The sequence below is a fragment of the Elgaria multicarinata genome, chromosome 5 (genome assembly GCF_023053635.1).
Source record: "Elgaria multicarinata webbii isolate HBS135686 ecotype San Diego chromosome 5, rElgMul1.1.pri, whole genome shotgun sequence".
Lineage (NCBI taxonomy): Eukaryota > Metazoa > Chordata > Lepidosauria > Squamata > Anguidae > Elgaria > Elgaria multicarinata.
In genome coordinates, this window is record NC_086175.1 from 136175189 (window position 1) to 136247277 (window position 72089).

Below are 72089 nucleotides of genomic sequence, written 5' to 3' on the forward strand. Positions count from 1 at the left end.
CATGGTTATGTAGCCACCATGGAAAGGAATGGCTCACGTGACATGCTAAGTCATGGTTCACATGACACGCTAAGCCATAACGTTAAGTTCAAAATGCTTAACCACCATGGCTTAGCATGTGGTCGTAATAGCATCATTAACTTATCAGTACTGTTTCTTCCAAAGGCATGGAGCGTTTATTTATTTATTGCATTTTTATACCACCCAATAGCCGAAGCTCTCTGGGCATTTCACAAAAAATCTTCATAGCATATCACAGCACAGAGACATAGAGCTTTTCTAGATGAGGCTGTTTAACCCGCAGTTTCTACTTCTGGTTTCGTTACAAAAAAATAAGATCAGAGCTTTATATGAAGTTATTATTCCTTCCTGCCTTTTTATATTTTCAGCTTCCAAGCCTCTAGGTGGCAGTGCAGTATAGCGGAATAACACAACTACACTGCTGAGCACTTGCGTTTTGTTTCACGGATGTCAAAAAATACTGGATTTTCCATGCTCTCCCACCCTCCCCTAAAGTGTTCTTTAAAAACAGAAGTGAAATTGGAGGGTCCTGGCATCCTCTAAAGCAACTGTAAACAACCATGAGTGAGGAATGATGAACACACAATAAAAGCCTCGTCTAGAACATAAAGCATCACTGGAAATGACTTTATTTATTTATTTATTTATTTATTTATTTATTTATTTATATAGTACCATCAATGTACATGGTGCTGTACAGCGTAAAACAGTAAATAGCAAGACCCTGCCGCATAGGCTTACATTCTAATAAAATCATAATAAAACAATAAGGAGGGGAAGAGAATGCACCAAACAGGCACAGGGTGTTGAATAATCCATAATAACCAAGAATGAAGACGTTTGCCTGATTATGAAGTACAGAGGCAAACAGGAGAGCTGTGATTGTGAAGTAATCGAACCCATGCCAAGATCATCAACTCGAGAGAGAAAAAGGCATTTTGATATTTCAACGATAAGCTGAAGGGGATTGCAGGTTAAGAAAGAAAAGGAGGCCTTCCCGTCAGGAGAACCATGAAACTGGAAGAATTAGTATAATCAACAACACTTTGCAACACAGCATTTGTTCTTCACCATGAAATTCTAAAACCTCCCCAGACACCTTATGTCACATCAAACCCAACAATAAAAGATGTCATAAAAAAGGAAGCAAAAGCTTCTGGGCGTCTGCCTGTGTTCTCCAGATACTTGGTACGTGGCCAAGATCCAAGGCAAGGACATGCTGGAAGATGAAGAGAGGCTGACTAGCCATAAAAGGGGATTTTTATTAGACAAATCTCATGAAGGATAAGGCCACCAATGGCCACTGGTCATAATGCCTCTCAATACCAGTTGCTAGGGAACATGAGTGGGACTATTGCATCTAAGGTCCTCCTCCGGGTGCCTACTCCGAGAGAGGCTCGGAGTGTGGCAACGAGGGACAGGGCCTTTTCGGTGGTGGCCCCCAGACTGTGGAACGATCTCCCTGACGAGGCTCGCCTGGCGCCAATGCTGCTATCTTTCCCGCGCCAGGTTAAGACTTTCCTCTTTGCCCAGGCATATGGCGGCACATCATAATCACCCACATGTTTATTTTTTTTTAACGGTTTTTAATGCTTTATGTGTGTATGTTCTGTGTTTTAGAATTTTAAATTTTGTATACTTGTTTTTATCTCCATTTTAGAATTTCTGTAAACCGCCCAGAGAGCCCTGGCTATGGGAGTGGTATATAAGTGCAATCAATCAATTGATCAATCAATAAATGTCCTGCCTGTGAGTTTCCCATTGGGACATCTGGTTGGCCACCCTTTGGAAAGAGGGTGCTGCCTTTGGTCTGATCCAACAAGACTCCACTCATGTCCTTAAATGCTAAACAGATGCCATCATTTCTCCAAAGTTGTCACATACACTGTAACAAGTGGGCATGTGAAACCTTCCAAACACTTTGGGCTTTTCTACAGGGGGCGTTTATCGTGCGCTCATCCTTCCCTACTCACGGTTGTTTATGGTGTTTTTAGAAAATGTCGTGACTCTCCAGTTTCGCTTCTGTGAGTTTTTGTGGGTTTTTTAGAGCAGGGGAAATGTGGCATTTAATTGCGAAAGCAAAAGGAACTACATTTTTCACTCCTGTATTTACACTATTCCACTAGACCACAGTGCCACCCAGAGGATATGTAGCAGGAAAAACAGGAAAGAGCACTACACAGAGCTCAATTCTACAATGAACCAGATTGTAGATACATTAACGGCCAATTAATAGCCTCTTGCTGAGGAGGATTTTGAGCTTGTAGAGGTCTTGGAAGAGGAACCCACTGAGAGATATCGGCACATTCGCCATGTTTAGACTACATTTTCTCATCTTACTCTTTCCCAGAATTCCCTGCTTGCCACTCGTTGTATGACTTCATTAGGAGGACAAGAGTAGCTGTCCTATAACACTGAACATATAACAGCACATCTGGCCTGCTTGCATTGGCTGCCTATGTGTTTCTGAGACCAATTCAAGGTGCTGGTTTACATGGTTTAAACATGGTGCTGGTTTAAAGCTCTACATGGCTTGGGACCAAAATCCCTGACGGAACGCCTCTGCAGACATGAACCTACCCGTACACTGCGCTCAACATCCAAGGTCCTCCTCCGAGTGCCTACTCCGAGGGAAGCTCAGAGGATGGCAACAAGGGAGGGGGCCTTTTCAGTGGTGGCCCCGCAATTGTGGAACAATCTCCCTGGCGAGGCCTGCCTTGCGCCAACATTGTTATCTTTTCAGCGCCAGGTAAAGACTTTTCTCTTCCCTCAGGCATTTAGCAATATGTAATTAGCCTGGGTTTGTTTTTGTATGTTTTTGTGGTTTTAAATTGTATGTTTTTGTGATTTAAAATTTTTGTATATTGTTTTTAAGTGTTTTTATCCTATGTAAACCGCCCAGAAAGCCTCGGCTATGGGGTGGTATACAAATGTAATAAATCATAGAATCATAGAATCATAGAATAGCAGAGTTGGAAGGGGCCTACAAGGCCATCGAGTCCAACCCCCTGCTCGATGCAGGAATCCACCCTAAAGCATCCCTGAAAGATGGTTGTCCAGCTGCCTCTTGAAGGCCTCTAGTGTGGGAGAGCCCACAACCTCCCTAGGTAACTGATTCCATCGTCGTACTGTTCTAACAGTCAGGAAGTTTTTCCTGATGTCCAGCTGGAATCTGGCTTCCTGTAACTTGAGCCCGTTATTCCGTGTCCTGCACTCTGGGAGGATCGAGAAGAGATCCTGGCCCTCCTCTGTGTGACAACCTTTTAAGTAGTTGAAGAGTGCTCTCATGTCTCCCCTCCATCTTCTCTTCTCCAGGCTAAACAGGCCCAGTTCTTTCAGCCTCTCTTCATAGGGCTTTGTTTCCAGACCCTTGACCATCCTGGTTGCCCTCCTCTGAACCCGCTCCAGCTTGTCTGTGTCCTTCTTGAATTTGCCCTTGGGTAATCTTATTCAATCTCATGGCCTCCAATATCACCTGTATGCCGATGATACACAATTTTATCTCTCATCTCTGGAACTTTCTCCTGATGTTCACGATCATATCTCGGCATGTCTTTCAGATATCTCAGCTTGGTTGCTTCACCGTCGTTTGAAACTTAATATGGCAAAGACTGAATTGCTTGTTTTCCCTCCTAAACCTTCTCCTCATCTCTCTTTCTCTCTTACTGTCAATGATGTTACGCTTACTCCGGTCAAGGAAGCTCATAGTCTTGGCTTTATATTTGATTCCTCGCTCTCCTTTATTCCTCATATTGAGACAGTAGCTAAATCCTGTCGTTTTTTCCTGTATAATATTGCCAGGATTCGATCATTTTTGTCTGTCTCTTCTGCCAAGACGCTTGTTCATGCACTGGTTATTTCTCGGTTGGACTACTGCAACCTTCTTCTCTCTGGCCTTCCTTCTTCTCACATCAGTTTGTTGGTTTCTGTTCACCACTCTGCTGCAAAGATCATCTTCTTGGCCCGCCGCTCTGACCATGTTACTCCATTTCTGAAATCTCTTCATTGGCTTCCAATTCACTTCAGAATCCAATATAAACTTCTCCTGTTGACCTACAAAGCTTTTCACGGTCTAGCTCCTTCCTATCTCTCCTCTCTCATCTCACACTATTGCCCCGCTCGTGCTCTTCGCTCCTCTAATGCCATGTTTCTCACCTGCCCAAGGGTCTCTACTTCCCTTGCTCGGCTTCATCCATTTTCTTCCACTGCCCCTTACGCCTGGAACATTTGCAAACTACAAGTTCAACCACAGCTTTTAAAGCTCAGCTAAAAACTTTTCTTTTTCCTACAGCTTTTAAAACTTGATTTCGTTCTGACTTTATACTGTTAGTTTTACCCTACCCAGTGCCTGTTTACCCTACCCTGTGCTTGTTGGCATTCTCTTCCCCTCCTTATTGTTTTATTATGATTTTATTAGAATGTAAGCCTATGCGGCAGGGTCTTGCTATTTTATTGTTTTACTCTGTACAGCACCATGTACATTGATGGCGCTATATAAATAAATAATAATAATAATAACAACTGGACGCATCATCATCATCATCTTGGTTAAGGATGTTGCTGTCCAAGGGCTTACAGGAAACTGAGCCTGGCTCAGACACGGCAGACTTTTTAAAACTATGTGCCGTACTATGACCTAGGGCACAGGATTGTGAGGATTGCGTTTGGGGTTGTTTGCTGTCAGTATGACAGAAGAGGCTTGAAATCCAAGGGGAAGCTACATGTTACATATAATGTGTGTGATTTATTTATTTATTCCTTTATTTATTTATCAATGAAAAGCAACCTTAGGAAGCTATGCCCACAGCTAGACGGGGCTTTATCCTGGGGCGAACCCCGGGATCATCCCTGTGCGTCCGCATGACGCACAGGGGATCCCGGGATCAGGGAGGGATGATTCCTCCCTTGCCCCGGGATCTCGCACTCCCCTTTGGCCCCGGTTTTTCCACGGTCCCGGGCTGAGCCCAAGACCACGGAACGTGTGGCCGGTTGCCACGGTTTGACCCAGCTCCGCGCGATTCCTCACGAGGAGCCGGGAGCCGCTCACGGGCGCAACACTCCTCAGGAGCGCTGCGCCCACCGGGGGCAGGGTCGGGGAGCATGGAAAGTAAATTAAGTTTTAAAAAGGACTTACCTTTTGCGCACGAGCGTTCGTGCGCTGCTTGCCCTTTAAAAAATTTAAAAATGGCGGGCACGACGCCTCTCCTTCTGAGGTCGCCACACGTCACGCGTAGACAGAGGAGGGATCTCGCATTAAACACAACGCGAGGTCTTTCCTCCTCCATCGCGGGTTAACAGGTAGGTCGAGCTAAGGCCTATGATTTTGAGCACAGAAACAGTAGGGGGAATTTCTAAACTATTGACCATACATTTATTCATCCATTTATTTATTTTCCTCCCCCATTTAATTCCTTCACCTCCCTTCCTTTCAACATTTCAATTCATCCATAAATGTTCCTCTCTGTTAAAAGTGACGGGTTTCTTCTTTAGCCTTTTACATAATTCACCACCATTCCTACTTCCGTGGAATTAAAAAACAGGGGCCTACTCTACACCAAGCAGGATATTGCACTGTGAAAGCAGTATATAAAAGGCAGGAGCCACGCTACTGCTTTATAGTGGTATTGAAGTGCACGGACAACTGTTGGAGCCCATTGGCTCATACTAGGGCTGTGCACGGACCCCCCCCCCCCGATCCGCTCCGCACCCGATCTGCAAATTCCGGATCGGGTCCACTCCGCCCCGTGTCGATCCGCTATGGTCCGCTCCGCTTCGCTGCGGAGCTCCGGATCCGAATCAGAGCTCTGCAGCGGCGGTGACGGCAGGTAAGTCCCCCCCCTCCCTCCTCCCCCCTTACCTGTGTCTGTTGCGTTCCGGCGGCAGCTTCAACTGAGCCCGAGGACTCAAACAGGAAGACCAGGCCACAGCCGCAGCCTGGTCTTCTGGTTTGAGTCCTCGGGCTCAGTTGAAGCCGCTGCCGGACTCAAGTAAGACCCTTCCCCCCCTGCTCCCTTACCTGGTTCCGCCGCCAGCACCACACGGACTGCGGTGGCAGTGCCGGCGCCAGGTAAGGCCCCCCTCCCTCCTCCCCCCTTACCTGCATCCATCGCATTCCAGCAGCGGCTTCACCTGAGGCTGAGGCTCAAAGCAGAAGGGCAGGCCATGGTTGCGGCCTGGTCTTCTGGTGAAGCTGCTGCCAGAACGCGATGGATTCAGGTAAGACCCTTCCCCCCCGTCCCCTTACCTGGCTCTGCCGCCGTCGCCACACGGACCGCGGCAGCTCCAGGTAATCCCCCACTTACCTTTTTTTTCGGAACTCTGGATCGAGGTGAAGGGTCCGCTTGGTCTCGATCCTCTTCGCCTCGATCCACAGCCCCCACCCGAACCACTTCATCTCCGCCTTTGTCGTAGGCGAATCAGGCCACCTTGCTTTTGCTTCGACGCTCCGAAGCGGAGCGGAGCACAGCCCTAGTTCATACCATATGCCGTTTTCATACCACTTTCATAGTGCTACATCCTGCTTGGTGTAGATTAGGCCAGAGAAAGCTGAAAAAGGAAGGAGGGAGGGAGGGAGGGAAGAAGATGAAGAGAGCAACAGAAAAAGGCTCTACTACTAGGGAAAGCAAGGCACCCATCTCAGGTAGCAGGTGTAGAGTAGGGAATGGCATCAAGGTGTTGGAAGACGGAGCTCTATGCCCCCCAATCCAACACCTGTTTCAGCCACAGTCAGTGGTGGCTGGTGGCTCCGATGGCAGTGGGGCAATGAATCCGCTCCAGGTTTCAGTCGGAACCAGTCAGAACTCTAAAGGAGCTCTCCACGGTCCGGTGTGCCACTGAACCCCGAAGAGGATTCACTACCCCACTGCCCTCGGAGGTACCAGCTTCCATGGGCCACAGTGCTCTATAAACATCTTCCATCAGTCTTCATTTGTGAAACTGCAGAGCTGCGCAGCTGTGCACAGCAAAAGAGGGTGTCAGTTCCTGCCCCCCCACCGTCATGCGGATTGCTCTTGGCAACCAGAAGTGTGTACCTAGCAAATACTTTCCAAAATATCTCCTCCTCGCCTGGCCTGGCTTGGCCTGACGTAATCTTGGTTCGCCCATCCTTGGCTCCTTTTGCTCTTATTGCTTTGGTAGAGACGACACGAAGGAAAAGCGCAGTGACTCATCCTGGGTTTTTTTGTTTTGTATTTTTTGGTGCCAGATTCCTTTCCTGTTTGCAGCTGGAATTTGAATTGCATATCCTGTATTGTTTGTCCAAACCACTGACTTGTATAGCAGAGAATGAGCTCGCCTCAATTTGGAGAAGGCCGACGTGTAGTCCTAAGAAGAAACTGTAGATCACTTGAGATATCGATACCTAGAGAGGAGGAATTGGGACCAGAAAGTCTATCCCACAAGACGTTGTGATGTAGTGATGGCTGCCAATTTGGATGGCTTTAAAAGGGGGTTGGATCAATTCCTGGAGGAGAAGGCTATCAGCGCCTACTAGCCCTGACGGTTATGTGCTACCTCCAGTATCCGAGGCAGTAAGCCTGGGTGCATCAGTTGCTGGGGAACATGGGTGGGAGGGTGCTGTTGCACCATGTCCTGCTTTGTTGATCCCTGGCCGATGGCGGGTTGGCCACTGTGTGAACAGAGTGCTGGACTAGATGGACCCTTGGTCTGATCCAGCAGGGCTTTTTTATGTTTTTATGTGCATACTGCTTTGCAAAGTATAAGAAAACAGGTCCCTGCTCCAAGGGGCTTACAAACTAAGATTTGACACGTGGGAGTGGGGGTGAAGTGAAGAGGAGGTAGGGGTAAAGGAAAAATGAATAGGATTTGTTTGCTTATACCAGCCTTCCCCAACTGGGAGCCCTCCAGATGTAGGACAACATCTATGCATAGAGCAGAGGAGGGCAACCAGGATGATCAGGGGTCTGGAAACAAAGCCCTATGAAGAGAGACTGAAAGAACTGGGCATGTTTAGCCTGGAGAAGAGAAGACTGAGGGGAGACATGATAGCACTTTTCAAAGACTTGAAAGTTCGTCACACAGAGGAGGGCCAGGATCTCTTCTCGATCCTCCCAGAGTGCAGGACACGGAATCATGGACTGAAGTTATAGGAAGCCAGATTCCAGCTGGACATCAGGAAAAACTTCCTGACAGTTAGACCAGTACGACAATGGAACCAGTTACCTAGGGAGGGGGTGGGCTCTCCCACAATGGAGGCATTGAAGAGACAGCTGGACAACCATCTGTCAGGGATGCTTTAGGGTGGATTATTAGAATGTAAGCCTATGCGGCAGGGTTTTGCTATTTTATTGTTTTACTCTGTACAGCACTATGTACACTGATGGTGCTAATAATAATAATAATAATAATAATAATAATAATAATAATCAGGGGGTTGGACTTGATGGCCTTGTAGGCCCCTTCCAACTCTACTATTCTATGATTCTATGAGTTATACGCACAACAACAACAACCCTGTGAGGCGGGTTGAGCTGAGAGTCTGTGAGTGGGTTTCCATGGCCGAGTGGGGACTAGAACCTGGATCTCCCGACTCCCAGTCTGACACTCTAGCCACTACACCACACTGGCGCCTCCTTCGTCATTATTGCCACCTCCTTCTTCATTGTTGCTCCTCCTCCTTCATTGTTGCCACCTGCTTGCTCATCTGCCTCTCGCTCTGGCCCAGGCAACGGCAGTGTTGAGGAGGAGCAGGAGACCCTGACTCCCTGGCTCTCAGCCTGTCAAGCAAGCAAATGGGAGCAAGGATGAGAGAAAGGAGGAGGAGGAGCCAGAGCAGCTGAGGGAGGGAGCCATGGGCAGGGTCTTGCCCAGGGCCGGTGGCAGGCTTTTTTGCACCCTAGGCAAGGTGACCTGCTTTCACCCCTTCCCACCCCACCGTATCCCCCACCACCCCAGGAAGGAGGAGACAGGTTACCTGTCCCTCTCCCGAAGTCCTCCTGGCTTGGCGGGACGCTGCAGTGGGGTGCGTGGGTGGGCGGGCAGGCAGCTCCACTTCTGTCCATTCCCCCACCCACCCAGCTTGGCTTTGGCTGGGAGGGCCCAGCTGAAACCAAGCCCGGAAGCTGGGGGAGGGCGGTCAGACGGCTCCACATTCTGATGTCTGGCGCGCGCCGAAAGTCAGAACGTGGAGCCACCCGCCCCAGTGTCCCGGGTTGGCTTCGGCTGCTGGGCGGACGCCCAGCTGAAGCCAAGCCAGGGATGCTGGGGGGGGGGCAGAAGGCTTCAGAACGGCGCTCCCGGAAGCTGCCCTCACTCGGCCAGAGCGGCTCTGGGAGTGGGAGGGCGACTTCCGGGGGCGCCATTCAGTGGCCCCTTACCACTGTGGTGCTCTAGGCGGCCGCCTAACTGGCCTCTATGGAAGCGCCGGCCCTGGTCTTGCCCAAGGTCCCTCAAAAACCTGGAGCCAGCATTGCCCTCTGGGGTCAAAGGGTCGTGCAAAACCTGGAACCTTGCATCGGAGGGCTTCTGTGGTTAGGTCCCCACGTTTCAAATGTCAGAACTGCGACTTCAAGGTCCAAATTCTTCCATTTTTATTGGAGAGAGAGAGAGAGAGAGAGAGAGAGAGAGAGAGAGAGAGAGATTGAGAGAGCTACTCAGATTACATTCAAGCAAAGGGCCCTTTATCCACAAAGCGCCTTTATAAAATATGACAGGGACTGATTAGCATATCAAAACGTCTGAGGAAGAAAAGCCCAGCTGTCGAAATGAAGCGATCTCTCCGCAAAAGACGCAGCCGTCCGCCGGGGTGCCTCTGCAATCAGCGCAACGAAACGTTCGCGCCGCCTCGCCACGGGGCCCGCTGAATGCCGCTGTGTGCAGTGACGGTGTCCATGTCCCTGCCCAACTCAGCCGCCGCAGAAAGAAATCTGTTCAATGGCCTGAAACCCAATTGCCCCCTTTTTAATAGGGCTGTGCTTCACTTCTCCTCGGACCTGAGAAGCAGAAGCGGATTGGGGCGCTTCGCCTCCCCTTAAGGCGGAGGCGAAGAGGATTGGGGGAGCAGCGGAGCATCGTGGAGCGGATTGAGGTGGATCCTTCACCTCAATCCTGAGCTCCACAAAAAAGGTAAGGGGGGGTTACTTGGCCCTGCTGCTGCTGCCGCCACCCGTGCGGCGACGGCAGCAGAGCCAGGTAAGGGGGCAGGGGGGCAGGGGGTCTTACCTGGTCCGTCGCAGCCCGTCGCTGGCTTCACTAGAGCCTGCAGCTCAACCCAGAAGTGTAGGCCGCAAGCGGGGCCTACAGTTCCTGGTTGAGCCGCGGGCTCTAGTGAAGCTGGAGACGGGCCGGGACAGACGCAGGTAAGGGGGAGGAGGGAGGGGGGGTTACCTGGCCCTGCCGCCGCTGCCACCCGTGCGGCGACAGCGGCAGAGCCAGGTAAGGGGGCAAGGGGGAGGGGGGGTCTTACCTGCATCCGTCTGCGGCCTGGTCTTCCTGTTTGAGTCCTCGGGCTCAGTTGAAGCAGCCACGGGACCGCGGACAGATGCAGGTAAGGGGGAGGAGGGAGGGGGGCCTTACCTGGCACCGCCCCCCGCCGCTCCAATTTGGAGCCGGAGCTCCGCAGCGGAGCGGAGCGGACCCTAGGCCGATCAAGGCGGGGCGGAGCGGGCCCCGTGTCCGGGGGAATTGTGCACTTTTCGGAGGCCCTGGAAAGCGTGCTTTGCCTTCCTTCCCCATCCCACACCAATCGTGGCCTTAAAAGCCCTCTAAGGCCCTCATTGGTGGAGGGGGGGGCAGGGAGAAACGCAATTTCCCCAAGGCAGGCCCAGGTGAATTTTCACCCCATCGCCAAAAGCATTCATTCAATATTGGCACGAGAAATATCACGATTCTGTGCAAACGTCTTCGCGGAGACCTTCTCTAGGATAATTATCCCACACGTTTTACTGGATTTGATATAAATGAAACTGAAAGAAAAGAAAGAAACAATGGCTTCGTAATTATAACAAGCAAGGAATTAAATGTGACAGCTGAAAGTCCCTTTTAAGCCCTGCCTCTAGTACAGTCAAGAAGTTACAGGCTTCATAAAACCGCTGTTGAGTAATATTCTACAGCTTGTTTTGTGCAGAAGGTCAGGTGGTATTATCGTAATGGTCTCTGCCAGCTATAAAATCTATAGCACCGGCCATAAAGTTTGACACTGCGATTCCAGCATCCAGGCCATAAATCTGAGAGCCCGTTAGCACATTTTCAGCCAACCTCTCTGTCGCTTAAAAATGATGTTTTCATCTTTTTTTTCTTTTTAAAAAAGTTCCTGCTTTTCTCCCACATCAAAATCTTTTATTCTAGGCAGAATTTCAATCATTTCAGTACTGAATACCAAATTGTCCTCTTTTTGCTTTCACTTGCGCCGCTAGGGTGTCGCGGAAAATTGTCTGGCATCGATTTCCCATAATGCAGTTTGTCCACACAATATGCGGCAAATGAAAAAAGGAGGAAAGTTTGGAGTTGAAAGCCAAACTTCCATTGCAGCAAAATTCCAACAGAAGGCAGGAAAAAAGTGAGCCACGTCAGCCCAGTTCTCTCAGGATGTGACAGGTCCTGCCAAAGAAACTGTGGTGTTCTGTAAATGTGGGGCTACTTGGTTGCATTATGTTTGAGAGGAGCACCTGGAAAATGTTTCATATCACGTAGGTGTCGCTTCAAAAGGAAATTTGACACCCAAAAAAGAGGACAGATTTGGATTCCAATTGGCATAAAAATGGCACATGTTAAATTGTGTGTAGACGTTGCACTCCAGCAACACAGGAAGGAGAGGTGGTTCTGCAACACCTGCCCAACGCCATATTTCTTGAATGAAGTGACTAGACAAACAGGATTATACTGTGAGAACATAAAAACTTCTTTACATAAGCTTTACCCCATAATATCATAGAATCATAGAATAGCAGAGTTGGAAGGGGCCTACAAGGCCATCGAGTCCAACCCCCTGCTCAATGCAGGAATCCACCCTAAAGCATCCCTGACAGATGGTTGTCCAGCTGCCTCTTGAAGGCCTCTAGTGTGGGAGAGCCCACAACCTCCCTAGGTAACTGATTCCATTGTCGTACTGCTCTAACGGTCAGGAAGTTTTTCCTGATGTCCAGCTGGAATCCAGCTTCCTGTAACTTGAGCCTGTTATTCTGTGTCCCGCACTCTGGGATGATCCAGGGCCCCCACTGTGTGACAACCTTTCATGTATTTGAAGAGTGCTATCATGTCTCCCCTCAATCTTCTCTTCTCCAGGCTAAACATGCCCAGTTCTTTCAGTCTCTTCTCATAGGGCTTTGCTTCCAGACCCCTGATCATCCTCGTTGCCCTCTTCAATGTCTAAGGAGATGTTCATTTTTAAGGCTCCCCAATTTCAATCCCATTTTTAAGTCAAATCATAGTAGCTCCATCCAGACTCCTCTTAACAGCTAAGCCTCTGTTTGCACTCCCCACAACAGTCCAACCAAAGGCCTTTCATTTTGATGTTTAATAGATAATGTGGTGCTGCCCATTGTCTATAATTTGGTTTGAGGTTTTGGACACATTTTGAAGTGTAACCAAAGGCTGGGAAAGTTGGACTAGTACATAAGAAGAGCCCTGATGCTGGATCAGACTGAAGGTCTGTCTAGTCCTTCAGTCCTTCAAGGACTGAAGGACTTCTAGTCCTTCAAGAGGCAGCTGGACAACCATCTGTCAGGGATGCTTTAGGTGGATTCCTGCATTGAGCAGGGGGTTGGACTAGATGGCCTTGTAGGCCCTTTCCAGCTCTGCTATTCTATGATTCTATGATTCTAGTCCAACACTCTGTTCACACAGTGGCCAACCAGCTATTGAACCGGAACCCACAAGCAGGACACAATTGCAGGAGCACCCTCCCACCCATATTCCCCAGCAACTGGTACACATAGGCTTGCTGTCTCTGCCATGTGCCCAACAAGTCCTATTTCTAACCAACCAGGAAGCTAAGTCCTATTTCTAACCAACCAGGAAGCCAAGTCCTATTTCTAACCAACCAGGAAGCCAAGTCCTATTTCTAACCAACCAGGAAGCCAAGTCCTATTTCTAACCAACTAGGAAGCCAAGTCCTATTTCTAAACAACTAGGAAGCCAAGGCATTTGGATTCCCCTTACTTTGAAGCCAGGTAATTATAACTGCTTTGACTCTATTCCCTTTCCTTCTCTCGATTTAGTCAATTCCGCCACCGGTGGCCCAGTGTTTTCTCAGAAACATATAGCCTCCCCAACCTTTTGCCTTTTCGTTCCCATAGCTCAGCAGGTGTGGGGAGCCTCTTTCAACCTGGGAGCCGAACATGATTTGGGGGATGCTCTCGGGGGCAGCAGTCCTGTGGTGGGCGTGGCCAAAGGGGCAGCCCCCAAACACTTAAAGCTCTTAGTGCCAGTGCAGAAAGGCGTTGCAATATTTTAGAATGGGGAAAAATCATGCAAAATGTGGAAAGCCACAAAATGATTGGCAGTCAGGGAAAAGGGGGTGTGGCCAGGAAAAGAGGGCATGGCCCTCTAGAGAATCCCAGCAGGTTGGATTTGGCCTGTGTTTCCCCCAACCCTGCTGTACGTCTGCTTTCACTCCATACTTCACAACCACTGATTTCCCCAATCATCGTCTTTATCTAACACTGTTTTAGGACTATTAGGACTGGTATACACTGGTCCATGTAATAGGGAGCTGGTAACTAACCAAACCATTTTTTGCTTTTTCAATGTGTGTGCCTGTCTATGTGTTAAGGAGAACGCCTGTTTTTTAAAAAAAAAAAAGTCTGTAATTTTAAACTTAAACAGTTGTTTGAACTATTTCCCCAAACTTTAGAAGTAGGTGTTCCAAACTTTGTTGAAGCACAGTACATAAATCTGCTCTGTGCACACCACACCTCTGGTAAAGGTCATGCACATTATGTGGGTTTGAGAAGACGTAAGGTGACCGTAGGAAAAGGAGGACTGGGCTCCTGTATCTTTAACAGTTGTATAGAAAAGGGCATTTCAGCAGGTGTCATTGGTATGCATGCAGCACCTGGTGAAATTCCCTCTTTATTGTAATAGTTAAAGCTGCAGGAACCCTGCCCTCCCGACCAGTTACAAAAGAGGGCAGGGCTCCTGCAGCTTTAATTGTGGTGATGAAGAGGGGATTCCGCCAGGGGCTGACTGCATACCAATAACACCTGCTGAAATGGTCTCTATGCAACTGTTAAAGATACAGGAGCCCTGTCCTCCTTTTCATAGGGTCACCCTAGCGCGAACAAGCATGTGAGCTAACAACGCAGATGCTAATTCAACTCTGTGCTGTGTGAAGAAGTCTTTCCTATCATTTGTCCTGAAACTCTCACCAATCAGTGTCCTGGGATGTCCCCGGGTTCTAGTATTATGAGACAGGGAGAAAAATATCTCCCTATCCACTTTCTCCATTTCATACCTAATTTTGTACACCTCTGTCATGTCTCCCCTCACTCGCTTTTTCTCCAAGCTAAACAATCCCAGCTATTGTAACCTTCCTTCCTAAGGGACTTGCTCCAGTCTCTTGATTCTTTTAGTTGCCAAATATAGGGTGACCATATGAAAAGGAGGACAGGGCTCCTGTATCTTTAACAGTTGTGATGAAGAGGGAATTTCAGCAAGTGTCATTTGTATGCAAACAGCACCTGGTGAAATTCCCTCTTCATCACACCAATTAAAGCTGCAGGAGCCTTGCCCTCTTTTAAATCTGGACACTCTAGTATAGCTTCTTCACTTTAACAGTTGTGATGAAGAGGGAATTTCAGCAGTTGTCATTTGTATGCATGCAGCACCTGGTGAAATTCCCTCTTCATCACAACAGTTAAAGCTGCAGCCCTGTCCTCCTTTTCATATGGTCACCCTACCAAATAGCTAGCGTTGCCCACAACTCTGCATTGTATACACAACCTCAGAAATGCATTAGAATTTTTCTACAGATCAAAAAGCCCCCAACTACGCCCTTATCTGGCTGCAACCTCCTCCAGAATTCCATAAAACAAGAGCTCAGTGAATTCTTAGCTCATTTAGGCACTTTTTTTTTTTTTTTTTTAGGATAGCTTAATGTGACTGTTTGGCTCACATTAGTCCATCGCTGCACCAAGGAGAAGGAATGTAAATGTCTAGTTGGGTGTGCCTCGGATTGTGAAATGTTGGAGGGGTGTCATCAGGGTGGATTCGACTGTGATAGTCAGGGCTGCCTAATGTGATTTAATGTAATGTAATTTTCTTTGGCCTCAGCTAAGCCTGTGTAAAGTGCAGATGTCTTTGTACCAATATCAACAGCTGTGTAACATTCGTTGCTGCAAAATTTATAAAATGAAGTCCCAGGAGACCAAAAGGGTGGAACAAACAGACGTTCTTCAATTCTAGGCAACTCTTAGCACAACAACACAAAATGTCTATTGGGTTACATGCTCCGATAGTACGTCCTGGAACATCTACTCTACGGTGACCATATGGAAAGGAGGACAGGGCTCCTGTATCTTTAACAGACAAAGGAATTTCAGTAGGTGTCATTTGTATATATGGAGAACTTGGTGAAATTCCCTCTTCATCACCACAGTTAAAGCTGCAGGAGCCCTGCCCTCTTTTAAATCTGGTCACTCTGGTAGAGCTCCTGCAGCTTTAACTGTGGTGATGAAGAGGGAATTTCACCAGGTTCTCCATATATACAAATGACACCTGCTGAAATTCCCTTTTCAATACAACTGTTAAAGATACAGGAGCCCTGTCCTCCTTTTCATAGGGTCACCCTAATCTACTCTCCATCTGTCCCTTCATGGAAAACCTTGGTGCCTAGTATCATTACAGGTACTCTCATGATTGCATGATTGCCCAGTGTGGGACAAACAGTTCCATGTATCAAACAAAGATACATAGATCGATAAGGGTAGGGTGACCATATGGAATGGAGGACAGGGCTCCTGTATCTTTAACAGTTGTATTGAAAAAGGAATTTCAGCAGGTGTCATTTGTATGCATGCAGCACCTGGCTAAATTCCCTCTTCATCACAACAGTTAAAGCTGCAGGAGCCCTACCCTCTTTTTGTATCTGGTCACTCTCATATAGCTAGCAGAAGATGATCTGAAGTCCAGGGGGCTGAGCCAATGAAAGCTGGTCGAGTTCCGCCCCACAACCAGATTCTTTACCTGTGGGTCTACTCCGTCTGCTCTCCAGGTGTTAACTGTGAATAGGCAGCTTCAAGGCCTCTGCCTGCTCTTCCTCCGCAGGGTTCTTTGACTTGGACTGGACAGCCCATCAAATAGAGGACTGTCCTCTGTAAAGTAGGACACTTGGTCTGCCTAGAGACACAGGTCTCTACCATGGAAGGGGCTGGATACTTGCGTGGGGGTGGGGGGAAGCAGAGAGTTTCACAGCCTATACCAGAAGTGGGTAACTTGATGTCTTCCAGATGTTTTGACCTCTAACTCCTACCCACCCTTAACATTGGCTACACTGGGTAGGGCTGATGGGCCAAAACACCCAGAAGACCTCAGGTTCTTCACCCCTGCCCCAAAGAGTGCACCAGAGACGGCCTACTCACACATCCCTGCTAGCCATACTTCAGAAGGTGTCAGACTATGCAACAGGTGGTCAAGGATGGGCTGGATGAGACAAGGCAATAGTCAGCATAACCAGAAGACAGGACCAAGATGGAAAAAGTGCAGAAAGGGGCAACTAAAACGAACCAGGGGCTGGAGCATCTCCCCTATGAGGGAAGGTTACAACAGCTGAGTTGTTTAGCTTGGTGAAAAGGAGGGTAAGGGATACCTGACAGAGGTGTACAAAATGATGCCTGGTGTGGAGAATGTGGAGAGGGAGGCATTTTTCTCCCTCTCCCAAAACACTAGGACCCGGGGTCATCCCATGAAACTGGCCGGTGGGAGATTCAGGACAGATAAAAGGAAGGACTTCCTCACACAGCCCATAGTTACATTGTGGGATTCTCTACCACAAGAGGTAGTGGTGGCTACCAATCTGGAGGGCTTTAAAAGGGGATTGGATAAATTCCAGGAGGAGAAGGCTATCCATGGCTACTAGCCCTGATGGTTGTGTGCTACCTCCAGTATCAGGGGCAGGAGGCCTATATACACCAGTTGCTGGGGAACATGGGTGGAACTGTGTCCTACTTTGTTGGTCCCTGGTCTACAGCTGGTTGTCCCCTGTGTGAACAGAGTGCTGGACTAGATGGACCCTCAGTCTGATCCAGCAGGGCCCTTCTTACGCTCTAACACACCAAGCTCAGGGACATCACATTCCTCAAGCAAGGTTCTGCTGGAACAGGAAGCCCTTTTATACTCCTTCCTGCCCACGAACATCCAATGGTCAGTCTGGGTGGGCGGAGTCAGTCCAAGGTACTTCACTGAGAAGCTGCCACCTGCAGGTCTGTGATTCACCACAAGAGGCTGCTAACCCAGGGCCTCCTCCCTACCCTTTGCTTGGTGGACTTTGGAACACCTTTTTTAAAAAAATAATAATTTGTGGCTCATTTCATGACTTTGATGCACCACTTGCAAGGCTGGCAACTTGTTTGAGAGGGATCTAGTGGCCCCACCTGCACCACGCTGGTGGGGGTCACAGAGGCTTACCAGGGGGCATAGTACTGAGAAGCAGGGAATCAGGAACAGTGTGTGACTTGGCATACATTGGACCCAGAGACATTGGGGGTAATGAAGGCATTGGCCATTTAAGAGGGATTCTTCCGTGCCCCACTGCGCACAGCCATCATTTAGTCATGGAGGACTGGGGGAGAGGGGTCATCTGATCCCCATCCTAATTTAGTTCCTTACCCCTGGGCTAGAAGCTAAGAGTCTGAACTATGACTCAGGAAGCCCCTGGTTCGAATCTCGACTCTGCCATGAATTTGCTAGGTGACTTTAGGCAAGCTACTCTCTCTCAGCTTCTGTTTCCCCGGAAAAGGAAAGGAACCTCTCATGCAAGCACTGAGTCATTACTGACTCTTGGAGGGACGCCAGCTTTCGCTGACGTTTTCTTGGCAGGCCTTATAGCGGGGTGGTTTGCCGTTGCCTTCCCCGGCCATTATTACCTTTCCCCCAGCTAACTGGGTACTCATTTTACCGACCTTGGGAGGATGGAAGGCTGAGTCAACCCGAGCCGGCTGCCTGAGAACCAGCTTGCGCTGGGATCGAACTCAGGCCGTGGGGAGAGTTTCAGCTGCAGAAACTGCTGCTTTACCGCTCTGCGCCCACCCCGATTTCCAAAATGGGAGATAGTACTATCTTACTTTGCAGGGTTGTTGTAATGGATTGCCACTAGATATTGTGCTTTGGACACTTGAAAGTGAGGCACAAATGTGAAGTTCCATTGGATTTATCACAAATGTTATTGGCAGTGAAGGCAGGTCTATAACGAACACAGTATGACAACGGGGGCACTGAAAAAGCAAGCACCCAAGTATGAGAAAAGGACCATGGCCTCCTTTTGATAAGGCGCCGCACCTCGGCCTCAGCAGTCCGGACGTTTGGGGCAAAAAGGCTGCAAGATGGGGCGTGCTCAGCACATACTTGGGGTCCTATCTACCCTTTCCTGTACCCATGTCCCAGAGAGCTGAGCCTAGGGAATTAAAAATCCAGCCATGGAGCTCAATCAATGTTGGGTTCACCATCCTGAGCAGCAAAGAATAAGAAGAGTCCTTCTGGATCACACCAAGGGTCCATCTAGTCCAGCATTCTGTTCATACAATGGCCAACTAGCTGTGGCCAAGCAGAGCATGTGTGCAATAGCACCGGATACCGGAGGTGGCACATAGCCATCAAGACTAGTAGCCATGGATAGACTTCTCCTCCAGGAATTTATCCAACCCATTTTAAAGCCATCAAGATCGTTGGCCATACCTTTTCTGCCTTTCTGCGAACTGTCACTTAAGAACATAAGAAGAGCCCTGCTGGATCAGGCCAAGGGTCCACCCAGTCCAGCACTCTGTTCACACAGTGGCCAACCCGCTGTGGCCAACTTCCTAACTGTTAGAGCAGTACGTCAATGGAACTAGTTACGTAGGGAGGTTGTGGGCTCTCCCACCCTAGAGGCCTTCAAGAGGCAGCTGGACAACCATCTGTCAAGTATGCTGTAGGGTGGATTCCAGCTACATTGAGCAGGGGGTTGGACTTGATGGCCTTTTAGGCCCCTTCCAACTCTACTATTCTATGATTCTATGAACCAGGAAACCACAAGCTGGACACAGGTGCAACTGCACCCTCCCGCCCATGTTCCCCAGCAACTGGTGCACACAGGCTTACTGCCTCAGATATTGGAGTTCCTTGGAAAACAGCCTAGACTGTTGTCACACAGAGGAGGGCCAGGATCTCTTCTCGATCATCCCAGAGTGCAGGACATAGAATAACAGGCTCAAGTGGCAGGAAGCCAGATTCAGGCTGGACATCAGGAAAAACTTCCTGTTAGAGCAGTATGACAATGGAACCAGTTACCTAGGGAGGTTGTGGGCTCTCCCACACTAGAGGCCTTCAAGAAGCAGCTGGACAACCATCTGTCAGGGATGCTTTAGGGTGGATTCCTGCATTGAGCAGGGGGTTGGACTCGTTGGCCTTGTAGGCCCCTTCCAACTCTGCTATTCTATGATTCTATGAAATGACACCCGCTGAAATTCCCTTTTCAATACAACTGTTAAAAAGATACAAAAGCCCTGTCCTCCTTTTCATAGGGTTACCCTACGAAACCTGAGCAGGGGGTTGGACTGGATGGCCTTATAGGCCCCTTCCAACTCTACTATGCTATGATTCTATGACTCTCCACTCCTGCCCCCCCCCCAACCTCCCCCTCCAAAATCAGAGGGAGGGTGCTGTTGCTCCACGTCCTGCTTGTGCGGGTTCCTGGCCAACGGCTGGCCGGCCCGGTGTGAGCAGAATGCTGGAGGAGATGGACCTTTGGTCTGATCCAGCAGGGCTCTTTCTGACGTATTCCAGCAGATGTTTCCCCCTTTTCCGCCTCCATCTGCTGAACAATTCTTCCTCCCCACAACCCCGATCCGCTCCCCCAGCGCCACAAACCCAGCTCCTCCCTCGTCGGGTGGGTGAGTAGAAAAAAAGTAGAGGAGGAGGGAGGAGGAGGAGCTGCCTGCCTGCCTGCCTCTCCTTGGCTGGGCGGCGGCGCCACCCGGAAGCCTCCCTTAGCGGAGAAGTGGGGAAGCGGGCTGGACGCGCCGGGCGCAGCTGTGCACTTTTGAGACGCTCCCCGCGGCTTGGGGAGGGGAAAAGAGAGAAAGAAAGAGAGAGAGGGAGAGAGAGAGGAGAACAGAAAAGAAAGAAACGTGCGGGCTGCTATTCAGCTGGTGCCTTTGGGGAGGCAGCCGGTACATGCTCGCACACAGCGCGCTCGCCAGAGGAAGAGGAGGAGAGGGGGGGGGGGCTCGTGCATTAAAGCTGGGGGTGGGCGATTGCAGGGAGCAGAAGTGGAAGGCGGTGCGGTGATCCGGAGGTGCGCAGGGTGTCTCTCTGCCGCTACTGGGGCCATTGCAAGGGGGGTGGGGGCGCCGCCAGCCGCGGGGGAGGGGGGGCGCCGCCGTGGGATTTCAGGGCAAGCCCGAAGCTCACCGGATCGCCGCCGTTGCAGCGAGTCCCGCTGGCTGCCGCCTCGCCCAAGCGCTGATCGAGGGGGAGGGAAGGAGGGGGACCCTTCCCCCCTGGAAAAGGTGAGTGGCCCCGGCGGCTCTCTCTCTCTCTCTCTCTCTCTTTCTTTGCAAACTTTCCGATTCCTTTCTCTGCTGTTGCTCCCTCTTTAAAATAAAAAGAGGGGGGGGGGAAATATTTTTTTTTTAAAAAAAGATCCGTGGTGGCCAGGTGGGGACATTCGGTGATCTTGGATGACAGCCCCCACCCACCCACCCCACCCGGGGTGGGGGACCTCTTGAGAACAGGGAAGGCTGGTGGCTCCGAGGTCAGTGGGGCTGTGAATCCGCTCTGGGGTTCAGTCTGGACCGGTCAGAACTCTGCGGGAGCTCTCCGAGGTGCGGAGCCCCCTCGCTCCCCCAAATGGGTTTCAGCACCTCGGAGAGCTCCCGCCGGGGGTCCTGGACTGGAAGCCGGAGCGGATTCGCGGGCCCCCCTTGACGTCGGAGCCACCAGCCTCCGCTGCTTTTTTGCAAGAGAGAGAGAAGGAGCGAACTTCTCAAAGTCCGGGCTTGTCCCCGGTTAGGCTGCGCTTTCCCCAAGACTCCGCAGTGATTCCCGGAGTGCTCCTTCAGACGTTCGGACGACCTGCGTTTTCTTTTTCTTCCCTTTGACTCTTGATTTCATGCTCAGCATCCATATAGATCCCTGATCTATATGGTGTGAACTTCATCAGAGGCAGGCAGGCCCAGAGGGGGGGTGGGGGACAGGACAGGGGGCACTTTTCCTTGTAACGTCCCCCCCCAGCACTTTTCCCCCCAAATTTGATATATTCAAAATGATTGTAATATTTGGGTGTGACATCCCCTCCCCACTGTCGAAAATTCCAATGTTCTTACACGCCCCCAGATTCCTCCGGGTGGCCCTGATCAGATGGGGGAGGGACACGTGGTGGGTGACTTTCTTGGGTGTGTGTGTGTGTGATTTTCATCCTCCGTTTCTGCAACCGAGAGTTGGGGGGGGGGGTGATGTCTGATCCGAGCGTGTGTGCTTTGAAACTTAAAGTGTCGGTTTCCAGAGAAACTGCAATCGAGTTAGCAGATCAAAACGGAGCGAGACTGCGTGCAGCGGGTCTGTTCCAGAGAGAGACAGAAGGGGAGGGGTGTGGGTGTGGGTGGGTGTCCACCCCGAAATAAAAGACCTTTATTTTCTAGGGCTTTGCAGAAGTTCTGGATTTAAAAGGAAGGAAAGAAGATTACATTCAAATTCAGGGCCTTTTGGCCAGCTGAGCAGGGAATTAAAGAGCACAGGTTTTAGAGGGGCGTGTTTTTAGGCGGCATCCCATACACAGCAAACATGGGTCCCTCTCTTCAACTCCTTAAGCCTGATTCCCACGTTCCCTAACACTAACCCTATGCCACTTAAAAGTGTACAGTTAGAAAATGTGAATAACACGTGGGGACAAACGTGTGGATTTGCAGACCCACAAATTGGGCTGGTACTGGCCTGGTTGACACGAATAACTTGCATGTGTGAATCGGCCAATGCAGAACTGTTTTATTGCTTCAGAAGTTTGTCCGGAGGGGGTGGGTGGGGGTCAGTTTCCACAAATAGCTGTCAGGGGTGAAGGTCCTGTATACACAGGGGGTGGAATAAAATGGTAAAATTCCGAGATGGGAAATAGATTGCAGGTGGGAGTCTACATTTTTTAGTGTTCCCCTCCATGAAAGATTCACTGCAAGTAACAATCTAGCACCACAAGGAGCAGGCTAGGCTACAACCTTTTCTCCTGAGGTGCTGGATGATTATTATTATTATTATTATTATTATTATTATTTCCGGGGCTTAAAATGGTGCCCTCTACCTGCAGTGGTAGAGTCCACCTTGCCACTTCAGCGTTAGGAAACGACCTCTGGCCATCGTCTGTTCCAGGATGAACAACCTTTTCGGCTCATGTGTGATGCTGGCTTGTTCCTGCCCGACTGCTAAGGTCATTTTCGGAGGTTCTTCTCTGGGTGCTGCCCCCACCCTTCTTACCACAGAAGAAGCCTTCTCTGTGGTGGCCCCCCAATCTGCAGAATGCCCTTCTTTATAGACATGTAGATGCCAGGTCAAAACCTTCCTTTTTGAAGCAGGCATTTAACCTTTAATCTGCTGCTTTATTAATTTTTTCCCTGGCTCCTCAATGGTTTTAATTTTAAAAAAAAAATTATAATGCTTAATATTATATTATTTTGATACTTGTATTGTTACCTTCATAGCATTGTAGAACATTAGAGCTGGAAATGGCCTATAAGGCCATCAAGTCCAACCCCCCCCCCCCCCCCGCTCAGTGCAGGAATCCACCCTAAAGCCTTCTTGTATTTGTTTATTTATCAATGGTTATGTTGTTGTGTGGTTTTATGACTGTAAACCGCCCCAAGAGTATTAGGCAGTTGGGTGGCATAAAAATCTAATAAATAAATACATAAATATTACACACCCATGCACATGCACACACAACCCAGCCATCCTGAGACCCATTTCTCTTCCTTTGCTGGGGAAAAAGTGGTATGTTTCATAGACTCATAGAATAGTAGAATTGGAAGGGGCCTATAAGGCCATCGAGTCCAACCCCCTGTTTCAGCCTCTCTGGGGGAGGGATCACACCACCCTTGTGGGAGTGCATGCAGACCCCAGGCCGCACGTTTTGCACCCCTGGTCTACAGCCCCTCTCCAGGGTTTCAGACAGGAATCTTATATTCCCAGCCCTCCCTGGGGACACCAGGGACCTTCAGGCACACAAAGAGGGCGAGCTGTACTGCTGAGCAACGGTCTTTCTCTTGCCTCCTTCTGCTGTTGGAGAAATCGAGTGGTTCTATCATGCATGTGTGAACTGGCCCACCTTCAATTAGGAAGGCAGGGTTGGTTGCAGGCTCTTTGTTGACTGTAATTGCCTTGATAAATCCAGGTTCGCCAGGATGTTGTGTGTGTGCAAACGCTCTAATTTTCCCAAGCAAATGGTTTGCATGGATTTCTCTCTCTTTCCCCCCTCTCTCTCTTTCTTTAACCACTGACTTCCTTCCCCCCCCCTCCTCTTTATGGATTGTGACTCTTCTTCTAAGTGTGTGTTAACCAATTGCCACGGATGCAAGTAATATGATCAGCAGCTGGCGTTCCAATGCCCGCCTCCAGTGCCCAGCCTTTGATTCTAGACATCACCCCTTTTCAGTTTTCATCTCTTCTCGCCCATACTCCTCCTCCTCCTCTTTCTAATCCTCTCCTCCCTAAAGATATCTGGGAAAAAGTGTGTAAGAGGAGAAGCCTGCCTCTGGGATCTTCCTCTCAAAGACTTCCAGATCAGCAGTTGATCGGATGAAAGGGAATCCAGAGAAGAGCTGGGAAACTCCCTGCCCCAAAGACAAAGCTTGCAAGAGAGGTGAAAAGGCGACTTTTCCGAGATGAGCCCAGACATGTCAATTGCCCTGTCTGGATTGAAGTTGCAGGGAGGAAAAGGGAGGTTTCAGATAGGCTGGGATGCAGCATTTGGGTGTTTGCACAAATTCAGAAAGCAGGGGATGTATGGATTTGGTTAAATGCATTCCGTCTGTGTTTCACAGCTCCCTCTTTTGTTCCATCATCCACTCACTGATGGAAATGGATAGATTTTTTTTTACCAGAATGTCATTCTGCTTGCGCTAATTCACTTTACCCGAGTGCACATTAACTAATGCGGAGAAGCACATTTGTGCAAGTGGAAAACTGGCCCACAAGCCCACAGAATCATAGAATCATAGAATAGCAGAGTTGGAAGGGGCCTCCAAGGCCATTGAGTCCAACCCCCTGCTCAAGGCAGGAATCCACCCTAAAGCATCCCTGGCAGATGGTTGTCCAGCTGCCTCTTGAAGGCCTCTAGCGTGGGAGAGACCACAACCTTACCAGGCAACTGATTCCATTGTCGTTCTGCTCTAACGGTCAGGAAGTTTTTCCTGATGTCCAGCTGGAATCTGGCTTCCATGATTCCGTGTCCTGCACCCTGGGAGGATCAAGAAGAGATCCTGGCCCTCCTCTGTGACAACCTTTTAAGTATTTGAAGAGTGCTATCATGTCTCCCCTCAATCTTCTCTTCTCCAGGCTAAACATGCCCAGTTCTTTCAGTCTCTCTTCATAGGGCTTTGTTTCCAGACCCCTGATCCTCCTGATCGCCATCCTCTGAACATGCTCCAGCTTGTCTGCGTCCTTCTTGAATTGTGGAGCCCAGAACTGGGCGCAATACTCTAGATGAGGCCTAACCAGGGTTGTTTTCAGCCCAGCACTCCAGCCTATCAAGATCACTTTGAAGTTTGTTTCTGTCTTCCAGGGTATTCGCTATCCCACCCAATTTTGTGTCATCTGCAAATTTGATCAGCGTTCCCTGCACCTCCTCGTCCAGATCATTAAGAAAAATGTTGAAGAGCACTGGGCCCAGGACTGAGCCCTGCGGCACCCCACTCGTTGCCTCTCCCCAGTTTGAGAAGGTTCCATTGATAAGTACTCTTTGAGTCCGATTCTGTAGCCAACTGTGAATCCACCTAATAGTTGTTCCATCTAGCCCACTTTTAGCTAGTTTGTTAATCAGAATATCATGGGGCACTTTGTCAAAAGCTTTGCTGAAGTCAAGATATATGACATCCACAGCATTCCCACGGTCCACAAGGGAAGTTACCTTATCAAAAAATGAGATCAAATTTGTCTGACAGGACTTGTTCTTGACAAATCCATGTTGGCTTCTAGTAATCACTGCATTGATTTCAAGGTGTTTACAGATTGACTTCTTTATAATCTGCTCCAGAATTTTCCCAGGGATGGATGTCAGACTCACTGGTCTGTAGTTCCAAGGTTCCTCCTTTTTGCCCTTTTTGAAGATAGGGACAACGTTAGCCCTCCTCCAGTCGTCCGGCACCTCACCCGTCTTCCATGATTTTGCAAAGATAATAGACAAAGGTTCTGAGAGTTCTTCCGCTAGCTCCTTCATTACTCTAGGATGCAGTTCATCAGGCCCTGGAGATTTGAACTCATTCAAGGAAATTAGGTGTTCTTTGACAATTTGTTTATCAATCTCAAACTGCAATCCTGCCCCCTCAACTTCTGCTTCACTTTTTCCAGGGGGGTCATAGACCCGCTTTTGGGAGAAGACTGAGCCAAAGTAGGAATTGAGCACTTCAGCCTTTTCTTTGTCATCTGTTATCAATTTGCCATCCTCATTAAGCAGTTGAACCACCATTTTTTTCCTCCGTCTTTTACTACTCATGTATCTGAAGAAAGCCTTTTTATTGCTTTTAGCATCCCTCGCTAATCTCAGCTCATTCTGAGCTTTAGCCTTCCTGACGCCATTTTGGCACTTCTGCGCCACCTGTCTGTACTCTTCTTTTGTAGCCTGGCCTTCCTTCCACTTCCTATATGTATCCTTTTTTGTTTTCAGGTCATCTCTAAGCTTTTTGTGGAGCCACATTGGTTTCCTCTGTTGTCTTCTATCTTTTCTCCTTGTTGGAATTGTTTGTAACTGTGCCTTTAAAATTTCCTTTTTTAAATACTCCCATCCATCCTGCACTCCTTTTCTCATTAGGCTCATTTGCCATGGGACCTTACTTATCATAGTTCTGAATTTATTAAAATCAGCTTTCCTAAAATCCAGAGTACGTGTATGGCTACGCTCGACTTTTGTCTCCTTCATAATCAAGAATTCAAGTATGACGTGGTCACTTTCCCCCAGAGTTCCCGTAACTGCCACTTTATCCACTAAGTCATCCCTATTGGTCAATATCAAGTCAAGGATTGCCGATCCTCTAGTTCCTTCCTCCACTTTCTGTAGGAGAAAGTTATCACCCACACATGTCAGGAATTTCTTGGAAGGGACACTTTTGGCAGTATTGGTCTCCCAATTTCAGCAGGTGTCATTTGTAGGCATGCAGCACCTGGTGAAATTCCCTCTTCATCACAACAGTTAAAGCTGCAGGAGCAATACTAGAGGGATCAGGTACAAAAGACGGTAGGTCTCCTGCAGCTCGAACTGTTGTGATGAAGAGGGAATTTCAGCAGGTGTCATTTGTATGCATTCAGCCCCTGGTGAAATTTCCTCTTCATCACAGCAATTAAAGCTGCAGGTGCCCTGCCCTCTTTTAAATCTGGTCACTCTCGTATAGCTCCTGCAGCTTTAACCATTCTGAAGAAGAGGGAATTTCACCAGGTTCTCCATATATACAAATGACACCTGCGGAAATTCCCTTTTCTATGCAACTGTTAAAGATACAGGAGCCCTGTCCTCTTTTCCATAGGGTCACCCTAAGTAACTGAATCAGATTGGATCACTGGCCTGAAACCTCTCTAAATTATAATGTCTGCACTTTGGAGTAAGCTTACATAGAATTGTGTAATTTACTTACACAATTCAATGTAAGTTGAATAGTTTAAGTAAATTACCCAATCCTACGTATAATTCTATGTGTAATTACACATTTACTTGACGGGGGTGACAAATTTCCTTACATCTTGTGGTAGTAAATTCGTCTCCCCTGTCAAGAGAGTGCAAGAGTGAAACCCTACGTGCGTGCCCTCAGAAGAGTGCAGTTGGAGAAGGAGAAGGAGATAAAAGGCCAAAGGCTTAGATTTAAGCAGGGAGAGATGTCATGTGTGCCTCCGCCCGAGAAGTAATAAAAAAAACCAAACCACTTTTTAACCAGCCAGAAAAATCATGAAATGCTCATTACTCATGGCTTAGTCAAAAGGAAAACCCAGACAGTGGGAAATGAGTCGACTCTTTGAACCACGGTACATCAGAGTTTGTTGGTTTGTTTTACCACAGTTGCTGAAATCTTATCCTGCTGTTGAAGAGTTTGCATATACTATGCACACCAGTTGCTGGGGAACATGGGTAGGAGGATTTTGTTGTGCTCCTATCCTGCTTGTGGGCTTGCTGTAGGCAGCTCGTTGGCCACTTTGTGAACCGAATGCTGGAAGGGATGGACCCTCGCTCTGATCCAGGATGGCTCTTCTTATGTTCTTATGTCGTTACAGAACTGTCTCAATAGCCTTTGGTCTTGTATTGCCTTAAGAATGTAGGACACTGCCTTATAGAATCATAGAATCATAGAATAGCAGAGTTGGAAGGGGCCTACAAGGCCATTGAGTCCAACCCCCTGCTCAATGCAGGAATCCACCCTAAAGCAACCCTGACAGATGGTTGTCCAGCTGCCTCTTGAAGGCCTCTAGTGTGGGAGAGCCCACAACCTCCCTAGGTAACTGATTCCATTGTCGTACTGCTCTAACAGTCAGGAAGTTTTTCCTGATGTCCAGCCGGAATCTGGCTTCGTTTAACTTGAGCCCGTTATTCCGTGTCCTGCACTCTGGGAGGATCGAGACGAGATCCTGGCCCTCTTCTGTGTGACAACCTTTTAAGTATTTGAAGAGTTCTATCCTGTCTCTCCTCAATCTTCTTTTCTCCAGGCTAAACATGCCCAGTTCTTTCAGTCTCTCTTCATATGGCTTTGTTTCCAGACCCCTGATCATCCTGGTTGCCCTTCTCTGAACACGCTGCAGCTTGTCTGCGTCCTTCTTGAATTGTGGAGCCCAGAAATGGACGCAATACTCTAGATGAGGCCTAACCAGGGCCGAATAGAGAGGAACCAGTACCTCACGTGATTTGGAAGCTATACTTCTAGTAATGCAACCCAAAATAGCATTTGCCTTTCTTGCAGCCATATCGCACTGTTGGCTCATATTCAGCTTGTGATCTACAACAATTCCAAGATCCTTCTTGTTTGTAGTATTGCTGAGCCAAGTATCCCCCATCTTGTAACTGTGCATTTGGTTTCTATTTCCTAAATGTAGAACTTTTAGGAAAGTTTATCCAGGTCATATTGCTTGACTGTCTAACCTGGAGTAGGGTGACCATATGAAAAGGAGGACAGGGCTCCTTATTTTTACCAGTTGTATTGAAAAGGAAATTTCAGCAGGTGTCATTTGTATGCATGAAGCACCTAGTTAAATTCCCTCTCCATCACAACAGTTAAAGCTGCAGGTGCCCTGCCCACTTTTAAGTCTGGTCACTCAAGTATAGCTCCTGCACTTTAACTGTTGTGATGAAGAGGAAATTTCACCAGGTTCTCCATATAAAAAAATGACCTCTGCTGAACTTCCGTTTTCTATGCAACTGTTAAAAATACAGGAGCCCTGTCCTCCTTTTCATAGGGTCACCCTACTATACAAACATATAAATGTATAGCACATACACACACACTCACACATACATAGCCAGTGTGGCGTAGTAGCTAAAGTGTCAGACTGAGACTCGGGATCCGAGTTCTAGTCCCCACCTGGCCATGAAAACCCACTGGGTGACTTTGGGTCAGTCACAGACTCTCAGCCTAACCTACCTCACAGGGTTGTTGTTGTGAGGATAAAGAGGAGAGGAGGAGGATTATGCACGCCACCTTGGGTTCCTTGGAGGAAAAAAGGTGGGATATAAATGCAATAATAAATAAATTAAATAAAGAAACCTAAAACAATTTAAACAATCAACAACAAGAAAAATCCAGGACCTGGTTAAAACCTCATCATATGTTGCTGTATGCCTGAGAGAAGTGGAAGGTCTTAACCTGGTGCTGAAAACATATCAATATTGGCGCCAGGCGGGCCTTGTCGAGAAGATCATTCCATAATTGCGGGGTGGGGGGGGGGACACCACTGAGTTGTTTGGTACTTTTATCACACTTTGCTGTAAAAGCAACCAAGGTGGCTTACAAAAAAAGAAAGAAAAATACCATCAAATTTAAAATCAAATGTAAAACTGTTTTTGTTTATTCGTTCAGTCGCTTCCGACTCTTCGTGACTTCATGGACCAGCCCATGCCAGAGCTTTCTGTCGGCCGTCGCCAGCCCTAGCTCCCCCAAGGTCAAGTCTGTCACCTCCAGAATATCATCCATCCATCTTGCCCTTGGTCGGCCCTTCTTCCTTTTGCCTTCCACTTTCCCTAGCATCAGCCTCTTCTCCAGGGTATCCTGTCTTCACATGATGTGGCCAAAGTACTTCAGTTTTGCCTTTAATACCATTCCCTCAAGTGAGCAGTCTGGCTTTATTTCCTGGAGTATGGACTGGTTTGATCTTCTTGCAGTCCAAGGCACTCTCAGCATTTTCCTCCAACACCACAGTTCAAAAGCATCTATCTTCCTTCGCTCAGCCTTCCTTATGGTCCAGCTCTCGCAGCCATAGGTTACTACGGGGAATACCGTTGCTTTAACGATGCGGACCTTTGTTGTCAGTGTGGTGTCTCTGCTCTTAACTATTTTATCAAGATTTGTCATTGCTCTCCTCCCAAGAAGTAAACGTCTTCTGATTTCCCGGCTGCAGTCGGCGTCTGCAGTAATCTTTGCGCCCAGAAATACAAAGTCTGTCACTGCCTCCACGTTTTCTCCCTCTGTTTGTAAAACTGTACGGAACACTAAAATGGCAGCACTAAAGCGCATTAAGGGAGCCCTGCTGGATCAGACCAAGGGCTCGCCTAGTCCAGCACTCTGCTCACACAGGGGCCCAAGAACCAGGAACAGACAAGCAGTAACGCCCGAAATAGCCATGTAAAAGGGACAGTTTAAGAGCTGAGACAAACTGTCTTCCATTCAATATTGGAAAACCCCTGAAGAGCTTCTGAGGAATGCCTCCCCGTAAGAACATCAGAGGAGTTCTGCTATATCTAGTCCAGCGTTCTGTTCACACAGTGGCCAACCAGCTGCCTCTGGGAAACACCCCCATGGGTGTTTCCCAGGGTGCAATAGCAAACTCCCACCCATGTTCCCCAGCAACTGGTATTGAGGGGCATACAGCCTCTGATACGGGAGGAAGCATATAGCCATCAAGACTAGTAGCCGTGGATAGCCTTCTCCTGCCTGAATTGATCCAACCCCCTTTTAAAGCCATCCAAATTGGTCGCCCTCACTACGTCTTGAGGTAGCGAGTTCCATAGTTTAACTCTGCGCTGTGTGAAGAAGTCCTTCCGTTTATCATTCCTGAATCTCCCACCATTCAGCTTTATGGGATGACCCTTACAGAAGACATTTTCCTCCCTATCCATTCTTTCTCCATGCATAGGTCGGAAACTGATGACCCTCCAGGTGTTCTAAACTCCAACTCCCATCATCTCTGACTATCGGCCCTGCTGGCTGGGGCTGATAGGAGCTGGAGTCCAACAAGGTCTGCAGCTTCCCCTCTCTTGCTTTAGAACGTGTCCAGCAATTCACAGGGCTTCAGCTCAGGGACCCTTGCAACACCCCTGTGAGGTAGGGCAGTGCTGTTACCCACCCCCTATTGTGAACGGGGGCGCGGTGGGGGGGGGGTCTTCAGAGACAGGGGTTTGCTTCAGTCCAGCAGAGGAATTCAAGTCTGACGTGAGGTTTGATCTGTGACTCAGGCCCTTGAAGAACCCTTAATGTTTATACATTGTGTAGGTGAGCCCTTTAGACACACAGATGGCCGTTGGGAACTGTTGCAACCGATGCAGGAAACCTACTCCAGGCTGCTGTTGCAACAGCTAAAATTTTAACCGTAGGAGCAAGCAGATGAAGTAAGAGGTTTCCTTTGCATCTGTTCTTGAATGCAGGGGGTTTTCGGCAAGATTTGAGACTTTTCCCTCTCTCCCTTAGCTGGGTCTTTTGACTTTCATCCTCCACAGTTCTCTCTCTCTCTCTCTCTCTCCTGCCTGCTTGTTAAGTCGGCTGGAAAGGCGGAGGAAGAGTGGGGAGCACAGGAGTGGCTTGTGCACACTTCTCAGACAAGTCTTCCTTTTACGCTTCGCCGTTTCTCGGCGCGAGCTCCCAGCCAAGGAGGGCGGGAGAGGGGAAGCGTGTTACGCTTTGGCCTCTTCCTTCTTCCAGGGCTTTCCGTGCCAAGTTTTTGCTAAAGCAAAATAATCCTGGAGCGCCTAGTATTTCAGAGAAGAGAAAAAGCAGGGGAAGGAATCGAAACTTTAGGCAACTTTTCTTTTTCTTTTTAAAGGACTGATTTATTTATTCATTTATTTATTTATTAAATTTTTATACCGCCCAATAGCCGGAGCTTTCTGGGCGGTTCACAAAAATTAAAACCATTCAAAGTATAAAACAACAGTATACAACCATAATATAAAATACAATATAAAAGCTCAACCAGATAAAAACAGCAGCAATGCAAAATTGCAAATTTAAAACACCAAGTTAAAATTTATTTATAGAGTGTTAAAATGCTGGGAGAATAAAAAGGTCTTGTGGTTGGTTGGTTGGTTGGTTGGTTGGTTGGTTTTTAGGCCTACTGAATATCCCAACCTCGAACATGCTCATTCCCCCTAGATAAAGTGAATCATAGAATCATAGAATAGCAGAGTTGGAAGGGGCCTACAAGGCCATCAAGTCCAACCCCCTGCTCAATGCAGGAATCCACCCTAAAGCATCCCTGACAGATGGCTGTCCAGCTGCCTCTTGAAGGCCTCTAGGGTGGGAGAGCCCACAACCTCCCTAGGTAACTGATTCCATTGTCGCACTGCTCTAACAGTCAGGAAGTTTTTCCTGATGTCCAGCTGGAATCTGGCTTCCTTTAATTTGAGCCCGTTATTCCGTGTCCTGCACTCTGGGAGGATCGAGAAGAGATCGTGGCCGTCCTCTGTGTGACAACCTTTTAAGGATTTGAAGAGTGCTATCATGTCTCACTTGCTAGTGAGTTTGATTGTGACAGTGACTAAGGCCGTAGCTAGACCTAAGGTTTATCCCAGGATTGTCCAGGGGTCAAACCTGTTCATCTAAGTGCCACACAGGGCATCCAGCGCTCAGGCAGGGACGAACCCGGGATGATCCTGGGATAAACCTTAGGTCTAGCTACGGCGTAAGGCCTTAGCTCAATGGTTCTTAACCTTTTTTGAGTCACGGACCCCTTTGAAAATCTGGTGAAAGCTATGGACCCCCTCCCTAGAAAAATGCACATAAACAGAACTTTGCATGCAATGAATATACTTTATTTTATTGAAAATTGATTGCCTCATACAGTGTATGACATACACAAAGTATGAATAAATTTCTTTAACTTTCACAGACCCCATCCATGAACCCCATCCATGGACCCCTTGGGGGTCCATGGACCCCAGGTTAAGAACCCCTGCCTTAGCTAGACCTAAGGTTTATCCCGGGATCGTCCCAGGGTCGTCCCTGCCTGCTCCCGGGATATCCTGTGTGTCATTTTCATGAACAGGGACAAACCTTAGGTCTAGCTAACGCCTTAGTAGTTATCTATCTAGGTAGTTTAGCTTTGTAACTACACTGCACAGCACCTGGCTGGATACTGGCAGACTGGGACACAGACAGGCACGCATTTAAAATCACCGCTAACGTCAGCCAAAATAGGTTTAACGTGTGATTTGTGCCAAGGTCCGGTTACTTCCCTTCCCGTCAATTGGCTGAAACCAGCCCCAAGGAGACAAAAGACGCTTTGTTACCTTAGAGGTTTACTGTTTCTGTTGGCATTTTCATAGGCCAAGGGTAAGCAACGTGGTGTTTTCCAGATGTTTTCGACCACAACTCTTATGAGAGCCAGCCAGTGTAGCCGTGGGAGGCATGGGAGAGGTGTATAGAATTATGCATGGTGTGGAGAAGGTGGACAGGGAGACATTTTTCTCCCTCTGTCGTAACACTAGAACCCAATGGGGTCGTCCCAGGAACCTGATCGGTGGGAGATTCAGGGCAGATAAAAGGAAGGACTTGTTCACGCACCACAGAGTTAAACTATGGAACTCACTACCACAAGGCATAGTGATGGACACCAATTTGGATAGCTTTAAAAGGGAGAGAAATTCCTGGAGGAGAAGACTATCCATGGCTACTAATCCTGATAACTATGTACTACCTCCAGTAGCAGAGGCAGTAACCCTATGTACACCAATTGCTGGGGAACATGGGTGGGAAGGTACTGTTGCACGCCTGTCTTGCTTCTGGGTTTCTTGTGGGCTTTGTAAACAGAATGTTGGACTAGATGGGCCCTTAGTCTGATCCAGCAGGAATCTTTTGATGTTCTTTTGATGTTATGGGTTGTAGTCTAAAACATCTGGAGGGCACTGTGGTGCTTATGCCTGGATTAGGCAGTGTGGTATAGTGGTCTTAGAGGAAGGAAAGATGGGTTCTTCAAATGTCCACATTGCCGTAAAGCCACTGGGTCAATTCATTCTCTCAGTGAGCCAAACCAGATATTATGAGGATCTCAGATTAATTTTTCTCCAGGTCATGCTAATATTGGAGGAGTGTGTTTACTAGACAGCGGTGTCAATCATAGAATCATAGAATAGTAGAGTTCGAAAGGGGCCTATAAGGCCATCGAGTCCAACCCCAGGCTCAATGCAGGAATCCACCCTACAGCATCCCTGACAGATGGTTGTCCAGCTGCCTCTTGAAGGCCTCCAGTGTGGGAGAGCCCACAACCTCCCTAGGTAACTGATTCCATTGTTGTACTGCTCTAACAGTCAGGAAGTTTTTCCTGATGTCCAGCTGGAATCTGGCTTCCTTTAACTTGAGCCCATTATTCCGTGTCCTGCACTCTGGGAGGTTCGAGTGCATGTATGACAACCTTTTAAGTATTTGAAGAGTGCTATCATGTCTCCCCTCAATCTTCTCTTTTCCAAGCTAAACATGCCCAGTTGTTTCAATCATCCCAGACTAGAGGACATGGAAGCATAGAAGCATAGAATAGTAGAGTTGAGTCCAACCCCCTGCTCAATGCAGGAATCCACCCTAAAGCATCCCTGACAGATGGCTGTCCAGCTGCCTCTTGAAGGCCTCTAGTGTGGGAGAGTCCACAACTTCCCTAGGTAACTGGTTCCATTGTCATACTGCTCTAATAGGGAGGAACTGGCAGAGAAGGGGTGCTTAATTCCTCTAGCTCCTTCCTATCTCTCCTCTCTCATCTCACACTATTGCCCCGCTCGTGCTCTTCGCTCCTCTGATGCCATGTTTCTCGCCTGCCCAAGGGCCTCTACTTCCCTTGCTCGGCTTCGTCCATTTTCTTCTGCTGCCCCTTACGCCTGGAACGCTCTTCCAGAACATTTGAGAACTACAAGTTCAATCGCAGCTTTTGAAGCTCAACTAAAAACTTTTCTTTTTCCTAAAGCTTTTAAAACTTGATGTTGTGCAGATTTTATACTGTTAGTTTTACCCTACTCTGTGTCTGTTTGGTGCATTCTCTTCCCCTTCTTATTGTTTTATTATGATTTTATTAGATTGTAAGCCTATGCGGCAGGGTCTTGCTATTTACTGTTTTACTCTGTACAGCACCATGTACATTGATGGTGCTATTTAAATAATAATAATAATAATAATAATAATAATAATAATAATAATAATAATCTACTGCCACCAATTTTTCCTTGCAAGTGCTCCTCTTGGGGAGTGCCTTAAACTCTCCCTACTCCCTGTCCCGGCCAGGCTCCTAAGCCAAACAAGAGCCAGACTGCAAGAAAAATAGCCTTGGGGAGGGGGAAGGAAAGAATTTGTGGGTACCAGGAGTGGGGTTTAAGGATCTGTTCCTCCTGCCATCCATTCCCCCCCCCCACCTACAAAGTGCTCCCTGAATTCCTCAGTGTCATCAGCAAATGTGTAGTTGGGACTCTACATCTAAGGAAACATCTAGTTTTGCCTGTCACTTTGCCTACCTCGCAGGGTTGTGGTTATGAGAATCCCTTGGGCAACGCTGGTATTCTGGCTGCTACAATGGGCACACAGCCAATTTAGTGACGGGAAGGAAGATAACGGCCGCCGTTTCATCTGGTCCAGTTTAGAATGCATTTCCACCGCCGTACCTTGGACGGCTGCTTTGGAGTTCTGAGTAGTTCGGACTGAAACCCCAGAGCAGATTCACTGCCCCACTGACATCGGAGCCACCAGCCTCCACTGTCGCCACCACTGAAGTGAGAAACAAGCCAGCGTGGTTCAGCCACAATGACCCCAATGCAAAGTGAGTGAGGATGGAGCCAGGTTTTCGGATCGGATCTTTAATCCCTCCTGACACCATTGTAGCCTTTTGTCTTTTCTCCTACTGCAGGTGTATTTATTTATTTATTTACTACATTTATATCCTGCCTTTTCCCTCTTCCAAGGGACGCAACGTGGCTCACGTGGTCCTCCTCCTCCTCTCCGTTTTATCCTCACGATACCCCTGTGAGGTAGGTTAGGCTGAACGTCAGTGACTAGCCCAAGGTCACCCTGTGAACTCCTTGGCCGAGTGGGGACTAGAACCCAGAACTCCCCAGTCCCAGTCCAACACTCTAACCACTACACCACACCACCACCGATAAAACGCCAACTCTTCTTCAGCCGCTTGGCATCTGGTAGGTTTGGGGGAATCTCTTCCACATGCTGGATCCTAGCCCACGGACAGCTGCTCCTTCGCGCTGCACGTAATTCAACCTCGGGCACACGAATGTTTGTGGTTGCATGCCGAAAGCGAAATCTCGACATATGGCAGTGCGTGTGGCCAGCTGGCCACGGTCGGGCTGGAAGACAGCAGACACCAGAGCGCCCGGTCTTTGCCCCCGTGGCTACCGCACAGGCGTGTCGCTAAACACTTAAAAGATCCGGGGCCCAGACCCAGAGGAGGCACATCTGCATGTAATTTGCATATGCTGATGAATGTCTATATATTCAAATGTGGAAATCATTATCAGATTTAGTTATATTTTACAAGAGGTGAAGCCCGCCAATTCATTTCTCATCCGAATAATTTCAAATCCAATAAATTATCCAATCAATTCGCACACCCTGCCCCAGATCATCCCAAATCAATGGGGAAAGGAGTCCCCCCCCCCAAGCTTAATTGCAAGGAAAGATTGGGGGGGGAGTTTGCAGCATGTAAGAACAGCATGTTCATCCTTCCCTCCTGAACAACCATCCCACTTAAAATCAGCCATCCAAGGTGCAAACCACCTTTAGAGTTCTGACTGAACCCCAGATCACATTAGATTACTGCAATGCGCTCTACGTGGGGCAGCCTTTGAAGACGGTTCGGAAGCTGCAGCTTGTGCAAAATGCAACAGCCAAATTGATAACTGGAACCAGAAGGTTCAAACATGACCTTCAGAGCTCTGGCTATTAAGCGGTATAGAAATGTAATAAATAAATAAATAAAATACCAATTCTGGCCTGCTTGCATTGGCTGCCAATACGTTTCCGAGCCCAATTCAAGGTGCTGGTTTTAACCTATAAAGCCTTACACGGCTTGGGACCACAATATCTGACGGAACGCCTCTCCCGACGTGAACCTACCCGTACACTGCGCTCAACAGCTAAGGTCTTGCTCCGAGTGCCTACTCTGAAGGAAGCTCGGAGGATGGCAACAAGGGAGAGGTCCTTTTCGGTGGTGGCCCCCCAATTATGGAATGATCTCCCCGACGAGGCTCGCCTGGCACCAACGTTGTTATCTTTTTGGCACCAGGTCAAGACCTTTCTCTTCTCCCAGGCGTTTAACAGCATTTAACAACATATGCTAAGTTTGTTTGTTTTTTAATGGAACCCAGAACTGTCGTCGTTTAAAATGGATACTGTTTTACACTGTTGTTTTTATATTTTTTGATGGTTTTAAATTTGTATACTTTTTAACGTTCGCTGTTTTTAACTTTTGCAAACCGCCCAGAGAACTTCGGCTACGGGGCGGTATATAAATTTAATAAATAAATAAATAATCCACCGCCCCACTGGCAACGAAGCTACCAGCCTCTACTGCCTTCCAAGGCCATCTGCCCCACGGCTGAAAGGCTTTTCCTAATGTTTAGCCGATATCTGCTTCCCTGCCGTTTCCACTCTATGACTTTCTCCTGTTCCTTTTAGGAGTCACTTTAGCAAAGCTTTTGACAAAGTACCCCATGACATTCGGATAGGCCTTATCTTCAAAAAGGGCAGAAATGAGGCACCTGGGAACAATAACCCAGGCCTGCAGGACAAACCCAGCCTGTCTGGAGCCTCAATCCGGCTCCCTAGGGATCCTCAGGTGGCCCCACCTCTTTTCCCCAGGAAGCCATTTCCTGGATTTTGTGGAGTTTTTCCCCCATTGCAAAAGGTTAAAAAGCTTGTCCTAAACCTTAGTTACTGACGGTGAGAGCTTTGAGTGAAAAGTAGGGTGAAACTATGAAAAGGAGGACAGGGCTCCTGTATCTTTAACAGTTGCGTAGGAAAGGGAATTTCAGCAGGTGTCATTCGTAGGCATGCAACACCTGGTGAAATTCCTGCTCCATCACAACAATTAAATCTGCAAGAGCCCTGCCCTCTTTTGTATCTGGTCACTCAGGGCAGGGCTCCTGCAGCTTTAACTATTGTGATGAAGGGGGGATTTCACCGGGTGCTGCATGCCTACGAATGACACCTGCTGAAATTCCCTTTCCTGTACAACTCTTAAAGATACAGAAGCCCTGTCCTCCTTTCCATAGGGTCACCCTACATAAGAACATAAGGGGAGCCCTTCTGGATCAGACCAAGGGCTCGTATACTCCAGCACTCTGCTCACACAGGGGCCCAAGAGCTGTCAACCAGGAACAGAGACAAGCAGTAACGCCCGAAATAGCCATGTAAAAGTGACAGTTTAAGAGCTGAGACAAACTGTCTTCCATTCGATATTGGAAAACCCCTGAAGAGCTTCTGAGGAATGCCTCCCCATAAGAACATCAGAGGAGTTCTGCTATATCTAGTCCAGCGTTCTGTTCACACAGTGGCCAACCAATTGCCTCTGGGAAACACCCCCCCCCCAAAAAAAAAGACATGGGTTCAATAGCAGACTCCCACCCATGTTCCCCAGCAACTGGTATTGAGAGGCGTACAGCCTGATACTGGAGGTAGCACACAGCCATCAGGGCTAGTAGCCATGGATAGCCTTCCCCTGCCTGAATTTATCCAACCCCCCTTTTAAAGCCATCCAAATAGGTGGCCATCACTACGTCTTGTGGTAGCGAGTTCCATAGTTTAACTCTGCCCTGTGTGAAGAAGTCCTTCCTTTTATCAGTCCTGAATCTCCCACCAGATACAAAAGACAGCTGGGCTCCTGCAGCTTTAACTGTTGTGATGCAGAGGGCGTTTCACCAGGTGCTGCATGCACACAAATGACACCTGCTGAAATTTCCCTTTCAATATAACTGTTAAAGGTACAGGAGCCTTGTCCTCCATTCCATATGGTCACCCTAGAGATGGGGGAAAGAGAAAGAACCAGTTTCCGTTTGGGGGTTGCTGTGTGAAAGCCCCCCCCCAAAAGAAAGATGGCAGAAAATATAAAAATCTGCACAACCCTTTGCAAAATATAAGCCTAATGGCTTTTATCGTATTTCTTCAATTGTAAGATGCCATCGATAGTAAGACGCACACTAATTTCAGTACCACCAACAGAAAAAAAAATACCTAAGACACGCCTGTGATTCTGAGATGCACCCCGTTTTTAAATCTGTTTATATGGGGGGGAAAGTGCGTCTTAGAATTGAAGAAATACGGTATTAGTTTGCCATTTCATAAGAACATAAGAAGAGCCCTGAGGCTGGGTCAGACAAAGGGTCCGTCTAGTCCAGCACTCTGTTCACACAGTGGCCAGCCAGGGACCCACAAAGCAGGACCCACAAGTGCAACAGCACCCTCCCCCCCATGTTCCCCAGCAATTGGTTTACATAGGCTTACTGCCTCTCACTAGAGGAAGTATTCAAATACTCACTAGAGGAAGTATTCAAATACCCTTCAAATACTTAAAAGGTTGTCACTCAGAGGAGGGCCAGGATTCCAGAGTGCAGAACATGGAATAATGGGCTCAAGTAAAAGGAAGCCAGATTCCGGCTGGACATCAGGAAAAACTTCCTGACTGTTAGAGCAGTACGACAGTGGAACCAGTTCCCTAGGGAGGTTGTGGGCTCTCCCACACTAGAGGCCTTCAAGAGACAGCTGGTCAACCATCCGTCAGGGATGCTTTAGGGTGGATTCCTGCATTGAGCAGGGGGTTGGACTCGATGGCCTTGTAGGCCCCTTCCAACTCTGCTATTCTATGATTCTATGTAGCCATCAGGACTAGTAGCTATCGATAGACTGCTCCTTTCCTTTGCGGCTTTGCTGACTCTGCTCTGAAACCCGGCTCAGCATTTGACCTGGCCTCTTGCTTTGCTGGCTTCAGTAAGAGTCACTTGCAGGGATGCAGAGAGACCCACATGCATGTGCAAAAATAACTGGGGTGGTTGCGGTTGGCGCTGCTAAGCTTGGGAGGCTGCCCCCCCTCCTTTCTTCCTCTTTCTTCACGCGTTGCAACATTAACGGCTCTTAATCCTGCAGAGGGCTGTGGACGGCAGCGGCGGCATTTCGTCCGGACAGCCGTGTTCTTTAACCCCAGCTGTTCGTCACCCGCCCCATTCCCCTGTCCGGACGTCGGAGCTGCGCGAACTTTTAGCCGTCGAGGAACTTTGCCCCGGGGCTTCGTTTGGGACACCACAGCAACAAGCCCCCGAAAGGGGAGAAGCCCTTCACGATGTAATCAAGGAGCTGCCAAACATTGGACTACAACTCCCATCACTGGGGATGATGGGAATTGCAGTCGCAACACTGCTGGAGGGTGCCGCGTCAGGGAAGGCTGGTCTGTTCATTCTTAGGGTGACCCTATGAAAAGGAGGACAGGGCTCCTGTATCTTTAACAGTTGTGCACAGAAAGGGAATTTCAGAAAGTGTCATTTGCATGCAGGTGGCACCTGGTGAAATTCCTTCTTCATCACAACAGTTAAAGGTGCAGGAGCCCTGTCCTCTTTTGCATCTGGTCAAGAGGGAAGGGCTCCTGCAGCTTTAACTGTTGTGATGAAGAGGGAATATCACCAGGTGCTGCATGCCTACAAATGACACCTGCTGAAATTCCCTTTTCTATACAACGGTTAAAGATACAGGAGCCCTGTCCTCCTTTTCATAGGGTCACCCTATTCATTCTCTTTCAAGATGTATTTCTCCCCCGGCCCCGCTTCCCAGCACCTGCCTAACGAAACCGAAGTTTTAAACACCGGGTGGTCCTTTTTAAAATAAAATAAAACCCCTTCTGTTGTTTATAGAACAAGTTCCCTGCAATGGCAAAATGCCAGGCCTTCCAGGGTTCATTCCTTTCCGTCGTCTCCTCAAAGCCTTAGTCCAGTTCCCCGCTTTTCCGCCTCATGTAAACATAGCCTCTGCTATGTCTCCGAGGGCTGCTTCCCCCCCTCCACCGCCTTGCGCTACGTTACAATGCTTTTGCGAGATGTGAATGTGCAGTTCGCTGCTTAAAGGGAAATTGATGCCAGATCATGTGTGTGCTGGTTTGATGTGGGTTATGTGTTTTTTTCCTTCTTTCCCACCCCTGAGTTCCCCTTGAAGCATTTGCAGGCCCAAATGTGTAATTTGTTGTTGTCCTTTTTTTAAAAAAAAAATAGACACAGTTGGGTGGGGATTTGCAGAGAGGTAGGGTGACCAGGATGATTAGGGGTCTGGAAACAAAGCCCTACGAAGAGAGACTGAAAGAACTGGGCCTGTTTAGCCTGGAGAAGAGAAGATTGAGGGGAGACATGATAGCACTCTTCAAATACTTAAAAGGTTGTCACACAGAGGAGGGCCAGGATCTCTTCTCGATCCTCCCAGAGTGCAGGACACGGAATAACGGGCTCAAGTTACAGGAAGCCAGATTCTGGCTGGACATCAGGAAAAACTTCCTGACTGTTAGAGCAGTACGACAATGGAACCCATGACTTAGGTAGGTTGTGGGCTCTCCCACCCTGGAGGCCTTCAAGAGGCAGCTGGACAACCCTCTGTCAGGGATGCTTTAGGGTGGATTCCTGCATTGAGCAGGGGGTTGGACTCGATGGTCTTGTAGGCCCCTTCCAACTCTGCTATTCTATGATTCTATGTAAGGGAAGGCAGTGTGCTAGATATCTTGATCCCAAGCTGTTTGAGGTTTGTATGACAATAACATAACCTTATATGTGGCTCAGTGGCTATTAGGCAGCCAGTACAGTTCTTTTAAAGCCCCAGTGCAGCTTCTAGTTGCAGCTTCTGAACCAGCCACAAGGGCAGCCCCACATAGAGTGCATTGCAGTAGTCTAATTGTGAGGTTACCCATGCATGGATCACCGTGGCTAGGCTATCCCTTATCCAGGAACGGGTGTAATTGGTGAACCAACCGTAGTTGGTCATGAGCGCTCTGTTCCACTGTGGTCACCTGGACCTCCAGTGACAAAGATGGATCCAGGAGCCACCCCCAAACGATGTACCTGCTCCTTCAGAGGGCAGCCAGGGAGCTTTGGTGACTGGGCAGTAACGAAATGTAATAAATAAATAAATAATCTTGTCGGCCACTGTGTAAAACAGGACGGACTTGGTAGGACTCAGGTCTGCTATGGCATGGCTCTTCTTACGCTCTTATTTCTTATTTATTTATTTAGAATATTTATATACTGCTCCCCATTGAAAAATTTCGGCGCGGTGTACAAGGTAAAATGAAAATAAAAGCAGAATAAAACAGTTAAAACAAAATGTAAAAGAAGCAAAAACAGAAATCCAAGGCTGCATATTAAAGAAAGGCTTCTTGGAATAAAGATGTTTTCAGGAGGCGCCGAAAGGAGTATTTTATATTGTATTTTATATTATGGTTTTATACTGTTGTTTTATACTTTGAATGGTTTTAATTTTTGTGAACCGCCCAGAGAGCTCTGGCTATTGGGCGGTATAGAAATGTAATAAATAAAAAAATGAATGAATGAATGGTTGGTGCCTGCCTGACATCCAGAGGCAGGGAATTCCACATTAGGGGGGCCACCACACTGAAGGCTCTTCCCCTGGTGGATTCCAATCAGAGGATGGATCTATGTGGAACCACCAGGAGCAGGCCCTTGGATGACCTCAGTGACCGGGCAGGTTGGTAAGGGAGAAGGCGCTCTCTCAGGTATCCTGGTCCCAAGTTGTTTAGGGCTTTGTACACAAGTACAAGAACCTTCAACCTGGCCCGGTAGCGAACAGGCAGCCAGTGCAGTTCCCTCAGCAGAGGAGTTACATGCTGGAAAGGGGCAGCTCCAGACAACAGCCGAGCTGCAGCATTCTGCACTAGCTCCAGCTTCCAGAGCAGCTTCAAGGGCAGCCCCACATAGAGCGCGTTGCAGTAATCCAGTCTTGAGGTTACCAATGCCTGTACCACCGTGGCCAAGCTATCCCTGTCCAGGAGAGGCCGTAGTTGGCGAACCAACCGAAGATGGTAAAAGGCACTCCGAGCCGTGGCGGCTACTTGAGCCTCCAACGACAGAAATGGGTCTAAGAGTACCCCCAAACTACGAACCTGTTCTTTCAGAGGCAGAGCAACCCCATCCAGAACAGGCCATGAGCCTGTCTCCCGGACTCGGGAACCACTCACCCACAGGGCTTCCGTCTTGCCAGGATTCAATCTCAGTTTATTGGCCCTCATCCAGCCCATTACTGAGTCTAGGCACTGGTCCAGGACCTGCACAGCCTCACCTGATTCAGTTGTCACAGGGAGATAGAGCTTCTTCTTATGAAGAAGTCTTACCGTTTTCCTATGTATACATTATTGTAAGTCGGAAAGCTTTATCACACCAGTGTTATATTGTGCAATCACTGTGAATTGCATGCAAAGGACTCCAAAGTTTTCCAGCTTATAATCTGCTTTGATTGTGAAGTACTCCCATGCATCCTGCTTTAATTGCGCTTCTTAACCAAAAGAAGTGCAATATTTTGCTACTCGTTTTCGAACGTATCATCCGAGCGGCCCCTGGGGCGCAGGAGCAGGACTTGAAGAAAAATGAAACAAATGCTTATATCTGCATAAGCTTTAAAGATAAAGACACCAAAATTGGCACAGTAATAGATATTAAGGAGAGCTTTAAGCATACCAAATTTGAATCAGATTGGGTCATCCGTTGATTTTTTATGATTTGTTTACATTTCCCCCCTTAAACTTATTTTCTGGTATGCAAAGGATCTAGCCGCCCGGTGCGTGTTTATTGCACACTAAACTGGTTGCACTGGGAAATGGGGGCAGCGGGAGGCAGGGAAAAGACCTCTTAAGTGCTCTGGGAACATGAAGAAGTAAAGAAATATCTGGGCCTTTGGCAAGAGGGTTTCCGAAGGACAGGTGAGTATGACGAGTCTCTCTCCCTTCGGACGCCTCCGGCAGTAAATCCCCGCCTGTTGGCTGCAGATGTTGAGTTATCACTCTGCCAAAAGAGAAACCGTAAGCCGAAGCGCGGAGAGTGTTACCCTTGGTCCAAGGACGCACTTAAGAAATGTATTATTGGGCGGCCGGGGGGGGGGGGGTTGTTGGAGATGGAGTGATACAGCAGTGGAAGAAGTAGCAAGAGCAACATCCTGTTACTGTGAGGACCAGTTCAGGAAGTAGTAGCCAATTTTGGTGGCTAAAAAGCAGGCCTGTGTGCACCAGTTGCTGGGGAACATGGGTGGGAGGGTGATGTTGCACCATGTCCTGCTTGTTCATCCCTGGCCGATGGCTGGTTGGCCTCTGTGTGAATGGAGTGCTGGATTAGATGGACCCTTGGTCTGATCCAGCATCAGGGCTCTTCTTACGTTCTTATGTGGGCCTCATTGAGGCCAGTGCCATAACCCTTCTCTATTGGTGGTTTGTTTATTTATTGCATTTATATGATAGCACTCTTCAAATACTTAAAAGGTTGTCACACAGAAGAGGGCCAGGATCTCTTCTCGATCCTCCCAGAATGCAGGACACAGAATAACGGGCTCAAGTTAAAGGAAGCCAGATTCCAGCTGGACATCAGGAAAAACTTCCTGACTGTTAGAGCAGTACGAAAATGGAACCAGTTACCTAGGGAGGTGGTGGGCTCTCCCACACTGGAGGCCTTCAAGAGGCAGCTGGACAACCATCTGTCAGGGATGCTTTAGGGTGGATTCCCTGCATTGAGCAGGGGGTTGGACTCGATGGCCTTGTAGGTCCCTTCCAACTCTACTATACTGTGATTCTATGTAAAATTCAATAGGACATTGCATATATCCTATTGAACAAAAAGAATCCCAAGAGGTGACCACCATAGGAATAAAGTTAAACCAATAAAATAATTGTTATTCAAATTTGTACACAACTATATTATACTCAGTTAAATGTATTCAATATGATGATAATACAAATCAGAAAATCATTCACATGTATATTAAACCAGTCAATACATTGAACTAGGACCCCATTTGTAATGAAAGTAATGTACACTCAAACTAAACACAATTCACATACAGAAACAGTATATCTAGACCAATTGTCTGATGGATTGATAGTACTTTTGCACATGTTATAGAATGCCTTGTATATATTATTTTTAAACATTGTTGCTGAATCTATAAAATTGTTATTTTTAATCTTCTTCCTTAACTTCTTTGTTGTCTATTGTTCCAAACAGACCATAGTTATGATTAGCCAAAGTTTATCAGGTTCTGACGACACAACAAACTGGGGTTAATAAAAAAAAAAAAAACAGAAGCCAATGTTTCTCAACTCCTTCTCACAGTTGTACTGGGGAAGAAAAGGGAGTCCAGAGAGGGGTAAAATATATGTTTTTAATAGGTTTCCATAGCCTTGTTTTGTTTTAGTTGCTAATTTAATCCAGTGGCATTTCTGTCACCTCCATCCAGTCATGCAGGAGCTTTTACGGACGGGTGTGAAAGTTAGCAAGCGAGCTGCAGAAACTGCTTATGCTGTTCTCTGCAATGATTCAGCTAAATAAATTTTAAAAGTTTCTCTGTTTTAAACCGCCCTCTCCGGGAAACAATCGGAGCATCAATTCTGTGGGTAACTAGCTGAGGACTCTAACTTAAACGCAGGTAGACAGATTCTTCAGCGAAGGGGAAAAAACCAGGAGTCTATTGAAGCCTGACAAAGGATAGGCACATTTTGGCGATGTTTTAACTGCTGTCGCAGGCAAAGTAACCCTATTAAGGCAACACCAGGGGTTTGATTTATCTCACCCCGCTTCATTTACTGTCGGGCGGTTAACACGTCTCCATTTAAAAATTGCTCTTAATGGTCTATCTCCCCTCCTGAGCTGTGGAATTTCATCACAATTGTCACCCCTTATTTTTAAATAGCGTTTTCTGTTTCCCTCACATCTTTTTTCTTGCTTGAAACTGCCACTGATGCATGTTCACACCGGGGTCCAGTCACTTCAGTTTGAGATCAGTCAGCCAGCTCCATAGATTATGGATCTTAATAACGATCTCGGAATAGAATCCATCTCCCTCAACTCCCAGAGAGAAAACACCAGTGTTCTATGCTAGTTAGGAAGCATTAATCCTATTTAATTTTGAAACGAAGGCTGCCTTTCTTGAAATGATAGAAACTTGATTCCCCCCCTCAGATATGCAAAGACAGAACACTTCAAAGTTCAGTTGCCTCAAAGATCCGTCTGCTGTAGTCAGGAAGCCACGGGGGATATGGGCTTGAAGGATTGCCACTTAACTACCGCCCAATAGCCGGAGCTCTCTGGGCGGTTCACAAAAATTAAAACCATCATAAAACAACCAACAGGTTAAAAGCACAAATACAAAAGACAGTATAAAAAGCACAACCAGGATAAAACCACACAGCAAAATTGATATAAGATTAAAATGCAGAGTTAGAACAGTAAAATTTAAGTTTAAGTTAAAATTAAGTGTTAAAATACTGAGAGAATAAAAAGGTCTTCAGTTGGCGACGAAAAGAGTACAGTGTAGGCACCAGGCAGATCTCTCTGGGGAGCTCATTCCACAACCGGGCTGCCACAGTGGAGAAAGCCCTCCTCCTAGGAGCCACCTGCCTCACTTCCTTTGGCAGGGGCTCATGGAGAAGGGCCCCTGTAGATGATCTTAAGGTCCGGGCAGGTACATATGGGAGGAGGCGTTCCTTCAGATAACCTGGCCTCAAACCGTTTAGGGCTTTAAATGTCAATACCAGCACTTTGAATCAGGCCCGGACCTGGACTGGCAGCCAATGAAGTTGTAAAAGGACTGGCGTGATGTGGTCTCGCCAGCCAGTCCCTGTTAGTAAACGGGCTGCCCTGTTTTGTACCAGCTGAAGTTTCCGGACCGTTTTCAAAGGCAGCCCCACGTATAACGCATTGCAGTAATCCAAACAAGAGATTATCAGAGCATGGATAACTGTAGCTAGGCTATCTCTGTCCAGATAAGGGCGCAGTTGGTATATCAGCCTAAGCTGATAAAAGGTGCTCTTTGCCACTGAGTTCACCTGTGCCTCAAGTGACAGTTCTGGATCCAAGAGCACCCCCAAACTACGGACCCGATCCTTTAGGGAGAGTGCAACACTTGAGAACTTTAATTCATACCTCAATGATTTATTTACTTTTAAATGAAGTTTCTACAGAAATTATAGAGAAAAAGATCTGAAAAACCTTTAGACAGATCTGCTACATGATTAAAAGTTGGTGAGAAACTGGCTGAGCTTTCCAAATCTCGGGATGCTACTTTTCTTAGCACTAGGAAAGCTGTACCGGCTCTCTGGGTGATAGCTTGGTGGTGACGTCCTTGCTGTGGGATACCCTGCCCAGAGAGGCTTACCTGGCCCTGCCTTTATGATAATTTCAACGCTACGTAAAGCCATTATTATTATTATTATTATTATTATTATTATTATTATTATTATTATTATCCTGGGCCTTTAAAAATCACTTCTCTTTAGGGCTATGCACAGCCCCTTGCGCCCAATTCCCTCCGTAAGCTGATTTGGGGCTTCCGGATTGGCCCGATTTGACCTGAGGTGCTTCGGGCCTGGGCTAACTCGCTTTGGATCAAGATCTGAACCAAGACCGGGACACCCTGAAATTGGCCAAGCGCTGTGGGTTCCTAGCTGCCTGCCTTTCAGCTGCTCAGCCAGGTGCCCAGGAAAGCCAGACAAGAGGTCAATTGGGGCGTCTATTGGACTTCCCCTTCCACCTCCTTGTTCCCCACAACTCAGAGCCACTATCCCCTCTCATCCGTGGGATGTTCTAGAGATGTCCTGCAGCCCCACATCCTCAATGAGAGCTGCCATTTTAAAGGAAGGTAGGAGCTCTGTAGTTTCCGACATCTAAGGCCACAAACTAAGGCAGCCATCAAGGGCCATTTCCATAGTTTGTGACCTTAGATATAATAAACTACAGAGCCCCCATCTTCTTTTTAAAAATAGAGAATGCCCAGTTGCAGGACAACTCAGGTAAGTACCACAGGCAGGCAGAAGCAGTGGCTTACTGTTTATTTTATTTATTTATTTATTTATTTATTTATTTATTTATTTATTACATTTTTATACCGCCCAATAGCCAGAGCTCTCTGGGCAGTTCACAAAAATTAAAACTACCATAAAACAACCAACAGGTTAAAAGCACAAATACAAAAGACAGTATAAAAAGCACAACCAGGATAAAACCACGCAGCAAAAATGATATAAGATTAAAATACAGAGTTAGAACAGTAAAATTTAAATTTAAGTTAAAATTAAGTGTTAAAATACTGAGAGAATAAAAAGGTCTTCAGCTGGCGACGAAAGGAGTACCGTGTAGGTGCCAGGCGGACCTCTCTGGGGAGCTCATTCCACAACCGGGGTGCCACAGCGGAGAAAGCCCTCCTCCTAGTAGCCACCTGCCTCACTTCCTTTGGCAGGGGCTCACGGAGAAGGGCCCCTGAAGATGATCTTAAAGTCCGGGCAGGTACATATGGGAGGAGGCGTTCCTTCAAATAACCTGGTCCCAAACCGTTTAGGGCTTTAAATGTCAATACCAGCACTTTGAATCGGGCCCGGACCTGGACTGGCAGCCAATGAAGTTGTAAAAGGACTGGCGTAATGTGATCTCGCCAGCCAGTCCCTGTTAGTAAACGGGCTGCCCTGTTTTGTACCAGCTGAAGCTTCCGGACCGTTTTCAAAGGCAGCCCCACGTATAACGCATTGCAGTAATCCAAACGAGAGGTTATCAGAGCATGGATCACTGTAGCTAGGCTATCTCTGTCCAGATAAGGGCGCAGTTGGTATATCAGCCTATACCATCACACCAGATTGGGCCAAAGCTGTCTGAAGTGCTTTGGGTCCAGTCCAATCCTCTCCGAACCACCTCGGCCCAATCCAGTGCCAATCTGGATTCAGACTAATTGGCCTGCTTTGGTTCAGATTCGAGGTTCGTCCCCCGAGGCGGTGCACAGCCCTAGTGATCTTAACATGCATTTTTAGTCATGCTGTGAAACTTTTCTCTCTCTCTGCCGATAATTTCTATGCTGCAATCTGCTCTGTGATATTGTGTTTTAATATTTTATGCTTGTGAACTGCCTTGAAAACAGTGCTATTGGTTGCCCTATATAAAAAACCATAAATAAAACATGGGATTTTCTGATAGCTTGACCCTGTAATGCATCCTTCATTTAAACAAGCCTTGCAAATAGTATCGAGTAAATCTCCCCCATTCCTTTGCTGTTCCGTGCGGTGTCTCTCCCCGTGTTCATCTCAGCTAGCCATCTGCTTTCCACTTCCCTCAAGTTTCTAAAATTATTTTCAGAATTTCCATTTGCAATGGCTTTCGAGTGACCTACCTCTCTCCCTTTCTTACACGTTACTGACGCACACAAGCAGAGATGCACATGGATTAAACCACAACATGGAGGCAATCATTTTGCCCTGATGGTTGTGTGCTATCTCCAGTATTCGAGGCATTAAGCCTGTGCGCACCAGTTGCTGTGGAACATGGGCGGGAGGGTGCTGTTGCACCATGTCCTGCTTGTTCATCCCTGGTCGATGGCTGGTTGGCCACTTTGTGAACAGAGTGCTGGACTAAATGGACCCTTGGTCTGATCCAGCAGGGCTCTTATTTTGTTCTCATGTGCATGGGTGCTAGTGAACAGGGGGTTGGACTTGATGGCCTTATAGGCCCCTTCCAACTCTACTATTCTATGATTCTAGTGTGAGGGGGTGGAAGCCACATTTCTGTACCAAGACTGACAATCAAAAGCAGAAGAATGGTGAGGTGCTCACAGGTCAGTGCCCTTCCGGGAGCTGGATCACGTGATTAACATCTCCCAAATCTGGGGAGAAATTCAGCTGGGGAGAATTTTAGGACGATCCCTGCTTTCAGCTCTACTTTTAGGAGGCATCTCCCCTGCCAAATGTCTCCACGCAAACCAACCCCCCCTCCCCCCGTCCCTTCTTGTGACGCTTCCCAAAAGCTTCGCCTCTTGGGGCGGTATAGAAATGGGAGAAATAACACAAATAACGTTCCCTTTTTTGTGTTTTTGTTCCACAGGTTTCAGCGATGCCTTTCTCAGTTTGGTTCAGCCTGCTGCTACTTTTCCCCAGCATGGGCACTTCAAAAACTTGCTTCCCGGGATGCCACTGTGAAGTGGAGAGTTTTGGTCTCTTCGACAGCTTCAGTCTAACCAAGGTGGATTGCAGCGGGATTGGATCCCATATAGTGCCTGTTCCCATTCCACTGGACACTACCTACCTGGATTTATCGTCAAACCACCTGGAATCCATCAACGAGTCCATGCTGACTGGCCCCGGCTACACCACGCTGGTTAGCCTTGACTTGAGCTACAACAAGATCTCCAGGCTCGTTTCTACAACTTTCTCGAGACTGAGGTACCTTGAATCTCTGGATCTGAGTCATAACTCCTTGGTGGCCTTGCCGGACGAATGCTTCTCCAGGTCGCCCCTGGGGGACGTCGACCTGAGCAACAACCTCATCCTGGAAATAGCGATGGATGTGTTTGTGTCGAAAGGCCAAGGGAAACCGATGAACGTCGATCTCTCGAACAACTTAATAAGCCTGGTTTCGAGACACCAGGACAAAGCCCTCCCCGACATCCAAAGCTTAAATCTGTCTGGAAACAGGCTGAGGAGAATCCCGAACCTTCAAGGACTCCCCCTGCGGTACCTAAACCTTGATGGAAACCCCGTGTCGGCCATTGAAAAGGGGGCCTTTTCGCGGCTGAAGGATTTAATCCATCTGTCGCTCAGTGGGATGCATGACCTGTCAGAGATTTTACCGTATGCTTTCAATGACCTGCCTGCAATCCAAGTGCTTGATTTATCCAACAACCCCAACATCAGATCGTTGGACGCGGAAGTCTTTTATAGCCTAAGTGCTTTGCAGGAGCTCAACCTGTCTGGCACGGGGGTGGCAGCCTCCTTATCCAAAACCACGTTGAAACACTTGCCTTCCATCAAAAGCATCACCTTAGGCAAGGACGTGAAGTGTCTTAAGACGATCCGGGAGGGGCAATACCACAGACAATCAGGGCTGACCGAGAAAGAGTTCCTAAGTTGTCACGACAGCCGTGGGTCAATAGCACCCTACGCTTTGTGACCAGGAGATCGACCCAGACTTTATAAAGCCACAAACGTGCCTTCTGTAAAAAGTTTTAATTTATATATTTTGTATATCACAATACTTGATTACAATGATTGATGAAGACCAGTTGTGCGTGGATTAATTTGGTTTCTTCTCCCCTGATCCGAATGCTGTTTTCCTTTAACCCAACGGTTTAGCCAAGTGGTTCCCAAACTTTTTCAGGTCACCGCCCCCTTGGTTCTACAAACTCATGCCCAGTGCCCCCTACCCTACACTATAAAAATCATTATTCAGAATAGCGGTTTTCAACGACCCACTAAGGAAGATAATAACAATAAAATTCAAAACAGTAACAATTAATTGAATATTTATTCAAAACCCAATTACATTTTTTTTTAGTTTATTCAATTAAACACAATTGATGAACTTGATCCAGTGATATCACCTTTGATGTCATGACTATCAAACTTGATGTCAAGTTTGATAGCCATTTAGCAAGAATATTAGATATCACATTTAGTAACTAGGGTAGAGTACCTCGCTATTCTGTACATTCTTCATGTGGTGGATGGGCTTGATGAAGTGATACCAGTTTCCCAATGTCTGGTTTAAAGTCACTTCACATAAGGCTTAAATAAATCACCAAGTTTAGTAATCTGGAGTCGATTTCTTTGCTTGGCGAGAAGTAGGCAGACCACACTACAACCACATTCCACCAAATATGATGTTGGAAATGCAACCAGGAGCTTCTGAACCACTCTCCATAGTGCAGGATAGCAATTCACCATTAAAAGGACTCTTCTTAAACGGTATTAATACACTTGTGAATTCTTCTCCTATATGGCTTGGAACCAAACTACCTTCTCCCATAAAAATTTCCCTGGGTTTTAAGACCTTCTGGAGAAGTTCTTCTCGGAAAAGACCACCTCGAGCGCCCCCCTGCCGCCCCGCCCCTTTGCCTCTTAGCGCCCCCCCTATGCAATCCCACCGCCCCCAAGGGGGCAGTACCACCCACTTTGGGAACCACTGGTTTAGCCCTTTTCAGAAATTACACCCACACAACAGTTAATGCATGCACGGGGTCATGCTAACTAGTTGCGCCCTGTCCTCTCTGCATGTACAGAGCATCTCTACACCAGCGATATAGGGCACATTTGTGACTGGCCACTCACGGAAGTTTGCAGATCCTTTAGGTGATGTCGTCAACCTCCTGCATGTCTCCCGCACCTTCCCTATTCTAAAAAAAAACCCTGGATATCCCAATTCTTCCAAAATATTGCAGGATTTCCTAACATGTGTAGCCAAAGTTGCACTACAAAGCACCCAGTAGAGGGCACTGTCCCATTCAAGTATATGAGCACCGAGAGGAGGGGAAGTTTTCAATTACACGTGGTTACCCCCTCTCTGCCTGTGTAATACAGCCCATTACAATCACACAAAAGAGACAGGAAGCACAAAGCCCTAGTAAGGCGACGCAATTTCCCCTTTAGGTAGAGACACCCCTTGTGCAAATATCTGTAGCTGGGCAGGTTCATGCAAGGGGTGGGCATGTATGACCTTGGACTGGCTTCCCTCCCTGGCCACTTTTGCAGAGCCCTCTGCCAGTGATAAAAATTTGCCGTGGCAATTTTGCAAGTTAACAAAATGTGTGGGGAGCATGCACTTTGTTCAAGATCAGAATCATGTTCCTGGAAGTCTCCCAAAATTGTGATTTTTCTTGTCAATAATGAGTGTGTGTCCCATATGTCCAGTTTTCTTGCAAAATGGCCGTGGTGGCAAATTCATGTGTTGCAGTTTCAGCTGCGACAGGGGAAGGCTAGAGCCCCTGCAACCTCTGGAAACATCCCTGCTGTATGGCTACTCTGTATGCAGTCATCCTTGTCACAAGGATGACTGGTTGCCCTCCTCGGTGTTCAGAGGAGGGCAACCAGGATGATCAGGGGTCTGGAAACAAAGCCCTATGAAGAGAGACTGAAAGAACTGGGCCTGTTTAGCCTGGAGAAGAGAAGACTGAGGGGAGACATGAGAGCACTCTTCAAATACTTAAAAGGTTGTCACACGGAGGAGGGCCAGGATCTCTTCTCGATCCTCCCAGAGTGCAGGACACGGAATAACGGGCTCAAGTTACAGGAAACCAGATTCCAGCTGGACATCAGGAAAAACTTCCTGACTGTTAGAGCAGTACGACAATGGAATCAGTTACCTAGGGAGGTTGTGAGCTCTCCCACACTAGAGGCCTTCAAGAGGCAGCTGGACAACCTTCTGTCAGGGATGCTTTAGGGTGGATTCCTGCATTGAGCAGGTGGTTGGACTCGATGGCCTTGTAGGCCCCTTCCAACTCTGCTATTCTATGATTCTATCCAGACTCCTGATTGAGCAAGCGTCCCAGCTGCATGGAATTTTCACACATTCAGCTCGATATGCAAAGCGTTCCCTTCTACAGAGGGCTGAGCTGACGGCACGGATGCCAGGAGGTGGTCAGAATGATTCCACTCCCTGCTCTCATGTTGATGGAATGCAAGGGCGTAACCTCAGAGACAGACTTATTCCAGCAGTGGGAAATGCCTGCATTTCAATTAGAATATAAATTCAACTTGTATTATTCTTAGTTCGATACCACCCTCTATGTGGCTATTTGTCCTGATGGCTATATGCTACCTCCGGTATCAAAGGCAGTAAGCCTAGATACACCAGCTGATGGAGAATGTGGTACGGCTGTGCTCTGCTCCAGACCCCCTAAATTTGGATCCGAATTGGGTTGGGGGAGGTCTGTATTGACTCAGATCGGTTCGGATCGATCCAAAGCTCCGGACGCCATTTTGGGTCAAACCACGTGTTTTTCCCCCCATTGACTTTCATTGGAAAAGAAAAATGCCTATAACTTTTTTAGTTTTTAAGATAGAAACATGAAAATGGGCACCATGATAGTTTCTAAATATATCCTTAGTCATGGCTGCTTTGAAGGAAATGGGATCACCCCTTATTTTGGGGGATTTTTTTTAAAGATTCCCCCCCCCCCATTTACAGAAATGCATTTATCTCCGTCATTTTTCAAGATACACACATGTAACTGGGCACCATGATAACTTCCACATAGGACCTTAGGCATGGCCACTTTGAAGGAAATGGGATCATCCCCTGATTTTTAGGGAATTATTAAAGATTTCGGCATTCCCCCCCCCCATTTACAAAACTGCATTCATCTCCGTCATTTTTACAGTTGAAGACATGTAACTGGGCACCATGATAACTTCCACATAGGACCTTATGCAAGCTGACTTTGAAGCACATCGGATCATGCCCTGATTTTTAGCGATTTTTAAAAAGTTAACCCTCAACTCCCAACATAGGTGGGAAGGTGCTGTGGCACTCATGGCCTGCTTGGTCCACAGCTGATGGGCCACTGTGTGAACAGAGTGCTGGACTAGATGGACCCTTGGTCTGATCCAGCATCAGGGCTCTTCTGATGTTCTTATGAATCGGTTTCTCCCACATATGATACCCCCTCCTCCAGCCCCCGATCTCAAATTCTTAACCATCCCATTTCTAAGGAATTTGCAACTTTTGGTCTGTACTTATCAAAAGCAAAGTGAACGAAATTCCCACCCATCTGCATCGGCCAAGTTCAATAGCATTGAGAGGAACATGTCGTACCTGTCTGCTGTGCAGTTGTTAAAAATGAGGAACACGTCAGGGGAGGGAGGGGGGAAGAGGTGACCACCCCAATTCAGCATCAAACGCATGGCTGAATGCACAGGGATTCAAAGCCAGACAGTTAAGAGCTAAACACTCAAAAGCTTTCTGCCTGCATGGAGAGATCTGTCAGTTTTGCTTTTTCTCACATTCCACGTTTTTCAATCTGAAATACTTTCTGGGCCGTTAATGAAGAAATGTGGGGGGTTTTGTAGGCTCTGATAAGAGAGAAGAAAAGAAACTGAACATACATCTGGTTCATCCCTACGTGACACTAGCATTAAATAGCTCTTGAGGCTTTAGGAAAATCACCTCTGCTTTTACTTACTCAACCCTCGATTTTAATCTCCGCTCCACATTCAACCTGCTTTCCTGCCAGCCTAATAGGACAGGCCGTTAGCTAATAGAATAGAATAAAAAGGCACACACTTTTTTTTAGCAAGGGAAGCCTGAAGAGTTGTTGATAATTGCATTTTGCTACACCAGGAATTCTGTCCTCCACATCGAAAGAATCATTCACCTTTCCCCATTTCTCTTCGGATTGCTTCACAGGGCTAGCACCGACTTTAAGGCTAACTGTCCGTGCCTCTTGGGCCCTGTCTAGATGTCGTACTGAAGGCACATGCATGCGCCCCAAGTACGACCCCAAAACAATAGTGTAGACTACAGCCAGAAGAGACGGAGGAGGAGGCGGCTGGGGAATCCGGGCGTGTCCCTGCCACTGCCGCCGCCTCCCCGCCGGCCTCCTGCTGCCTGGGTAAGAGCGACCCGGGTCGGAGAGCTCGGCTTACCCAGGCAGCAGGAGGCCAGCGAGGAGGCGGCGGCGGTGGCAAGGACGCGCCCGGATTCCCCAGCCGCCTCCTCCTCCATCTCTTCTGGCTGTAGTCTACACTATCGTTTTGGGGTCGTACTTGGGGCGCATGCACGCGCCTTCAGTACGACATCTAGACAGGGCCTTGGTATCTCTTTCCAAAGCCCTTTACGGTGCCCTGTTCATTTTCAACCCAGCTGACGTTTATACTGAAGCGTTTCCTGCCTTGGCGGTAGTTGGGCTGCTACATACGCTGAAGGTGCACTTACGCTCCAGGTCTAAATTCAAAGTCGATGTGACACCCACTGGTCCGCATGTGTTGAAATGTTGAGCGCTAATCCAGTCACATAGAAATGGGAGCTGCAGGCCAGATGGTAAACGTTAAAAGGACTCACAGGTCCAAATGTATGGATTTTATTAAATCCATTCTGTCTGTGTTTTACGGATTGTTAGGTATCTTTCATTCTATCGTCCTCTCATTGACGGAATTAGATTTTTATTCTTTTATTTTTAGGGATGTACAAGAATTTTGTTCCTATTTACAAATGCACACCTGTGCTAATGTGTGTCTGTGCAAATGCAGTTTGCGCAAATCCCATCAAAAACTGGGGAAAAAAGCTTGTCCTGTTTCGATGCCAGCAAGAGCCCTGGTCAAGGCTCAGACAGTCCCAGGTGTAAACTAAGAGAAAAGCCAGTCCATACACGAAGGGTGACCATATGAAAAGGAGGACAGGGCTCCTGTATCTTTAACAGTTTTATTTAAAAAATGGGGATTTCAGCAGGTGCCATTTGTATGCATGCAGCACCTGGTAAAATTCCCTCCATCACAACATTTAAAGCTGCAGGAGCCCTGCCCTCTTTTGTATCTGGTCCTGCTAGGCAGGGCTCCTGCAGCTTTAACTGTTGTGATGAAGAGGGGATTTCATCAGGTGCTATATGCATACAAATGACACCTGCTGAAATTCCCTTTTCTATGCAACTGTTAAAGATACAAGAGCCCTGTCCTCCTTTTCATATGGTCACCCTAACACACGGGAATCTGAACAGCATAGTAGGAGAAAGCAGGGGCAAGGTCAAAAGCAGTCCAGAGGTTGATCCACAGAATCAAGAGGCAGCTGGACAACCATCTGTCCAGGATGCTTTAGGGTGGATTCCTGCATTGAGCAGGGAGTTGGACTCGATGGCCTTGTAGGCCCCTTCCAACTCTGTGATTCTATGATTCTAAGTCACTTGTGCCAAGTGTCAAAGCCAGTCAGGTGGGCCATGAAGGGTCCAGGGATCAGCAAGGTCCAGAGAGGCAAGGCGACACACTGAGGTTAACACACAGTTGTCCGCAGCAGAGATCTGCCCCCAGCTGTGCTGATTTATAGCTGGTTGTTAATCAGCACAGCTGGCTAATTATATCAGTGTGTTGCTTTTAAGGGAAGCCCCACGCTGTGCCCATTTCTTGTGTATCTGCTGCTCGCATCTGAGCCTATGTCGTTCGGAAGGACGAATCACCTCCAGCTCTGCCTCCTGCATTTGGGTGAGTCCATGAACAACGTCGGAGGGGTCGGGTTGCTCTTCTAATGGTTCCATAGGAGTGCTGTCGGCCAGAGCCTCCAGCTCTCCACCTGGCCCAATCCGGGGCCCACATTTTTATTAATGATTTGGACGAGGAGGTGTAGGGAACGCTGATCAAATTTGCAGATGACATAAAATTGGGTGGGATAGCTAATACCCTGGAAGACAGGAACAAACTTCAAAGTGATCTTGATAGGCTGGAGTGCTGGGCTGAAAACAACAGAATGCAATTTAATAGGGATAAATGCCAAGTTCTACATTTAGGAAATAGAAACCAAATGCACAGTTACAAGATGGGGGATACTTGGATCAGCAATACTACAAACGAGAAGGATCTTGGAATTGTTGTAGATCACAAGCTGAATATGAGCCAACAGTGCGATAGGGCTGCAAGAAAGGCCAATGCTATTTTGGGCTGCATTAATAGAAGTATAGCTTCCAAATCACGTGAGGTACTGGTTCCTCTCCATTCAGCCCTGGTTAGGCCTCATCTAGAGTATTGCATCCAGTTCTGGGCTCCACAATTCAAGAAGGATGCAGACAAGCTGGAGCGTGTTCAGAGGAGGGCAACCAGGATGATCAGGGGTCTGGAAACAAAGCCCTATGAAGAGAGACTGAAAGAACTGGGCATGTTTAGCCTGGAGAAGAGAAGATTGAGGGGAGACATGATAGCCCTCTTCAAATACTTAAAAGGTTGTCACACAGAAGAGGGCCAGGATCTCTTCTTGATCCTCCCAGAGTGCAGGACACGGAATAACGGGCTCAAGTTAAAGGAAGCCAGATTCCGGATGGACATCAGGAAAAACTTCCTGACTGTTAGAGCAGTGCGACGGTGGAATCAGTTACCTAGGGAGGTTGTGGGCTCTCCCACACTAGAGGCATTCAAGAGGCAACTGGACAACCATCTGTTAGGGATGCTTTAGGGTGGATTCCTGCATTGAGCAGGGGGTTGGACTAGATGGCCTTGTAGACCCCTTCCAACTCTGCTATTCTATGATTCTATGATTCTATGTGCTGGCTCTCCCCCTTCTCTTCCACATCCGACAAATCCTCCTCCAGATAAGGCATGACACCATAGGCGTGCGCAGCACATTTCATTAGAATGTGCATCCAGGGAATTTTATTTATTTATTTATTAAAGTTGAACATTTATTGAATACTCCATCATAAAGGACATTATTTTTATTCGTTTATTTATTAAACACTATAGACACTGATGCCCTACTCTGAGTTCAGCTTGCCTGACCAGGGAAGGGCCATTGCAGGTGAGCGGGGTTTGGAATGTGGAGACAAACTCCAGCATTGATGGGGCTTTGTGGTGACACAAAGCTGGAGGCGGGTCTTACGAGGCGATATTAGCCTTTGGGGGCCCTCTTCCTGGCGTCTTTGAAACATGGCTTCTGGCAGAGAGACATTATTGCTTGAGACATTAGGGGGTGCCTGGGCACACCCTGCACACCCCTTGCGCACGCCTATGCATGACACAGCTGCACAAGCTTGAGTGACTCGGAAAAAGGCCGTCGTCTGCGGGATCTGCACATCAGAGTCCTAGAAATCCAAACTCATTTTAATCCATTGTGGATTTCTCTGGCATCCATACACACAGGCGAGGAATGCAGAACCCTCCCCACTCAACTGCAACTAACTATCCCGTAGCGTTTTCTCTGCAGGCAGCGCTCCCATACCAAAAGGGACCCCAGCTGAGGTATATAAATTTCGCATGACCCAAAAGAACCCTGAATGTGTCTCCCAACATCTTTTGCTAAAAGCAGATACTGGGGTGGCCATTTGTGGTGCAAGGGAAGGGAGATTAACCCTTTCCTCTGTGCCATTTCCCAGACTTAAAACACTTCCTTGAAGTGGCAATTAGCCATGGAGGAGGAGGGTGACCATATGAAAGAGAGGAGAGGCCTCCTGTATCTTTAAGTGTTGCATAGAAAAGGGCAAGTCAGCAGGTGTCATTTGTATATAGGGTGACCTTATGAAAAGGAGGACAGGGCTCCTGTATCTTTAAAAGTTGTATTGAAAAGGAAATTCCCTCTTCATCACAACAGCTGCAGGTGCCCTGCCCTCTTTTAAATCTGGTCACTCTAGTATAGCTCCTGCACCTTTAACTGTTGTGATGAAGAGGGAATTTCACCAGGTTCTCCATATATACAAATGACACCTGCTGAAATTCCCTTTTCTATGCAACTGTTAAAGATACAGGAGCCCTGTCCTCCTTTTCATATGGTCACCCTATTTGTATGCATGCAACACCTGGTGGAATAGCCTCCTCATCACAACAATTAAAGCTGCGGGAGTCCTGCCCTCTTGACCAGATACAAAAGAGGGCAGGGCTCCTGAAGATTTAACTGCTGTGATGAAGAGGGAATTTCACCTGGTGCTGCATGCATACAAATGTCACCTGCTGAAGTTCCCTTTTCTATGCAACTGTTGAAGATACAGGAGCCCAGTCCTCCTTTCCATATGGTCACCCTAGGAGGACTGGATTTGCCCCTTCTGAAATGGCTGCTATGATCACTTCTAGAGTTTTGTGGACTACATGTTACATCCTCCGAGTCACTCCCAAGTTGTCTTTGCTTCCCACTCTTCGGTCTTTAGAAGGGTTAAGTCGTATATGAGCTACATTCTTTCAGACAGTCTTTTATTCAGATTTTCAAACTCCAGGGGTCATAGAATCATAGAATAGCAGAGTTGGAAGGGGCCTACAAGGCCATCGAGTCCAACCCCCTGCTCAATGCAGGAATCCACCCTAAAGCATCCCTAACAGAGGGTTGTCCAGCTGCCTCTTGAATGCCTCTAGTGTGGGAGAGCCCACAACCTCGCTAGGTAACTGATTCCATTGTCATACTGCTCTAACAGTCAGGACGTTTTTCCTGATGTCCAGCTGGAATCTGGCTTCCTTTAACTTGAGCCCGTTATTCCGTGTCCTGCACTCTGGGAGGATCGAGAAGAGATCCTGGCCCTCCTCTGTGTGACAACCTTTTAAGTATCTGAAGAGTGCTATCATGTCTCCCCTCAATCTTCTCTTCTCCAGGCTAAACATGCCCAGTTCTTTCTGTCTCTCTTCCCCAATGCATGCAGCACCTGTGAGCATCTGCAAAACATTTATTTAAAATCATCTTCTTAGCACGCCGCTCCGACCGTGTTACTCCACTTCTGAAATCTCTTCATTGGCTTCCAATTCACTTCAGAATCCAATATAAACTTCTCCTGTTAACCTTCAAAGCTTTTCACGGTCTAGCTCCTTCCTATCTCTCCTCTCTCATCTCACACTATTGCCCCGCTCGTGCTCTTCGCTCCTCTGATGCCATGTTTCTCGCCTGCCCAAGGGCCTCTACTTCCCTTGCTCGGCTTCGTCCATTTTCGTCTGCTGCCCCTTACGCCTGGAACGCTCTTCCAGAACATTTGAGAACTACAAGTTCAACCACAGCTTTTAAAGCTCAACTAAAAACTTTTCTTTTTCCTAAAGCTTTTAAAACTTGATGTTGTGCAGACTTCTACTGTTACTTTCTACTGTTAGTTTTTCCCTACCCTGTGCCTGCTTACCCTTCCCTGTACCTGTTGGCATTCTCTTCCCCTCCTTATTGTTTTACTATGGTTTTATTAGATTGTAAGCCTATGCGGCAGAGTCTTGCTATTTACTGTTTTACTCTGTACAGCACCATGTACATTGATGGTGCTATAAAAATAAATAATAATAATAATAATAATAATATTTATTAATTTCCTTTTTAAAAAATGTAAGTACATGCACTTGTTTTTATCCACAGCCTTTCTGTTCCTGAAGTTGTATTCTGTATAATTTGGTTTGCTCAAAAAAAATATCATTATATTTGAAAACTTTCAACTCAGTAAATTTGTTGTTGTCAGAATATTTTTGTGAACCACCCAGAGAGCTTCAGCCATTGGGCGGTATAAAGAGGCAAAAAATAAATAAACATACTATATTTTTACATTTAATGAACAACATATGATAACTGTATGAGCAAACGTCTCTCTCTCTCTCTCTCTCTCTCTCTCTCTCTATATATATATATATATATATATATCCTTTTTAATGTCTGACCGAAGGAAGCATCAGCAAGTAGTCCCTGGAACATCTGAATTATCCTAGAAGCCAGAAGCAGCAGGAAGAACTGGAGGCAGAGGAAGACTAATGTACAGCATCTGTTGTGACCATATGACCGGATTTCATAGAATCATAGAATCATAGAATAGCAGAGTTGGAAGGGGCCTACAAGACCATCGAGTCCAACCCCCTGCTCAATGCAGGAATCCACCCTAAAGCACCCCTGACAGATGGTTGTCCAGATTTGCCCGGATTTGTCCGGGTTTGTCCGGGTTTTTGATGGCAAATCCGGGAGGTGGGAGCTCTAATGGGAATTAACAAAAATGCTTATAACTCCATCATTTTTTAAGATAAAGACATGAAACTTGGCACAATGGTAGCTCTTAGAGGGCTTTAGTCATACCAAATTTGAAACAGATCCATTCATCCATTGATTTTTTTGGAATTTTTTAAAAATTGAGGTTTTAAAATTATTATTTTTTAAATCGTCATTTTTTAAAGATAAAGAGATTAAACTTTGTACCATGATAGGATTTAGGTAGAACTTTAGCCACACTAAATTTGAAACAGATCCGTTCATCCATTAATTTTTTAGGATTTTTTTAAAAAAATTAGGTTTTAAAATTATTATTTTTTTTAAACTGTCATTTTTAAAGATAAAGAGCTGAAAGTTGGCACCATGATAGCTTTTAGGTAGAGCTTTAGCCATACCAAATTTGAAACAGATCTGGGGCCAGTAGCAAACCCTGTTAACAACAGCAGCAGCTTGCAATGAGTGAAGATACAGTCAGAAAAGATATTTGAGGGAAGGGGAGAATGTAACACACAGAGTATAGCAAAAGCTTCAAAGTACAGCAAAACCTACAAAAGTAGGAGTGAGTGAGGTTAATTTCAGATACACTGAATCTCTCACTTGTTCTTTATTTCAGTGATTTTAACATTAAGATGTTATGTAGAACAGATTTGTCTTAAATGTGTGCTGTAAAATCAGACATGTGACCAAGGCTATGTGCGGGTGGGAACGCCCCCTTGGTATGGACACGCCCCCTTGGGGGCGACCATGTTGTCCTCCTTTTTGGTTTCCAAAATATGGTCACCCTAAAAATTTAGCTGAGAAATGCTCCACTCAGGAATAGTTAGCAATCTCCTTAAGTAATCTTAGCCTTTTATATGAAAAGTGATATTTTATCCACTTTTGTAAAAAAAAAAAATTAAAAATCCATTAACGAACATCATATTTTTTGTTCATTTTGAAAAGTTTTCTCTAATTAGAAATACATTAATTGACTACTACAGTAACTAACCAGAAGAAGCCCAGAAATGCAGGAGGGCTCTATAGAACAAAACCCAAAGCCTCAAGAATGCATATTTACTTCCATTATTATGATATGGTGTCTCTATGGTGTTGGGAAACCGATTATAAATATCTATCCATTAAAAGATACATTAGATCAACAATTTTAATAAGGAAAGAAACAACTATTCTGGGAATCTTACAGAGAGCATTAAAAAAAACATCCTGATCTTTCCCCATAGCCTCATTATTTCCAGACATTTTAAATCTCTAGTCTTTCTAGAAAAGTAATAATTGAAGAAAGCATTTTGGGGAGAGTAAAGCCTAGGTAACAATATATAAGCACCTCGTCTTGAATCCTAAAAGAAAATATTTCATAATCCAAAGCTGTTCAATTTTTTCCATGTTTCAGAGAAAAATAAAAACAGAAAGTTTGAGATTTGACACTTTTAGCCTTATGTCATAAGGATGCTTCTTTTAAATATCTTGCTGTTTTTCTAAGTAGCTATATTAAAATAATAATTAACATTTCCTTTTTAAAAAAAGAATCAGTTGCCCCGTTAATCGAGACATTGTCCAGGGTTTTTTGATGGACTGAAGTTGATTACAGGTTGCATTCTAAGCACAGACAAACATAAACTTTTTGCCTTTTAGCACTGGCTGTTTTCTCAAAACTATTTGGTGATCTTAAGAACATTTGTTCTCATGCCCTTATCCACAGAAAGTTCCTCACTTGGGATAGCTGAAACTCTTTTGTCACTTAAATGAAATTCTCACTGTGTGTGACACTTCTCCATCCCTAAAGTGTTCCCTTTGAATGCTGTTTCAATTCCAACACAAATACAGGAAAGGCAATTTATGGGCTATAAACTTTCCCCCTTTACAGCAGTGTAAATACTCATTGGGGACTCCTGTTTCTTACAAGGAGAAATAAAGGCTTTTCTCCAATTTCTCTTTAGTTGTTTGCCAAGTATGATCAGGAGCAGAGGGTGGCTTGAGGAAGGGTGACCATATGGAAAGGAGGACAGGGCTCCTGTATCTTTAACAGTTGTATTGAAAAGGGAAATTTCGGCAGGTGTCGTTTGTATATATGGGGAACCTAGGGAGGTTTCCTCTTCATCACAACAGTTAAAGCTGCAGGTGCCCTGCCCTCTTTTAAATCTGGTCAGTCTAGTATAGCTCCTGCACCTTTAACTGTGGTGATGAAGAGGGAATTTCACCAGGTTATTCATATATACAAATGACACCTGCTAAAATTCCCTTTTCTATGCAACTGTTAAAGATACAGGAGCCCTGTCCTTCTTTTCATATGGTCACCCTAGGTTTAGGACTATTAGGGACTATTAAGTCTAGCTTTTACATAGAATCATAGAAAAGCAGAGTTGGAAGGGGCATATAAGGCCATCGAGTCCAACCCCCTGCTCAATGCAGGAATCCACCCTAAAACATCCCTGACAGTTGTCCAGATGGTTGTCCAGCTGCCTCTTGAAGGCCTCTAGTGTGGGAGAGCCCACCACCTCACTAGGTAAGTGGTTCCATTGTCGTACTGCTCTAACAGTCAGGAAGTTTTTCCTGATGTCCAGCCGGAATCTGGCTTCCTTTAACTTGAGCCTGTTATTCCATGTCCTGCACTCTGGGAGGATCGAGAAGAGATCCTGGCCCTCCTCTGTGTGACAACCTTTTAAGTATTTGAAGAGTGCTATCATGTCTCCCCTCAATCTTCTCTTCTTAGGGTAAACATGCCCAGTTCTTTCAGTCTCTCTTCATAGGGCTTTTAAGACTGTCTCTTTGAGACAGTTTTTGGACAGCAGTAGCAGCTCTTCAGCTATTGGGCAATACAGAAATGTAATAAATAAATAAAATTAACATCAATTGAGGACTGGATCTTAAAGGCTCCTCTTGCCCCTCCCCATTTAGGGCCCTGATCCAGATTAGCCCTCCTTCACTTACTATAGAGTAAAATTAGGTGTGTGTGTGTGTGTGTGAAATATAGCTACTGGGTATGGATTTAAAATCATGTCTATTTTGGCCTTCATTCTGCCACAACATTTCTCTCCTGGTAATCAGATGAAGCTTACATCATTATCAGAAACATTGATTTTTGTCTTTCTGTTCATGTGACACGAGGTCGAATCAGCAGGAAACAGATTTGAAAGGGGTCCATTAGCTCGCGACAGAATCGTGGCAGGGTGCCAGCTGTCTTTCTGTTATTCTAGTTTATTTTATTTCATTGCCTGATGCGCTTTTGCTGGTTCTGTAAACTGGGGTGGTTCATTCAGAGATGCACTGGGCCAAGCTAGATTTGAGGTGGGATGTCTGTTATGAGCCTCTATCCCAGCCTTTTGTTTTACTACCGTATTTCTTCGATTCTAAGATGCACTTTTCCCCCCCATATAAACATCTCTAAAAACGGGGTGCATCTTAGAATCGCGGGTGCGTTTATTATTTTTTAGAATCAAAGCTTTTTTTCTGTTGGTGGTACTGAAATTAGTGTGCATCTTACAATTAATGGTGTCTTAGAATCGAAGAAATATGGGACTGCCTTCAAGATCAGGGAAATGGCAGGAGGGTGACCCTATGAAAAGGAGGACAGGGCTCCTTTATCTTTCACAGTTGTATAGAAAAGGGAATTTCAGCAGGTGTCCTTTGTATGCATGCAGCACCTGGTGGAATTCCCTCTTCATCACAACAGTTAAAGCTGCAGGAGCTATACTAGAGCTACCGGGCCAGGTTTAAGGTTCTTGTACTTGTGTACAAAGCCCTAAACAACTTGGGACCGGGATAACGGAGAGAGAGCCTTCTCTCCTAGCAACGTGCCCGGTCACTGAGGGCCTGCTCCTGGTGGTTCCACATAGACCCATCTTCCAATTGGAGTCCACCAGGGGAAGAGCCTTCAGCATGGTGGCCCCCCTCCTATGGAATTCCCTGCCTCTGGAGGTCAGGCAGGCGCCAACTTTGTATTCCTTTCGGCACCTCCTGTAAATGTCGGTGTTCCAGGAAGCCTTCCCTTAATGACTAGCCATGGTTCACTTTGCATTTTGCTTCTTTTTTTAAAAAAAATCTATTTTTAATGTGTTTTTATTTTATTTTTGTAAACCGCCCAGAGAGCTTCGGCTATGGGGCGGTATATAAATGTAATAAATAAATAAATAAATATTTTATCTCGTACACCACTCTGAAATTTTGAATGGGGAGTGGTATATAAATACTGTAAATGAAATAAATAAAGTGACCAGATACAAAAGGGGGCAGGGCTCCTGCAGCTTTAACTGTTGTGATGAAAAGGGAAATTTCATCAGGCACCGCATGCATACAAATGACACCTGATGAAATTCCCTTTTCTATTCAACTGTTAAAGATACAGGAGCTCCTTTCCATATGGTCACCCTACCTTTGGAATCAACAAAACAGAAACTCCAAGTTTTCAGCTATTACGGCTTCATTATACTAAGGGCAAGCCTTTCTACAACGTGGATTCAAGGAACCTCTCAAACTGCCCCAGGTTCTAAATGACTATTATAAGATCTCTATTAGGGAAGTTAAAGCCGGTCAAGAGGGCAGGGCTCTCTGCAGCTTTAACTGTTGCGATGAAGAGGGAATCTCACCAGGTGCTGCATGCATACAAATGACACCTGTTGAAATTCCCTTTTCAATACAACTGTGAAAGATACAGGAGCTCTGTCCTCCTTTCCATATGGTCACCCTAGAGCAGTGGTTCCCAAAGTGGGCGGTGCCACCCCCTTGGGGGCGGTGGGATTGCATAGGGGGGCATTAAGAGGCAAGGGGGAGGCAGGGGGGCACTCAAGGTGGTCTTTTCTGAGAAGAACTTCTCCAGAAGGTCTTAAAACCCAGGGACATTTTTATGGGAGAAGGTCGTTTGGTCTCAAGCTATGTAGGGGAAGAATCCACATGTATTAATACTGTTTAAGAAGAGTCCTTTTAATGGTGAATTGCTATCCTGCACTATGGAGAGTGGTTCAGAAGCTCCTGGTTGCATTTCCAACATCATATTTGGTGGAATGTGGTTTTAGTGGGGTCTGCCTACTTCTCTACAAGCAAAGAAATCGACTCCAGATTACGAAACGTAGTGATTTAAGACTCATGTTAAGTGACTTTAAACCAGACATTGGGAAACTGGTATCACTTCATCAAGCCCATCCATCCCATTAACAATGTACAGAATAGCGAGGTACTCTACCCTAGTTACTAAATGGGATATCTAATATTCGTGCTAAATGACTATCAGACTTTGAAAAGATGATATCACTGGATCAAGTTCTTCAATTGTGGGCTCATCTACACCAAGCAGGATATTCCACCATGAAAGCGGTATATAAAAGGCAGGAGCCACACTACTACTTTATAGCGGTACTGAAGTGCACTGACAACTGTTGGGGCCCATTGAGACATACTATATTCCGCTTTCATACTGCTCTATGCTGCTTGGTGTGGCTCCTGCCCTTTATATACCGCTTTCATAGTGGAATATCCTGCTTGGTATAGATGAGCCCTATGTTTAACTGAATGAACTAAACAAATGTAATTGGATTTTGAATAAATATTCAATTAATTGTTACTGTTTTGAATTTTATTGTTATTATCTTCCTTAGTGGGTTGTTGAAAACCGCTATTCTGAATAATGATTTTTATAGGGTAGGGTGGAGCGCTGGGCATGAGTTTGTGGAACCAAGGGGGCGGTGACCTGAAAAAGTTTGGGAACCACTGCCCTAGAGTCAGAAATCCCAAGGGGCCTGGGCTCAATCCTCACAGGGGATGGAGAGAGGGTGTTTAATCCTTTCTCCCATGGTGATCTATTGTCCAGAAAGTTCTCTCCCAGCTCATAATGCTAGCGCATGGACCGGGTGGTTTTGTGTGTGTTTTTTAGTGTGTGGTTGGACAAAAAATGTGCAGTTGGGGGGGAAATATGCAGTTGAAAAAAGTGGTGAAAGAAATAAGACATGTGTTATGTGTATGTGTTTAGTAAGAACTTCAGGGATGGCATGTAACACAAATTCTATAACGTTGCAAGGGAAAAGAGCCTGTGACAGTGTTGCCAGAATAGATGTGGGGGCAGAGTTGGCCCTTGGGTCTCTTTCATGGTCTGGTCCCTCTGCCTGTGTCTCTGTCCTGTGTACTGTTGCTGGTTAGCATCTGCTTCAGGTTGGGAGGTGGTCTGGAGGCCTTCAGGTCTGCCTCCCAAGGCTTGTGAGAAAGAAGTGTCTGTGCTGCTGATGGGTTGGAGTTCACTGATGATCCGTTGCAGGGCGTGTGCTTCCCTTGGTCGGCCGTCCTTCCTGGGTGTCCGTACGGCCCTGTCAATCTGTCTTTAAGTTTAAGGTGCTGCTAGTGTTGGTGTTCATCTGTCCAGTCGTGAAAGAGAAATAATGTGTTTGGCTGGGGCGAGGGTGTGTGTGTGTCTGACAGGGCATTTGTGCAGGACGGGGGACAAGGCATGGCAAGCGGGGACGCGGGAGAAGAACGGGGAGGGGGGACAAGGCATGGCGGAGGGGGGTGGGGAGAAGAACTGGGACGGGGGACAAGGCATGGCAAGCGGGGACGGGGGAGAAGAACGGGGAGGGGGGACAAGGCATGGCGGAGGGGGTGGGGAGAAGAATGGGGACGGGGGACAAGGCATGGTGGAGGGGGTGGGGAGAAGAACGGGGACGGGGAACAAAGCATGGCGGAGGGGGGTGGGGAGAAGAACGGGGACGGGGGACAAGGCATGGTGGAGGGGGTGGGGAGAAGAATGGGGACGGGGAACAAGGCATGGCGGAGGGGGTGGGGAGAAGAATGGGGACGGGGAACAAGGCATGGTGGACAGGGGGAGGATGGGTGAGCGAGCGAGCGGACAGGGGGGGCATCAGACATTGTGGGGGAATCAGGGGCAGGGGGAGCGGGGAACCCTTTATTTTTTTAAAAAAAGACTTACCTGTTTCGGCAGTGCGCTCCTGTGCACATAGCCCTTTAAGGGGGGGAAACATAGAGCATGCGCCGGGGCTTTCCCTTGCTCCGTCGGATGTTGACGTCTGGAAAAGGGCAACGGAGCGTGCTAGCTGTAGTGCGCCGGCGCCCCTCCTCCCAGACGGATTATCCAGTAGGTCTAGCAAGGCCCTTAGTGTGTTGTCTGAACAGGCCCCTACAGTAAGTTACAATAATCTGAGCAGGAGGTAATTCAGGAATGGATCAAGGTGAGCGATGCGAATTCCGACAGCAAACCGGGTAATTGCAAACTACAGCGCCGTGCCTACTGACAAAATTCTCTTCCCATTGCTAAGCAGGACTTGAATGGAAATGTGTGTCCTCTCTAAGAGTATGCAAAAAAATAAGATATTCTGCTTCTATGTTTGAAGGCAGAAATCCAACAATGAGATGATTTTTTTAAAAAAATAAAATTAATTACCTGTACTTACTTACATCCTGGTTTGATGTTGCATTTCTCTACAGTTGTTAAATGTGCGGGTTTGCTTCCTCTCTTCTGTGAGAAAATCGCCGTGTTGATTATTCCTTTCCCTTTGATTTCTCCAAAGGGTTCTATTTGCTCGCCCATTAAAATTCTCCAGCAGGGAAGCGTTTGAAACATTTGAGTGGGCCTACAAAGCACAGCAGGGGGGAAAGGTGTGCGGGGCCAAGCTGTTGTTTTGAAAGGAGCAGGAGGGGTTTGCCATGCAAGACTTGCAGGAATTTATCAAATGAATGATTAGAGAATATTTTCTGAGGGTAACCGGAAACACTCCACATCGAAACAGAATGACAGTAATTGAACAAGCGGCTTAGGGAAGCCCAGAATAAAGAGCCGTGTGTCAGAGGTGTAAGAGGTTCACACCATCCAGGTCTCCATCCTGGAGAATACCTTTGAGGGCCTATTGCATAGGGTGACCATATGACCGGATATGCCCGGATTTGTCCGGGTTTTTGATGTCAAATCCGGGAGGGGAAATCCGGATTTACCCCAAAGAGCAGCTCTAATGGGAATTAACAAAAATGCTTATAACTCCGTCATTTTTTAAGATAAAGACATGAAACTTGGCACAATGGTAGCTCTTAGGAAGGGCTTTAGTCATACCAAATTTGAAACAGATCCGTTCATCCATTGATTTTTTAGGAATTTTTTAAAAATTGAGGTTTAAAATTATTATTTTTAAATCGTCATTTTTAAAGATAAAGAGATGAAACTTTGCACCATGAAAGGATTTAGGTAAAGCTTTAGCCACACCAAATTTGAAACAGATCCGTTCATCCATGGATTTTTTAGGATTTTTTTTAAAAATGAGGTTTTAAAATTATTATTTTTCAAACTGTCATTTTTAAAGATAAAGAGCTGAAAGTTGGCACCATGATAGCTTTTTGGTGGAGCTTTAGCCATACCAAATTTGAAACAGATCTGGGGCCAGTAGCAAACCCTGTTAACAACAGCAGCAGCTTGCAATGAGTGAAGATACAGTCAGAAAAGATATTTGAGGGAAGGGGAGAATGTAACACACAGAGTATAGCAAAAGCTTCAAAGTACGGCAAAACCTATAAAAGTAGGAGTGAGTGAAGTTAATTTCAGATACATTGAATCTCTCACTTGTTCTTTATTTCAGTGATTTTAACAAGATGTTATGTAGAACAGATTTGTCTTAAATGTGTGCTGTAAAATCAGACATGTGACCAAGGCTATGTTCGGGTGGGCACGCCCCCTTGGTACTGGACACGCCCCCTTGGGGGTGACCATGTTGTCCTCCTTTTTGGTTTCCAAAATATGGTCACCCTACTATTGCATAGTTAAGTCAGCAACAAGGGTAGGTATGGTTGGGCATTTGCCCAAGGCCCACACCCCAGTAGGGGTCAGCTGGCAAGCGCCCCACCCCGTGGAAATGCTCTTCCTTTCCACATGAAGCTCCCCCGTGTGGGGAAACCTTGAACTGGAGGCGCGGCCTTTCTCAGTGAAGTACCCTCAGGCCCACGGCTGACTCCGCCCACCCAGACTGACCACTGGATGTTTGTGGGCAGAAAAGAGTATAAGGGGCTTCCTGCTAAGACTTGCTTGATCTCCCTGAGCTCTGGTGTCTTCCTGATGGTCTTTCTTCAGTCCTGACCCCGGCTTGTCCCTTGGTTAGGGGTGTGCGAATTCACCCACGCCAGGCTAGAGCTGTCACGAGCGCACAACTGGGTCCAGTAGCCAGGCGGACCCTCTCACGTCTGGTCCCCCCCCCCACGGACCTGGTCAGGTGCTCCTCTCGAGAGAGCAGACACACACACCCATGCTCACAAGGCCCCAGGAAGCAGTTGGTAGCTGTGCCCCCCTGAAATTATGCACTTCCCCAAAAGCATTCACATCGTTATCCTTGCATCAATGGGCCCTTTAAGGCCGCCATTGTCATGTCTAAGCCTACTGCCCCTGTTTTGGGAGAAGATGTTTCAGGTAATCAATCAGAATCAGAACTAGAAGATGCAGCGCCAGACATCAGCCAGCCTGTACCAGTGGGGGAGGAAGCTCTCATGGGCGATTCCCCACCTGGGAGTCAGCCCTCTCCAGAGCTTATCTCCTCAAGGCCAAATCCTACACACTCAGGGGGAAGTGAGCCTTCTTCCGGAGGTGAGCGTCCCAACAAGCTAGCTGATGCCAGGATCCGCCGGAAGCTAAAATGCACAGAGCGGAAGGAAGGCGTGAGAAAGTCAGTTAGATTACGCCAGAACCTGCCTCCGCACCAGGCTCTCTCAAGTTACAGGCGTTTGAGAAGTGGCTTCCTATTCTTCTTGAGCGGACAATTGTCTTGCTTAGTTTGCATAGTTTTGCCTAGGGGGACGTTTCCAAGACTCTCTTCAGGTAGAAGAGACATTTGTTGCTTAGTAAAAGCTTTGTGGATTACTTAGCGAGGCTCATAATTCGCCTTCGATCGAAAGCAGGAGTTTTCTGAGAAACATGACAGTGTCTTCCAGTATCCTTGGTTATTCTTCGGTCCTGCCCCCTGGCTTGTCCCTTGGATAGGGGTGCACAAATTCACCCACACCAGACCATTTTATTTATTTATTTATTTATTTATTTATAACATTTCTATACCGCCCAATAGCCGGAGCTATCTGGGCAGTTCACAAAAATTAAAACCATTCAAAGTATAAAACAACAGTATAAAACCATACTATAAAATACAATGTAAAAGCTCATTATAGAGCTGACTTGAGCTCCCAACTGGGTCCAGTAGTCAGGCAGATACTCTCATGCCTGGTTCCCCCCCCCTCCCAAGACCCGGTCAGGTGCTCCTCTTGTGAGAGCAGACACACACACCCAAGTGCTCACATCCCCCAAAGCATTAACATTTTATTTATTTATTTTATTTAAAACATTTATATCCCACCCTATATCAATAAGAGCTCAGGGCAGCGTACAGATAAAAGCATACAGTATAAAAACAGTAAATATACACAGCTAAAAACAAATTAAACCATGTTAAAACTATATATAATTTAAAAGCAGTAAAACTATTAAAACAGTTAAAACACTGTGCCTAGTGAATCCAACCATCAAAGGCTTTGTTAAAAAGCCATGTTTTCACTTGATGCCGGAACAAAATCAGCGTTGGTGCCAGTCAGGCCTCCAAGGGGAGGGCGTTCCACAGTGGGGGTGCCACCACAGAGAAGGCCCTCTCCCTTGTCCCATCATAACGCATATGTTGCATTGGTGGGATGCGGAGAAGGGCTCCTCCAACAGATCTAAGGTCTCGGGCAGGCATATATAAGGAGAAGCGCTCTCTCAAGTATCGAG

At 47.0% G+C, this 72089-nt stretch overlaps 1 protein-coding gene across 2 annotated transcripts; it reads left to right on the forward strand.

Annotated features, from left to right (window-relative positions):
• Window positions 1-20549: 20549 nt before the first annotated feature.
• Window positions 20550-51031, forward strand: TSKU (tsukushi, small leucine rich proteoglycan). Of its 2 annotated transcripts, none has more exons than XM_063127886.1 (2): window positions 20550-20678; window positions 49859-51031. In XM_063127886.1, exon 2 carries the CDS (start codon window positions 49868-49870, stop codon window positions 50921-50923), a length of 1056 nt encoding a protein of 351 aa, XP_062983956.1. In that variant the 5' UTR covers window positions 20550-20678; window positions 49859-49867; the 3' UTR covers window positions 50924-51031. The 2 variants fall into 2 exon arrangements, with proteins under 2 accessions (XP_062983956.1, XP_062983955.1); XM_063127885.1 differs by lacking the exon at window positions 20550-20678 and adding an exon at window positions 49445-49592.
• Window positions 51032-72089: the final 21058 nt, after the last annotated feature.